Source organism: Peromyscus maniculatus, chromosome 1 (assembly GCF_049852395.1).
Source record: "Peromyscus maniculatus bairdii isolate BWxNUB_F1_BW_parent chromosome 1, HU_Pman_BW_mat_3.1, whole genome shotgun sequence".
NCBI lineage: Eukaryota > Metazoa > Chordata > Mammalia > Rodentia > Cricetidae > Peromyscus > Peromyscus maniculatus.
This window is the reverse complement of record NC_134852.1, coordinates 195,861,270-195,933,358: the sequence shown is the minus strand read 5'-3', so window position 1 is coordinate 195,933,358 and position 72,089 is coordinate 195,861,270. Positions and strand designations below refer to the sequence as shown.

General features: G+C 45.3%; 1 long non-coding RNA gene and 1 pseudogene across 1 annotated transcript; both read right to left on the bottom strand.

The window, feature by feature from the left end:
- Nucleotides 1-2,078: 2,078 nt before the first annotated feature.
- Nucleotides 2,079-3,409, bottom strand: LOC143272490 (uncharacterized). Its single transcript, XR_013050119.1, has 2 exons — nucleotides 3,306-3,409; nucleotides 2,079-2,410 (listed from the first exon to the last, which is right to left on the bottom strand). It is a non-coding gene; the product is annotated as an uncharacterized LOC143272490 (long non-coding RNA).
- Nucleotides 3,410-43,453: 40,044 nt separating this feature from the next.
- LOC121826967 (U6 spliceosomal RNA) lies at nucleotides 43,454-43,543 on the bottom strand (annotated as a pseudogene).
- Nucleotides 43,544-72,089: the final 28,546 nt, after the last annotated feature.

Below are 72,089 nucleotides of genomic sequence, written 5' to 3'. Positions count from 1 at the left end.
CAAATCCAACCTCAACCACATAGTGCGTTCCGGGCCAGCCTGTCTCTAAAACAAATGCATAAACAATTCAGAGAAACACTAGCAACATTTTTTGTGGTAGCATCTGGCTGAGGACTGCTAGAGAAGGTTGCTGGACCCTGCCAGGGAAGTGGGGAACTGGTCCTGGTCTGAGTTTGGAGCAGGATTCCCAGAGCCCTCCAAGCCCTCTGTCTTCTGACCTGGGTGGGGGTAAAGGAGCAGGAATTGTTCTCTTAATCTTTAGGAAATAACCTGCAGAGTCACCAACAGCCTTCTCTTGGCCACCCCACCCCACCCCCCATTCTCACCCCCACCCAGCCCCAGAGAACTCCAAACTTAACCGAGCTTCCTGCTCCCACGAATGCATCATTTTCAGCTGCTGTAAACAAATCTCTAAAGTCTCATGTCATTGTTATCATGTTTAGATAAAGATCTGGCCAATTAGTGTCCTTACTGGAATGCAAATAAATCATCTGCCCTGGACCCACCCTGGAGGTGGGCATCTCCCTGATAGCTTTTTCTTCCTTCCCTCCTGGTTTTGGGCAAGAGCACCTCATCTTGGAAACATCTGTGTTGTGGTTTCTCCACTGGCTCCCGGACAATCTTTGACCATCTCTGAGCCTGTTGATGACCACCGCTGGAAAATGATAGTAAGAATAGAAATAATCCAGTAGACACCCACAGCAACAGCAATCCCACCAGTGACCGTATGGATAATACCAGCTTCCTACAAGTTCCTACAGCTTCCTACAAGTACCGTGTGGCTCCGCGGTTAAGCGCCTTCCCCTTCTCCCATTGCTCAGATAAACTAGCAGGCCCTGACTGAGCCACTTCCACCGTCTGGGAGACTGAAATGGTTCCTGGGTATGAACTGAATTGGTACCCTTCTACAGTACCAATGCTGCTGTAAACCCAATCCTGTCCACCATTGCTGCTTCTGCTTCTTCCACCAATTCTCGTCTTCTTCTTGGGATTCCTACTTGGCGGCTCACAGCCGGTTCCTTCCAGCCTTCCTGTCTGCCGGGGTGGAGGTTCACAGCCCCCAAGAGGAATGTGCTTGGGTGGTAGGGTTGACTGCAGGCTGACTTCAAAATAAACACCCCTTGGGATGGGGTGGGCAGGTCCCCCTCAGCCTCCTCCTTTCTCTTCCCAGCCATACACCTCCCCCCCATCGGCTACTTCCTTTTCCCACTCCCCCCCTCCCCAATCTCCTGGTACAGGTCTGCCTTCCGAACCTCTTACCTACCTACCACGAGTTAATAGTAACCATCATAAGCTTCCTGTCGATGAACAAGGGTTTGGTAACATTCTTTTCCCATCACCACAACATACCTGTAGATGAATATCATAGCTACCCCTTCTCCTGCATTTTGGAGACGTGGAAACCCATGCCTGAAGAAGTGAAATCGACCGGCCAAGGGAACAGGCTAAGGACGGGTGCAAGGTTTCCCAGGCAAACGCGGCTCCACATCTTGGTGAGCCGGAAAACAGTTCTTGCACCAGGTGGGACTCCAGCACCTGGTTAACAGCCACCCTGCTCAGGGAGAGCTTTCCTGCACTGGGGCCCTCGGGATTGATTTGTGCTCTAGAGGCCCCTCCATGCCCAACTCTGGCGTTCTAGTTCTGGAATGTTGTCTGAAGCCTCCATGCTACTGCCTGGCGGCCTGAGCCTTGAGAGGCAACGGAAGCTGTCTCTGGGAACAGGACTGAGGGATTTTTGAGCTCCCCTCTTTCCTGTCTGGACCTCTCAGGCCGCTCTGCCCAACTCTCTATTCATGAAGTAGGAACTTCCGTTACACTGGACACCGAACCCCTCAGGCGGGCATGTCAGGGATTCTCTGGGGCCAGGCTCTGGACCCTCACATCGGAATCTGTGCTACTGGGATACTTGGGGGATGCAGAGTCATGGGTTCAAACCTATCTTCACTTGTTCTCTGGTCTCTTTACCCTCTCAGTTTTGCTGTTCTTCATGGACCTGGAGATCCTCAAAACACCTTCCAGGTTGCCCCAGGATTCAAGATTACCCCTGTGATGCAATTAGAACGGTACCTGGCACGATCAACTTTCAATAAATGTTAGTTTATTGTTATTAACCCAGGGACGAGTGGAGACCGATTTTTCCGTTTCTGGGTGTGAGCTCTGGACCTCTGCGCGCATCGCGCACGGAGGGGACCCTGTGGCGCCCTTGAGCGTTTCTGACGTTTTTGAAAGAGCGGTTAACCCGGTTGTGCTGTGCTTAGAGCCAGCTCCGGGGCTTACATTAACGCAAGCGGCGACCTCGGCGTGTGCGTCTGTCCTGAGCTGCGTGCGTGCCGCGGCCTGTGCGTGTCAAGGGTCCAGGCAGCGTTGACGCGCTTGTGGGGACCTCATCTACGTCGGGTTTAGATTTTGCCTGTGACAAGAAACTCTTGTTCACCTGACTGACGGATGCATGGTGTCCACGCTGTGTACACAAAACCCGGGCGAGGCTGGAGTCCCGGGTGCTGGGCCTGTGGCTCATCGAACGATTTGCGCTATTAATGGTTATTTTATTTATATCGTTAGAATTGTCCCCCCGGGTCTGTTTACACCAACGTCTGGCCGGCTCGGCCGCAGTGTTTGGACAGGGGATTACACTAATGGATGGCGAGCTGGGAGGGGAGGAGCAGGCGCTGCTGGAAACCGGGCTCCGGGACTCGGGGTGGGCCTGGGCAGGGGTGGAAGGGCAGATCTCTCGCGGGCTTGGCCTCTGACCTTGCAGGGGAAGGAAACCTGTCTGCCTGCGATAGCAGGCGGCGTGGGGGCTGGAGACTCCGGCTCCCGGGCCCCTATCCCTCGGCTCCAAAGGCCGATTCCAAACTCCAGGTCGCCCCGCTTGGGTAAGCACACTGCCACAAATAAACAAGAGCTACCAGGAGGCCGGGCAATTTGATGGGCTTCCCTGTTTTGGAGACTAGCTTAGGGGTTAGGCCTCTGAATCCGGATTATGGCCGAGCTCTGGGCGCCTGGCGGCGTGAGGGGGTTAAAGCTGTCTTTAAAGAACGGCTGTGGAGAGAGCTCGAAGCTCCTCAAGTCTGGAAGATCTAAGATACAACGCCCACTGCGTGGTGTGTGGCGAAACACAGCCTGAGCATCGACCTGGGGTTGGGACAAGGACTGGTGTCCAGGGCCAAAGGAGGTTTTCCCGGGTGTCCCCAGCCTCTAGTTTGAGAAGATCCGGGTCCAGAACTCCTGGCTTAGGGACCAAGCATCTTTGTTATAGGGCTAGGATCTGATGTGCAGAATAGCTAACATTTAGTCAGCATTACCGAGTGTCATTCTCTAGTATTCTGTAAGGTTGGGCTCTGGCCAGCACTCACAGACGCTGCTATACAGAAGAGGAAACTGTAAAGTGGGCGTCCATCAGGTAGTACGTGGCAGGGCCAGAACTAAACACAGGACTGCCCGCAGAACTAGAGTGGTGCTAATCAGTTTAGAACACTCATTTGTGATCTCAGTGATCTCAGCTGAGCTACGGAACTCTCTCTTTTTAGAGTGCACTGGGCACATGAATCCTGGGGCTTCAGGAAGCCTTATCCACAGATCTCTGATCAATAAGTTTTTCTTTACAGGTTATACAAAGGACATTTGATGTAATCGGTTCGTTTTGAACACAGGCTGAGAAGGTGGTACTTTTTACAACTGTCCATTCTTGAAGCTCAGGGCGTTAAAATCGCCGCTGGAGATCACACACTAGGCTGGTTTCGGGGGTTTTGAATTCCAGAGTCTTCCTGGGTACCACTTCTGCTGTGTCTAAGATCCCGAAGTTCTACATTCCTTCTCTATTGGCTCCCTCTCCCGCCTTCTGCTGGGTTGGTCAGGGCCTGCCCTGCGGGATCTTCTTGGGGGGAGGCTCTCGGAGAGGTACCTGTTGGGGGCCAGCAGAGTCTCCCTGTGCTCTGAACACTGCGCTGCCAGGACGCACGCTCCGGTAAACCGTTTATCTAAAGACAACTTCTGTTTCTCGTTCCCTGTCTGGAGTTGCCCTGCAGCCAGCGATGAAAAATGTGCCCTTTCCCGAGTCTCTGGCGCTGGTGATTTATGTGGGAACCGTCTCAGGCCGCCGAGGCCTGGGCTGCTCTGCCCAGGCCTCAGGGGTGGAGGGCGCGGGCGGGCAAGGAAGAGAACCTGGCTCCCTCGCCCTTCCAGCACCCGCTTTTACGGCGCCCCCTTCCACCTCAACCCCCAGAACATTTTACAGCCGCTCCCCCAGGAAGCTGAGCGCTTTATCGCGGTCAAGTAAACACCATTATCCCAGGTCCATTAACACGGAGATTTTGGCGATGTAAATAGACCTCTAGAGGGAGAAAAGCAGCCCCCGAGAACTCCCTTGTAAAATGGTGACGGTTCCTAAAGATTTATGGCTGATGTTTGCAACACCATCCCCCCCACCCCCCACCCCCCGCTAACCTTCTAAGAAATCCCAATCTTAGCCAGAACCAGAAGATGGGGCACCCCACCCCCCACCTCGCTCCTAGCCTAGAAATCTCGCCCCAGGGTGTCAGCAGGACTAGGGTGGGGAGTCCTCAGAAGTGCTGACCTCGTCATTAATTTTCTCTAAGTCGCGAGCCCAGGAATGCTGATTCCTTTCCGGCTGCGGATACGTAGATAAACTCTCAGCTGGGAGCTGCCAGGGTGGATGATGGCCCGCACACGGCCTCCCCCCTTCCCCCTGCCCCTGCTCAGGGGCCAGGATGCTTGTGTTCCAGGCTTCTTCCTCATTTGTAAACTGGTTAGGGCTTTCAGCAAGTCCTTAGGAGGCTGTAAAGCATGTGGGACTTGTCATTGGTGGGCACTGCCAAAGCCGGCTGTGACCTAGGGCAGGCATCTGGCCAGCTTGGATGGCCTCGCTTCTTTGCCTCTGTTCAAAAGGATATGCCCACCCTATTCACTCCGGTGTCAGCCAACAAATACGAAATCAAGTAAGGATGGAGATGCTGGCGCAGGCTGAGTGGAGACCTTTGTCCACCTCTCTCAACTTTCCGTTTCGGATGGGTGTTGAGTGACTTGTTCCAGGCAGTTTCTGTTCATCTAGAGTGTGCTTTTCTTAACCCCTCAAGTCAATATTTATATCAAACAATGGATTTGGAACAAGGAAGAATAGCTCAGGTTGGGGAAACAAAGATGGACGTTCTGCAGACCAAGGAAAGCTGCAGGAGAAAGCCAGCCACTCTCTAGACACCGCCTGTGCCCAAAGGGGGCTCCATTTTAGCCTGGAGAATGCAGCAATTCTTGTGGGTTACCACCTGGATAAAAAGGGCACTTTTTTTTTTTTTATTTTTTTTTTGGTTTTTCGAGACAGGGTTTCTCTGTGTAGCTTTGTGCCTGTCCTGGAACTCACTCAGTAACCCAGGCTGGCCTCGAACTCACAGAGATCCGCCTGCCTCTGCCTCTCCAGTGCTGGGATTAAAGGCATGCTGCCACACTAACTTTAAAGCAGGGACTCTTGAACCTTATGTATGTGGGTACAGTTACCTGCACCAAGGACCCCTTTGGCATTCTGGCAAGGGTGACAGATGCTCATTTCAGGAGAATACATTAAAGGGCAAAATGTAGCTGGGTGTAATGGTACATGTCTTTAATCCCAGCACTTGAGAGGCAGAAGCAGGGGGATCTCTGTGAGTTCGAGGCCAGCCTGGTCTACAGAGTGAGTTCTAGCACAACCAGGGCTACACAGAGAAACCCTGTCTCAAAAAAACCAAAGAAAGAGAGAGAGAGACAGACAGACAGACAGACACACACACACACACACACACACACACACACACACATACACACACACACAGACAGAGAGAGACAGAGAGACAGAGAAAAGAAAAAAGAGGAAAAAAGGAAAATGTAGACCAGACTGGCCTCGAACTCACAGTGATCCGCCGCCTCTGCATGCACCCCTGCTGCCCAGTGCTGTGTGCTACCACGACCTACTCAGGAGGAATCCTTTAAGTAGAATTACAAAGGAAACCAATCATATTTATATTCAAATTCAAAGTCTTAAAAAAGCAGACATAGTTACATATGTGCCTTTTTGTTGGCCGTGGCAAACATTGAGGGGGGTCCACCAACCACCTAAATTTAAAAGCAGTCTCAACTGTCAATATAATTTCGAGGTTTCTGTAACAACAATAATATGCTGTAACAATACCAGAGGTTTCTGGTTTTATATTTTAGAATTTATTTTGTGTGTGTGCAGATGCATGTGTGTGTGTGTGTGTGTGTGTGTGTGTGTGTGTGTGTGTGTGTAAAGGTCAGAGACCAACACTTCTTCTTCCCTTTCACCACATTGATTCTGGGACTTGGTCCCAGATCAGGCTTGGTTGCGAATGCCTTTACCCCCTATCTCTCTGGCCAAGTAGCAGAGATTTTTTCCTTAAAAAATGGGGAGGGTCTGGAGGGATGACCCAGCGGTTAAGAGCACTCACTGCTCTTCCACCCGTATGGCGGTTCACAACTGCCTCTAACTCCAGTTTCCAGGGATCTGACCCCTCTTCGGACCTCCCTGGACTTGTCCACACGTGGCGCACATTGCACACACTCGGGCACAAATACACATATATAAAATTAACCAATATCTAGAAAAGATTTATTTATTTTTAATTATGTGTGTGTGTGTGTGTGTGCGCGCGCGCGCGCGCGCGCGCGCGCGTGTGTGTGTGTGTGTGTGTGTGTGTGTGTGTGTGTGCACCCACACATGAGTGGGGGTATTGAGGAAGACCAGAGGCATTGGATCCCCCACAGCTGAAGTTACAGGTGGTTATAGCCTGGCTGTGACAGGTGCTTGGATCTGAACTTGGTCCTTTGCAAGATCAATGCCCCTTAACTGCTGGGCACCTCTACAGACCCCTAATACCAGATACTTCTTTTTTTTGTTTGTTTGTTTGTTTTTGGAGGGGAGGGGCAGGTCACAGATGCCAGGCAAGCACTCAGTTACTAAGATGTCTTCTCAGGCCCTTTTATATTAAAAAAAAAAGACAAAAAACTTTTTGTTCATGTGTGTGCAGTTGAGCATGGGTGCGTGTGTTCATGCATGTGGAGGCCAGGGATGAACAGGTTTCTTCCTTGATAACTCTCCATCTTATTATTTGGGATTGAGACAGTTTCTCTCTGAAGCTGGATCAGCTATACTGGTTGGCCAGCCACCTCCCAGGATCCTTCTGTCGAAGCCTCCCAAGTACTCAAGTACTGGGATTACAAGTGTGTCATCCCCGACCTGTTCCCCCCTTTTAATTTTTTTTTTTTTCTTTTTTTTTTTTTACTTGACAAGGCCTCATTATGTAGCTCTGGCTGTCCTGGAACTCACTCTGTAGACCAGGCTGGCCTCGAACTCACAGAGATTCCCTTGTCTCTGTCCTCCAAGCGCTGGGGTTAGAGGCATGTGCCATCACACCCAGCAATAGTGATGAGTTGACAGTCACTAGGAGTCCTGAGTTTGTTGCTTACATTCAGAAGGCAGTGGAAGTTGTTTTTCTGCAACACATGACAGTCACAGTATCAGGATTTCACCAAATTGCAACAGCTTTTGAGTTGCTGCTTTGACAACGTAAGGAGGATTTGTTTGAGGGTAGCAAGGGTTCTGGGCAGACTCTCTTCTTCCTCCGAGACTATTTGGGAATGGCATGCATAACTTTGTTGAGCACAGTGGGCTGGGAGCATTCCAGAACATCAGAGAAGAGGATGTGATGGGGTTGGGGTCTTTGTGAAGGGACCCAAAGTGGCGGTGGGGAAACTTCTGGGCTTCGGAAATGAACGGGCACCTACCCCATCTGGATCCTGTATTTGCATCAGGAAGGGGAACTATTCAGAGGGCAGCGCTATGGGCAGAGGTAGTCTACTGTACCGAAAGATCAAGTCCGGTTCTAAATGCTAGCCGTAAGCTTAGACGTAGCTCCATGGGCAGTGGGAAGCCACATTCCAACATCCTTCTCACTGCTAAGCACCAACTCCCTTTTTGCCTTCAAGTCCTTCTGTGTTCTGAGCTCCTTCCTGGGTTGGCTCCTGTGGGGCTTTCATTTGTTCATTCATTTATTCACTCACTCACTGAGTAACTGTGAGCCTTGAAAGAGAGATATGGAAGATGTAGAAGAGATTCCCAGCCTTAAGCCTCACAGATATCCTTTCTCTTGTCTGTCAACCTTTCCCTTTCCCTTTCCTTTCTTTTCTTTTCTTCTTTTTTTTTTATTCCAGTCTAGTTCTTGGTATGTAATCTAGGCTGGTAAACCTGATATGCATCAAACCTCTTTTTTTTTTTTTTTTTTTTTTTTTTTTTTGGTTTTTCGAGACAGGGTTTCTCTGTGTAGCTTTGCGCCTTTCCTGGAGCTCACTTGGTAGCCCAGGCTGGCCTCGAACTCACAGAGATCCGCCTGGCTCTGCCTCCCGAGTGCTGGGATTAAAGGCGTGCGCCACCAACGCCCGGCTGCATCAAACCTCTTTTAACAGGCTAGTTTTAATGCTTGTGCAGTTGCCAAAAGGCATAGAAGTCTTATTAGGAGGGAGGAAGGGCTTTTAACACAGTAATTGGGTCTTTCCTATTGTAATGGCAACTAGTTTAGGGCATGAACTTTAATGAACGTGATTACAAAGTTAAAGTGCCAAAGTGGGGCTTGTTCCAAATTTAAGAAATGTGCGAGATACGCCCAACGTGAAACTGCTAGCCCCAGCTTAAGTGAGTGATTAGAATTGACAGCCCAGAGTAAACACAGCTCTAACTAATACATTTTTGCCTGGCATGAGCTTCAACGCTGACAGTAGCATCTGCCTGACTTTGTAATCTCCGGTTTCTCTTCATCAGGATCTTAGGTCACTGTCTCAGAGACAGCAGGTGCGTCTGTGTGCACAAGTCAGATCTAAATAACTAGATCGAAAGCCTGGCACGGTGGTGCACGCCTGTGATCCCAGCACTCTGGAGGCCGAGGATGAAGGATCTGGCGTTCAAGGCCAGCTTGGGCTATCTTAGGAGACCATGTCTTGAAAGGGAGAACAACAACCACATGACAGAGTGGGGATTAGAATCCAATTCTGTTTCAACAATAAGAACTTTTTGACAAGAATTGAATACAGCTCAAAATTGGGGTTTCTGGTAAACTACATTTTACTCTTTGCTGCACATTTGGCCATTGTAGACATAACACCTGGCACTCATGGGACAAGCTAGAGCTATTAACTTTTGTCCCTTCTCATCCAGGAGTCTCCTGCTACAGGTTAGCTATCGTCCAGTATGCCGGAAGTCAGCTCCTTGTTAATTACACTTGAATCTTTGTTACGTTTTCAGGTTTGCATTTTATTCAACGCTAGTCCCCAGTTGAGCTGTGGAATAACTGGGGTTTGTCTTCAGTACCATTCTCGTCTTGTCGGATCACTAAGCACACTCCTCTGTTTAAAAGCATGCAAACAACTCTCTGGGAATACTGGGTTTTTGGTCGTTTGTTTTAAATTGTCTTATGTGTATGAGTGCTTTGCTTGATATATGTGTGTGTACCACATACGCCCCAGGTGCCCACTGAGGTCAGAAGAGGGCATCGATCCTGTGGGATTAGAGTTACAACTGGTTGTGAGCTACCATATAGGTGCTAGGAATCGAACCCAGGTCCTCTGGAAGAGCAGCAAGTGCTTTTACCACTGAGGCAACTCTCCAGCTCCTTTTTCTTTTTAAAGGCACGTATGGAAAAGAGAACTTTAAAATAACAGTGTCTGAGGCTGGAGGACTGGCTGTTCTTCCAGAGTGTCCTGGTTTGATGCCCAGCATGTACACGAAGGCTCAAAACTGTCGCTTCAGTCCCAGAGGATCTGATGCCCTCTTCCTGCCATGGAAGGTACTTCATGCATGTGGTGCACACACACACACACACACACACACACACACACACACACACACACACACACAGGCCAAATACTCATACACATAAAATAAAAATAAAGGGGGAAACTCCTAAAACAAGGATTTATTATTTTTATTTATTATTTATTTATTATCTATCTATCTATTTTTATTATTTTATGTTCATTGGTGTTTTGCCTGCATGTATGTCTGTGTGAGGCTGTCAGAAGCCCTGGAACTGGAGATACAGACAGGTGTGAGCTGCCATGTGGGTGCTGGGAATTGAACCTGGGTCCTCTGGAAGAGCAGCCCGTGCTCTTAACCACTGAGCCATCTATCCAGCCCTGAAATTTAAGATTTCTTTAACTCCTATTTTAAACATTATTTCATTTCTTTTGTACTTGTCTCCAAGAGTGTATGCCCACAAGCATTCACTATTTGGCATAGAATTAATTTTACAATGTTTAAGATTAAGATTGAGACTTTACATTTTTACCTCTGAGGTGGTAGTATTATTTAGAAATATGACATATGACAATCAGATACACCAAAGATGATGTTATGTAACCCAATTGGTCCTGGGCAAGTGACTTTGTTTTTTTTAACTATGAATGAGAAAACTGAATAATTTTTATCTCATGATGTTCCTGTGAAGGTTAAATTATAGATGCACACAAGCTTCTTGAGCTAAAATATGAAACATAATGCACCCCCAAATGTAAATGTTATTTTTATAGATCAAACATTCCATAACCTCACTCTCAAAACAAGTACCAGATTCATTATTAGGACCAACAGGGGTGGTCACGTCCCCAATTTCTGAATGTGGCATAAAGCATCAACAGAATGTAGTTCCACTTGGAGACCCTTCAGGCCCATACATGACAACTTACAAACTACGGCTCTGCAGAATATTCCAGGGAAGAACTAAAAAAGCAGCCTTCCAAATTTGTTTACTTATTACTTATGGAGCACTTAGCATTTTCTGGGCTCTCTAGAGACAAGTCTCAAGTCTGTAGTCTCTGAGAACTTATGGTATAGAAAAGAAATGAACAGAAATAACTCTAAAACGTGGCAGAGTTCACAGCTAGCACTCTGGAAGGCTGAATATTTCTGAGAAGGATTAAAAGAGGAAAATGAAGTTTGAGCAGGACCTAGAAGGACCACAGGTTTAAGCAGGCTGTGGGTGGTGGGGAGCCATTCTAAATTACTCTATGAGAATGTGCACATGAAGTTGCCACTAGCTGGAGAGTGAATTCATGTTCTTCTCATGAGCAATGCTCTTTGAAAGAGGGAAGGCTTCAGTGCCATCTTACCTGGTTCTTGAAATGATAACTATGCAAAGACTATAACAGCATAGATGCTTATGCAACAGTATTTCAAAAAAGGGATAAAAAAATGTTTGTATTTGTACATGCCTTTGATGCCAGCATTCAGGAGGTGGAGGCAGGTAGATCTCTGAATTCAAGTCTGGCATGGTCTACAGAGTAAGTTCCAGGACGGCCAGAGCTATACAGAGAAACCCTGTCTCAAAAACAAAACAAAACAAAAAACAAACAAATAACAACAAAAAGGAAAGGAAAAATGTTTGCACGTGTGATCTCAATTGTATAAAGTGGACAGAAAAAGTATAGGAGGAAATACTGGAAAACGTTACTATTTGTTATCACCAGGTACTGGGATTCTGGATATTTTTCTTCTGCATAGTTGGTGTGGATGCCCATGTGTTTGTACTAATCAGAAAAGGGTTGTAATATATGTTCAATTTTAATAACAGCAACAGTAACTCTTATGAACCACACAGAGACATAAAGCACTACCAGGGTATCTAAGTTTCTTTCCCTCACTGTATGCCCTCCTTTCCTCTCAGATATTAATGTGTTCATTATTTTTCCTTATAAATGTACAATCTCTTTTGAGTGTGTGTGTCTATAATAACCACACTATTGCTTAGGAGGGTTTGGGGGATGTAAGGTGGGGGTAACCTGAATGTCAAATCAATACAGCCTCAATTAGAGGAAGGTTTCCAGGAGACAACGAGCCTGTGAGGGGGAGCCTTCCTTCCTACAGTCTTCCTGAGACTTTGCCTGAACCTTCTCGGAGACATCAGCAGGGAAGATAATTAAGTCCTGAAACTCTCTGTGTAGTAAGAGAGGGACTGGGGGTGGTGGCTTCACATGGCTTGTTCTGAGCATCAATACACTCCCTCTAACTCTTAAAGCCAATCATAGATTTCTGTAGGGTAAAGCCAGTGTCCTCCAGCAAGCCCAGTCACCCGGCATGGAAGGGATAGAGAGAATTTAATCCGTGCATTGTCAGGGTGAAGCAGGTATAGACCAGAATCATGGGCAGGCTGATCTGGGCACCCTGTCCTCAGATTAAAAGACATGCAGTGATAAAGGGAATCTTGGTGATGACAGTATTTGCAAGGTTCAGCCTTTGAGCCTCACTGCCCCGCAGTCTGACCTGTGTGTGCTCCTCCGTGTGGGCGGAGCTATTCCTGGAAAAGTAGTTGTGTCAAGGATTACTTTCCTCCACTTCCCCGTTGGCTTCCTGCAGCCCGTGCTCTACACGTGACTAGTGCCACAGTTTGTAGGATTCTTACTGCCAAGAGCATTTGAAAAGGAGGGGTGCTGGGAGCTGAGACTGTGACCATCTGAACATTGCTTTAGACTCTGTACTCAAAATCTCATTCACCATTTACCTAGATCTAGAATCCTTGTTTAGAATTTTTTTTCTTCAGAATTAAGAAACCATTGCTCAACTCTGTTTTACCTTCTCATGTTAGTGTTGAGAAGTTTTAATCCTCTCTAAGTCACTCCTGTTTTCTCAGGAATCTTGTAGATTTATACCTCCATCCTTAAATATTGTGAAATTCCACAATATTATTGCCCACAATATCATTACCCACCTGCTTCACATGGTGCTGAGTATCTCATGGACATGTTCAGTCTCTTATTTCACGTCCTTTAGTTTGGGAAATCTTGCCTTATTGATTTTTGTTCCATTTTCCTCTTTCTTCTATTATGTGGATTTGGGAATGTGTGTGTGTCCAAGCACATTTGTATGCATGTTTTTATGTGTGAGAGCACATATGCAGGTGTGTGTGCATGTGTATAGAGGCAGGCCAGAGGTCTTTTCCAGGGTTCAGAGCCCGTTGATTTGGCTGGTACCAGTTTGCCCTAGAGATCTCCTGCCTCTGCTTCCTGAGCACAGGGTTTACAGGTGGCCACACCCACCTGAGCACTAGGTTTACAGGCTACCATACCCACCTGGCATTTACAGGGACGCTGAGGATCTGGACTCCTGAGGGCTGTGTGGCAAGTGCTTTTCCTACTAAGCCAGGTCCTTTTTTTTTTTTTTTTTTTTTAAATAAATCTTTTAAATGAATCCTTTTTCTTCTTTAACTTTGCTCAAGTTAAAAGTTGAAAACTTGAAAAACACGAGTTGACTATCTAGTCAAGAAAATCTGGGAGAGTCCCTGAACAGCAGCTGAATCTTTCTTTCATTGCTTTCTTTCTTTCTTCCTTCCTTCCTTCCTTCCTTCCTTCCTTCCTTCCTTCCTTCCTTCCTTCCTTCCTTCCTTCCTTCCTTTCTTTCTTTCTTTCCTTTCTTTCCTTTCTTTCCTTCCTCCCTCCCTCCCTCCCTCTCCCTCTCCCTTCCTCCCCCTCTCTTTCCCTTCCTTCCTTCCTTTCTTTCTCCTTGTTTTTCAAGACAGGGTTTCTCTGTGTAGTCCTGGCTGTCTTGGAACTGGCTCTGTAGTCCAGGCTGGCCTCAAACTTAGAAATCTGCCTGTCTTTGCCTTTGCTGGGGTTAAAGGTGTGCTCCACCACTGCCTGGTGTCATAGCTGCTTTCGGTTCCCATGAACTCATTTTTATTTGGTTCTGCGAGTGTAGGAAGTTAACATTATGTCTTTGTTCCATGATTATGTTACCTTATATCATTGATAATTTATTTTCTGTTCTCCATAGTGCCTGTATCTTTGGAGTTGCTCCTCATCCCAACCAGTGCTAGCAAAACCAGAGCCTTGTGTGTGCTAAGTAAGCTCTTTATTGCTGAGCTGCAAACCCTAGTTCTCCAAACTCTGTTTTTCCACGGCCTGGGGTTCAGTTCCAGCATCTTGTACCAATGGAGAGTAGGAGCTCTAGCAGTAAGTGATGCCCCCACTCTGCCTTTTCCACGAGATTAGAGTTTCTTTCTGTTTCCCTCATCCTCTCTCTCTTTTCTTGGTGGTCCAAAGCTGCATCCCTAGCCCTATAGTTGTAAAATTGGCTCGCAGGAGTCTGGAATCCTTGCCTGATTAGGTTCTGAAAGGAGGAGGGTGCTTTTGACTACAGGCTTCATTGCTTTTTGCTCAGGGTAGACTGTTTGGTTTGGAGCCTCCAGGGTCAGCGCCTGAAAGTATTTCCTCTCAGGCCAGCCAAGGTCTCAGGAAAGAGTCTCCCAGATGCTGCCTCCTTGGAGATTTTTAAGGATTTTGAGGCAAAAACTGGATTTGTCCTCAGCTTTTCCCAAGTACTAGCTTGGGGTTCAGCTTTTTTCATTCTGCTAGCGTTCTCTTCCAAACAAACAAACAAACAAACAAACAAACAAACAAACAAACAAACAAACAAACACTAAAGAGAACTAAATAACAAAGGCAGGATTTGTGTCAAATTTGTATTTCTTTAAGGTGTCAGGTCCCAGGCGCTGGGATAACAAGGATGCATCAGTATGTCTGGCTTCACCGAGCTCTTTAACTAGCCAAGGTCCCAGAGAGAATCCTGGATTCCCAGAACAGCAGAATGTAAACGTGGGAAGGCAGCTCGGAGCTGATTCACTCCTGGCCCATGCATAGGAAAGGCGTCCAGGACAGTGGTCCTGTCTGCTGCAGAAGGTGTTCTCTGAGCCCCATGTTTTCCATCTTAACACATAATTCATTCTGGTCCCTCAGCACACATTTCTCCAGGGAACAGAGGCAGCTCAGGAGCCTGGGTCTGGAGAGAGGGGGGAGCCTTCAACGTGCCAGTGGACAATACACTCACAGAACCGCCCAAACAAATGGAATTAAAAGTTGTTCCTTCAGGTTTTTTTCCCCCCTTTTGATAAAGTTAGGAACATTTAGAAAAGCCTTGTCCTGGAGGAGAAAATCAAAGCATGGTTCTAAAGGATGGTGATGGACCACTTCTCTTCTCGTTGCTCTACTGGGACAATGTATGGCTTGAGCCCTCATTCCCAAATTTGTAATTAAACTTGTTTCATGGGGCAAGTCAGTAGAGTATGTTGTTATTGCCAGCAGCCCCAAGTGGTTAAAATCACAGTAAAATGCAGTAACTAGAGGCTTTAAGATGGGTCGGGACCGCACTAACGATTCTTTCTCTTATTGTTTCCCTCGTTGGAAAATGCACTGTCTCGATTCCACCTCTTCCATTCTTGTTTAGTAGTATTTTCTATTTAGTGGTAATCCCACTGATTTTCTTGACTAGATAGTCAACTCGTGTTTTTCAAGTTTCGAAAGGAATAAGTGCTGGGTTTTCCTGCTGCCCACTGCTATGCAGCCAATGCTACCAGCTTTGGAAATGTGTTTTTCAGAGTCATTTATCTCCGATGAAGGTATGTGCGTGTTTCCTTCCTTCATTTTCTTTTTTTTTTCTTTTTTCTTTTCGGTTTTTCGAGACAGGGTTTCTCTGTGTAGCTTTGCGCCTTTCCTGAAACTCACTTGGTAGCCCAGGCTGGCCTCGAACTCACAAAGATCCGCCTGCCTCTGCCTCCCAAGTGCTGGGATTAAAGGCGAGCGCCACCACCACCCGGCTTCCTTCCTTCATTTTCATTTTCTTGCACAGGTGGTAGATTTTTCACATTTCTGCACCTCTCTCTCCCTGGGATGGCCCTTGTGAATATGGAGCAGATCTTCATACAGTATTTTCCTGTACAGATGAACTAGTCTGCTGCTGATAAACCCTGGGGTCATTCCATTCTTAGTTTCTTACTTTGAGAGATTTATTTCCTACTATTTTATGTTTGTTTGTTTGTGACAGGGTTTCTCTGTGTAGCCCTGGCTGTCCTGGAACTAGTTCTATAGACCAGGCTGGCCTCAAACTCACAGAGATCCGCCTGCCTCTGCCTCCCGAGTGCTGAGATTAAAGGCGTGCGCCACCACACCCAGCTATTTCCTGCTATTCTTACTCTAGTAGTCTTTTCTTGTCTTTCCAAAAATTGTATATAAACATTTAAAAATGTAATGGGCAGGGAGATGGCTCAGTAGCAGATAAAGTGCTTGCCATCCGAGTATGAGGACCTGAGTTAGGATTCCCAGCATGCAAAAACACATTCCCAGGAGGTGTTCGTGTGTGCCTGTAATCTCAGCATTGCGGGGATGGAGTCAGAAGGGTCTGTCCCCCAGCTCCTCCCAGCTCCTCAACCTCATTACTTACAGAACTCACCCCGCCCTGTTTCTCTCTCTCTCTCTCATAAAAAACAAAACAAAACAAAACAACAAAAAACCCCAAACAACATGTAGCCTGTTTTGCATTGGCCATCTGCTCCAGCGCATGGGCCCTGCCTGCCCTGAAGTGTGGTTGATATGTCCAGTGTCAATCCTTGGAAGATAACAGGTTGATTTTCCTTCTCCCAACAACTATTGATCCTGAATAGTTCTTGGCTGGAATGGGACTTTATGCCCTCTTCCCCTTTATGACTCACTTTTACAGTTAGTAGACTATATGAGCATGTACACCTGCACACAGATGCACACACACACACACACACACACACACACACACACACACACACGAAGACTATATGTGCATGTACACCTGCACACAGATGCACACACACACACATGAAGACTGTATGAGCATGTACACCTGTACACAGATGTACACACACATAACGTACAAATACTTATGTACACAAAATAAAGTTAATAGAATATGGTGAATTATTTATATGTTATTAATTACTTTTCCCTTTAATATATTTAACTTTTTATTATAAAAATTTTGAAATACATATGAAAGTAGGTAGAATGTTATAATGAATATCCATGCACACATTACTTAGATTTAAGTTATTAACATTTTCTTAGTTCATGTTTTCCATTTCTTTTTTTAAAAAAGATCTATTTATTTATTATGTATACAGCATGTATGACTGCAGGCCAGAAGAGGGCACCAGATGGTTGTGAGCCACCATGTGGTTGCTGGGAATTGAACTCAGGACCTCTGGAGAAGCACTCAGTGCTCTTAACCTCTGAGCCATCTCTCCAGCCCCCCATTTCTTTTTCTTTGTTGACTATTTTAACACATTTTCAGGCTATTAGGACATTTTACTCAACTAGGTTCCCCCTAGAATTTAGTTGACTGTTCTTCCTCAGTTCTCTCCTAACCTGACATTATTATAAGTGATTTTATAACTAAAAACGTTATGTAACATAGTATATATTATGCAAATATATTTGTTTAATAGAATGAAAGGGTTCTTTGAAGCAAAATGTAGGACAAAGTAGGCTCTGTATGCTTAGTTATTTCCTACCAAGAGACCCAGCAAAACCATTCATACAAAATTCTCGAGAATATAAGACAACAGAGGGACCATAAGCGCCCCCCTCTTTCTCTCATTTTCCCCCCTGAGATGGGGTCTTGCTATGTTCCTAGTCTAGTCTTAAACTCCTACACTCAAACAACCCTTCTGCCTAAGGCTGCTGCGTCGCTGGGGCTCCAGGCTGTACCCTGCACCCGGCTGCACAGAAGCCTTTTAAAATTATTCTTTAGAGCAGCTGTTTCCAAACTTCCTAATGCTGAGACCCTTTAATACAGTTCCTCGTGGTGTGGCGACCCCCAACAGTAAAATTGTTTTGTTGCTAGCTCATAAATTTAATTTTGCTACTGTTATGAATCGTAATGGAAATATCTGATATGCAGGATGTCTGATGTGTGACCCCTCCTAAAGGGGCCTCAACCCACGGTTTGAGAACCACTCTAAAACAATAATTACAAGACAGCTAGGAAAGAGTCATATCTTTTGTTGTTGTTGTTTTTGTTTTGTTTTGTTTTGTTTTGAGACACGGTTTCTCTGTGTAGCCCTGGATGTCCTGGAACTACCTCTGTAGAGCAGGCTGGCCTCGAACTCACAGAGATCAGCCTGCCTCTGCCTCCAAGTGCTGAAATTAAAGGCATGTACCACCACTGCTCTGTAGCATGAATCTTAAAAGTTCTTATTAGTAAAATCAAACCCGAGGCGAGTTATTGGGGTCCATGCTGGTAGATCAGAGAGACAGAACAAGCCACAGCTATCTCACCTCGCCGGATCCTCAGCTCGTCTTGTCTCCTCAGACTGGAGGCCTCTGAGTCCTCATCCGGAATGGGTCTCAGCTGAATTACTGCTCAAAAGCCTGAATGCTTAACCAGCCAAAATGCTTAACCAGCCAAATACTTAACCAGCCAAAAGCTTCTAGTTTCTGGTCCTCACGCCTTATATATCTTTCTGTTTTCTACCACCACTCCCTGGGATTAAAGGCTGGCTTTCTGGGATTAAAGGCTGTGTGTCACCATGCTTGGCTATTTCCAATGTGGCCTTGAACTCACAGAGATCCAGAGGGATTTCTATCTCTGGAATGCTAGGATTAAAGGTGTGAGTGCCACCATTTTCTAGCCTTTGTATCTAGTGGCTGTCTGTTCTCTGACCCCAGATAAATTTATTAGAGTACACAATATTTTGGGGAACACAATACCACCACACTGCTCCATACCTTTGTTTTTAAAAAATCAAAAAACTGGTCTGGGACTATAGCTCAGTGAGATGCTAGAGTGCTTTTCTAGTATACACAAGGCCCTAGGTTTACTCTCAAGGACCAGCCGATCAAGCAATATAGTCAATATACGTAATACATACTTTCCTGGGCATGGTGGCACAAGCTTGTAATCTTAGCATTTGGGAAGCAGAGGCAGGAAGATTAGGAGTTGAAGGCCATTTTTGGCTTTGTTGTGAGTTTGAGGCCAGCCTGGGCTACATAAGACCCAGTCTCAGAAGAACAAAATTCTCCAGAAAACCTCAGTTCCATGAAATTAAAGATCTGCTATAGGACACACACCAATGAACAAAGATGGCATCATTTAGACTCCTTCCCATTCTAAAACAGAGGGTCCTTCCTCCTAGGAGTTTTTTTTAACTTAAAAGACCTGGAAGATAGGGATGTTTTACAGGAATAATGCTTTGGTATGGTGCTTTGGGCTGTAGAGGAAGCTGTTTCGGGAAGGGACAGCTTTTCTGAAGCTGCTTGCTCCCCTGGGAGTTTGAGGTGAGCTGATGAGGGTCTATCTAGGAGAAGGAATCAGTTGGGGGAGATTTTGCAAAGAAAAGGCTAAAGGATGTGGGGGGTTTCCGAACATGGGAAAAGAGGAAGAGGGGCCAGGGAAGATGCCAAAATGTGAGCTTAGATGAAAGAATTCAAGCTTGGAGCTGGTTATGATTATGGGAAAAGGATAACCAAGTCTTTAGAAGAAAAATCCCAAATAAAGATGCTGAGTGATATTTGGGGAATCAAAATTGCAGCTCAGAAAAGGAATCTGTCAGCTGTGGACTCAGCAATCACCGAGCTTGGGTGCTGTGGTGGTGGCCATGGCAGGAGGTGGATAGAGTTAGAGAGTAGACGATGAGCTGGAAGAAGGCCGGAGATGAGTTCTTGAGTAGAGTTATGTTCACGGCTACCAGAAAAAAAGAGACACAGACAAAGGAGGAGATGAGTTGATAGATGATAGATAGATAAATAGATAGATGATAGATGATAGATTGATAGATGATAGATAGATAGATGATAGATAGATAGATAGATAGATGATAGATGATAGATGATAGATAGATGATAGATTGATAGATAGATGATAGACAGATAGATGATAGATAGATAGATAGATAGATAGATAGATAGATAGATAGATAGATAGATAGATAGATAGAGATAGATAGCTGTAGGGGGAGGGGATAGGGCTCCAAGTCTGACGAAGCACCATCCTTCCAAAGAATGTAAAACTTACCAACAGACAGATGGTTGCAGAATGTCACAGAGAGAGAGAGAGCTGTTGGAGTTGATGAGAGCCTCGAGCCTGCTCTGAATCGAGTGGTGTATTAGTTCTTTTCTCTTTGCTCTGACAAAACAGCCAGACAGGAGCAACATGAAGAAGGTAAGGTTTATTTTGGCTGTGAGGGTGTCCTCCCCCCCCCCCAGCAGGGGAGGATGCTGGGAGGAGCTTGAAGTAGCTGCTCACATTGAGTCTGCAGTCCAGGAAGCAGAGACTGATGAACACTCGGTGTTCTTTCTACTTTAGATTCATCGGATCCCCTTAGTGATGGTGCTGCCCACATTCAGTGTGGGTCTTCTCTCTTTACTTAACACTTTCTGGGAACCCCCTCGGAGATGTGGCTAGAGGTGTATTTGTTGATGACTCTAAATCTAGTCAATTTGACAATAAATATTAACTATGACATGTAGTTGTTTTTTTTGAGGGGGTCAAATGGATGGGCTATGAATGGGGTGGAGTGTGGATAAAATAGGCATGCGTCACCCCATCTCCTATGCTCACGGTGAGGAGGGTGTTACCAGCCAATGACCAGGGCGAAGCGTTGGGACACTTCTTTCTCTCTTTGCTGTTGCAAGTTCTCAGCTTCCATTTTCTTACAAATTGCATAGGCATGGGGGCGAATGAGATCGTGTGTGCGTGTGCGTGTGCGTGTGCGTGTGCGTGTGTGTGTGTGTGCAATTAAGGTACCATTGTATACAGAGGAATGTGCACAGATCACACACGTGTACAACCTAATGGATTTTGCACAGTGTGTGTTGTGCAATGTTGCCCCAACCCCGACACAGAAATTTTCCAGTGTTCTAAAAACCTCATTCTGCTTGCCAAACTAGTCTGCACTGCTGTCCCAGCTTCTCAGGAGGCTGAGACAGGAGCATCACTTTGAGCCCAGGAGTTTGAGACTAGCCTGGGCAAAACAGAGAGACCCTGCCTCAATAAATGAACTATTAAACAGAATAAAATAAGATAAAGTGCCTCCTCTAGTGTTGTGATTGTGTGGAGCTAACTGGTCAGATTCCAGAGCGAGCCATGGTGAGGAGAAAGAAGGCGGGGTGGGTGAGTGGGGGGGAGGGTGGGGAGTGAGGGGGATGGGCAGGCGCTTGGGAACAGCCGGGAGAAAACTGAGTTGTCCTCCTGGATAACCTCAGTACTGACAGCCTGGACTTCAAAGTTTTGGCTGCTCCTAGGAAGCAGGGTTTCATAATGACAGCTTGATAGCACAAAGCAGACACAGACCACTACCTGGCTTTGGATCTTGATTCTACTGCGGATTGGCTCTGTGACTTTTCACAGCTTAGTTTGTGTGGCTCTGCTTACTTGGATTCTTTTCACAGTTACAACTGTTCATTTATTAAAATAGCAATTTTACCACTTTGTCACACGAGGATTAAATTAACAATGAATTCTAATCAAATATCAATCACTATGGCAAATGCTGAAAGCACTTTTTAAAAATTCTTCTCTCATCCCAACCACAGTTTCCCCTCCCTCCGCTCCTCCCAGTCCCCTAGATCCACTCCCCCTCCATTTGAAAGCACTTATCCCCCTCCCCCAGTCTCTCTGTGCTCTCCCCCCTTCCCCCCCCTCTCTCTGCCAGGGATTGAGCACAGGGATTCCTGCATGCAGGACACCAAGTACTCTACCACTGAGCTACATCCCCAGACATTATACCACTGAGACACACCCCCAGCCCTTTATCTGCTTATTTTTATTTGTTCAGTTTTCAGATACAGGGCTTCACCACATAGTTCATGTTGGCCTTGAACTGATCCTCCAGATCAGCCAGAGTTTTCTGCCATCTTTCTATCCCTCAATGAGGCCCATACTCTTTTCAGAGTTCGGTTTGTCCATGGCGTCTCTATTTTATCCTCTCCTTGGTCCCGGCACACGGGAAAGGCCAGTCCTCGCTCCGGTGGTGGAGACTTTATCAGGACTTTCCCACCACACTCACTGGGTCGTTGGAAATTCTTGCTCACCATACAAGCCAGCCAACTTGCAAGGAATTTACCCGGGGACTGAAAACGGAATGTGTGTGACCCTCAGCTGCTCCCAGGGCTTGCCTCTTCCTTCTCCCCATCCTGAATTCACCTCTGGAGCTGGACCAGTTCTCCACAATCGAAGTCAGGGTGACAGCAAGGTGTGATGGATGGATAAAGCGCCGCGGAGAGGCACGGCGCTTGGTCAGGAACCCAAGGCTGTGTTTATGAGAAGGAAGAGGCTGTTTCCGGGAGCGAGCACAACGCTGCTCTAAAAAAGGCAGGGGAAATACATCATGCGAGGGAGCGTAACCCTGGGAGGGCCGCTGGGAATCCCAGCGCCGGAGAAGCCCCGCAGGTCAAGGTGTCTCTGACAAGGCCTTTTTTATAGGCCATTTGCGTGAGGCTTCGCTGCTGTTCTCGGTCGTACTGACAGCCCCTCAAGGTCTCAGGAGGACCTGGAAAGCTAATCTTAGCTGTTGCTTTCCAGGCCTTCCCAATTGGTCCTGCTGATGCATTTAGAAAAGAAATGAGCTCTATTGTTTTAAAAACTGCAAAAACAACAGTTTTGGACGTTGGCTCTTGCATCCATTGCAAACGGACTGGAACCATCAGCTCTTTCCCTTACCTCCAAACTCAGGGCAAAAGAAAGTTTTACTGACTTTTCCCGGTGGTCAAAGAGGAACCAGAACGGGGTTCCCTCAGTGTCTGTTACCCCAGCTCCCCAGTACTGGGGATCAGACCCAGGGCCTCGTGAATGCTCGGCAGGCACTCCACCATTGACCTCCAGCTCCTACCGTTTTGCTTTGAGACGTATCCTTACCAAATTTCTCAGGCTGGCATTGGAGTTACTCTGTAGCCAGGCCACCCTTGACCTCACAGTCCCCCAGCCCCAGTGTTTCAAGTGCTGAGGTTACTGGGCTGTGCCTCCCCATCAAGCTTCCCTAAATGTTTCTGTTCATCCCTGATGATTCTAGTTCCTCTGATGTCCTTGAAGGTCCTGCTGTACCATAAAGGGGACTCAGGATAAAAGGAGCAGTCAGCAGTAGCCTTGGCAGCCGGTGTAACAGATGACCACAAGCTCAGTAGTTTGACACAGTAGAAATTTATTCTCTTATGGTTCTGGAAGTGTTGAAATCTGGGTGCTGGCAAGGCTAAACTTTTCTGGAAGGATGCAGGACCAGGGGTAAGGGTCTGATCATTGTCTTTTCCAGCTTCTGGTGGCTGCTGGCAATTTTGGGGCTTGTAAACTCTCATTTTCAAAGCCTGCAACATACTATTGTCTCTCTGAGTCTGCTTCCCCCCCCCCCCGTATCTATCACATGGCTACTGTCTTTTTTATAGTTCATTTCCCTCTATCTTCTGTAGACAAATTTCTAAACAGTCTTATTAAATAAGAAACAGAGCCAAACACAGGGGTAATAACCAAAGAGATCGGAGAACTAGCGAAGAGCCACGACTACCTTATCTTACCACCTCGACGCTTCCTCAGAGAGTTTCTTCCCATCTAACCTGTGTTTTCATTGCCTTCCTGCTCTGCTTTCTCATTGGCTTTAAGCCCAGCCACATGACTTATCACTGCCTGTCTATATAGAACTCCAGGTCTCTATAGTTGGTACTGGGCTTAAAGGCTCATGTCACCATGCTTGGCTGTGTCCTTGACCACACAGAGACTCTGCCTGCCATGTGATCAGATTAAAGGCATGGGCTACCACCGCCTGACTTCTGTTTATGGCTTGCTGACTCCTGATCTCCAGGCAAACTTTATTTATTAACATACAAATAAAATATCACATTTGAACACAAGTAAAGTATCACCACAATCTTCCTTTAATAAGACACTTGTCATTAATTTAGGCTTATCTAGTAATTGAACATCCTCATCTTGAGGTCCTGCAAAGTCTCCTTTGCCATAAAAAAACAATATCCATAGGCTCTATAAGTAGGGCCTACACATCTTTGAGGACTGCAATGTTTAATTATATGTATCAACTTAACTGGACCAAGTGCCCACCAGGTAGCTGGTAAAACATTATTTCTGGATGTGTCTGTGATGAGACTGACATTTCAGTCAGGAGGCTGAATGAAGATCCACACTCATCAATGATCCCATCGGCTGGGTTTCTGAGTAGAGCAGAAGGTGGAGGAAGGGCAAGTTGGTCTCTTTATTGGAGCTCTGACCTTCTTTTCTGGCCTTGGGCTTGGGACATAGAACATTGGACATCAGCACTTCTGGATCAGACCTTAGGGCTCAGATCAGCATAGTCACCATTTGCCCTTCGGTTCAGACTTGGACAGATCATATCACAGGCTTTCCTGGTTCTGAAGACAGCAGTTTGTGGGGCTTAGCCCCATAATTATACAAGGCAGTTCTTATAACAAATCATCTTATGGATGCATGCATGCATGCATCCATCCACCTGTTCGTCTATCCACCCATCCTTCCATCCATCCATCCGTCTATTGGTTCTGTATGTCTGGAGAACTTCAGCTGACACAGTGGTCATTAATTAGTCTGCCACACACCCTCAAGTGTGGTACAAATGTATTAGGTACTTCCTGTCTACTAAATTCTGTGTTAAAAGCTGTAATACAGCTGTCCCGTTAAGTCTCCAGCCCAGTAATAGGCTTTACTCGTAGTTTACAGCCAATAACAGATAACCTCCATTTAATTCTTAGTCTGTACTAACGTCTCATCTTGGCCTTTAGACATAGTAACTCTTTTAGCCTTTAGAGCATCCTGAAAGGGAAGTATTGTTATCTTTACTTGGAAGCTGGAGAAACCGAGGCATAGACAGGTTAAGCAAATTGCCCTAAATCTAGCAAGAAGCAAAATTGAGATGTGAACCTAAGTGCCTAGCTGGTGAACTCTGCTCCAGTAAAGCTGTGTTCTTTCTACTTCCTAGCAGAGCGTTTACCTGGGTCTTGTTACCTTCATTCTACAGAGAAAGTGGAAGTGGTATTTTGGTCTGAAGGTCATCTAGAAAGTCAGTTGGCTAAATATTAGTTTTGTTTCTCATTGCCCGGTCATACTCTTCTATATATTCAAAGGCCTTTGGAGCGGAAGGGATTGGAAGGCCAGCATGTCACTAACGGTACTGTCTGGACAGGCTTACTGGGTGGTTTTCATTAGAATAGAAGGGGGCGTGTCAGAGTTAAGAAAGAGAATGCTGGGACACCAGCATCAGAACTCATGAAGAAGATGGAGGACTATGAAATTAAACAAACCCGATTCTGCTCTTCGAGGAAGAGGTAACGGTAAAACTGGGGTGGATGGGAGAAGGGAAAAGGGAGAGAAAGGGAGTGAGGAGAACTTGGGGAAGAGAGCAGGGCTAGGGGATGGGAGAGGAGGCTTGACTAACCAAGACTTGAGTATTTTGAACTACAGAATTCAAGTGTGCTTCAAGGTAACCAGGCTGGCAGTGTGGCAATAAATGAGCAGCGGGCACTGGAGTGGGCGCTTGATGGAGAAACAAGGGGAAGAGACACCAGGACAGGAACTTACTCCATCAGATTTTTCAGTTCCATAAACCCCAACTATCATGACCTAGTAATTCAGGAAGTAGTCATTCAACTGCTATGTGCTCAGGATTTTTAAAAAAAAAAAAATCATATTTTCAACTGGGCAGTGGTGGCACAGGCCTTTAATCCCAGCACTTGAATTTGACTGCACAAATGGTCAGACTATTTCTGTTTTGTTCTCCACCCTTGACTCTCCCACAGGCTGGAGGGAGGGTTGGTCTCCGTGACTATCAATGGGTGGGTGAGATTAGAACTGCCTCCATGTGGATGTGGGCTGTGTGGCAGAGAAGGTGGTTTGGACCAAGGCTCACTAGGGCTGAGTGGACTGAGGATCACTGTCACGTCAGATGATTCTGTCCCAAATGATCATATATCAGAGCTAGAAGAGAGTGTGGAGCCCTCATAACTATTTCCCAAGTGTTGGCATTTTGCTAGATGCTTGTGAAATGTATATCTAATGTCATAGCTCCTTGAGTGATGTATCTGCAGTTCAGCACCTTTTATCTGGAGTTAAGGGAACTACGGGCAGATTGTCACATACTGCTTGCAGATGACAAAGCCAAGACCGAAAATGAGGTTGGACACCGATTCCCAGGCTTTCCCTACTTCCCTCCTATGGCCTCCTCCTCCTTCTAACTCAGCGGCTCTCAACTCTCCTAATGCCGAGACCCTCGTGCTGAGGTGACCCCCAAGCAGAAAATTATTTTCTTTGCTATTTCATAACTGTAATTTTGCTACTGTTGTGAATCATAAGGTTAATATCTGATATGCAGACGGTCTTAGGTGACCCCTGTGAAGGGGTCATGCCACCCTGAGTGGGGTCTGGACCCACGGGTTGAGAACTACTGTCCTAACTGGTTCTGATCTGCTTTCACCTCCCACAGTGATCCTTCTCAGGCCACTGCTCTCCCACTTCACTGTAGTCCTCTGAGTTTGGCTATCTGTTGACCCTCCTGTTGCCAAGGCTGGAGCAATTCATTCCATGTTGATAAGGGAGTTTCCCTCCTTTATTGCTGTTACAATCCTTCAAGGGCTTCATTGCTTCTATAGTACTAGATTTATAATGAGTTAAATCATTGCTTAGGTGGATAATTAAAAAAATGCATGCTGTATGAATCTGCCTTCTTAAAAGGGAAATTGCATTTTTAGGAAATTCTAAAACATTTCAGGAAAGGGAAGTATATCGACAGTTGTCTAATGTCAAAGGTAGAAATTCACTGCAAAGGACCACACTTGAACTTTTGGGTGAAGGAAGCAACAGTCTCTCTCTTAAACGTGGTGATGGTTGCACGGGACATACATTTACCAAACTCACCACGTAAAATTTATGTGTTTTATTCTCTATAGATTATGCATCAATAAGGTAACTTTTTTTTCTTTGAGAAGGGACCTTTGAAATAGTTTGCTATTTTTTTAAATATTCATTTTTTTTTTCTTGAGACAGGGTTTCTCTGTGTAGCTTTGTGCCTTTCCTGGAACTCACTCTGTAGCCCAGGCTGGCTTTGAACTCACAGAGATCTGCCTGGATCTGCCTCCTGAGTGCTGGGATTAAAGGGGTGTGCCACCACCACCCGGCTAGTTTTGCTGTTTTGCAATGAGACAAACATGACCAGATGAATTTGGAGGCAGGATTTCAAATGTGAAGACTTATGAGTGCCTCTATCCAGAGAGCAAGGGAGATGGGTGGGCAGGTCGACTCTCTTCATGTCTATGTGCCTGTCAGGATGAAGCATTTTGTTGCAATGATTCTAGGGTTTAAAGGTAGAGTTTGCTTGCTTGCTTGTTAGCGGGGGAACGGTGGCACTGGGGACAGACAACAGTCTTTAAGCCAGATCCTCCCCCCCCCACCCCCTCCGCCTCCTGCCCAGGACTCAATTTATAAAGCTCTGCTCTTGCCCTGGAGAGTGACTCACAGCCGTGTCTTTAGAGGGGTGTGCACCTATGGATGTGTGTATTCTACTGTGGCTGATCTAAAGACTTTTCAAATACAATCTTTGTTATATTTGATTTTCCTGGTATGAGCCGAGTTGAAAACTTAACTATCCCATGTGAAATCCTCTCTACTGTTTGTTTTTGGCATGATTAGGGGTTAAAGGACAGAGACTGAATTCTATCACTGTCTATCTTCTTCTGGGGTATTTGATAGGGCATTTTCCTGATATGTTGACTTCTTATGAGCCTGGCTGCAATACTGGCCCACTCCATGTCTGAATATGGTGGGCAGCTTCTTGTGCGTGTGTATTTGCACACTCCTGTGTGTGTTTACAGTTGGTGGCCACACCCACTCTTCTTTCCGTTCATTTAGAAGTGTTTCAAACTCCAGAAAACAAAAAGCTATGCTAGATTTTACAGTAGTGCTTATGAAATAGTTCCCGTGGTTGCCAGATAAACACTTAGGGGTCATTTATTACCTTCTCCTTTCCTAACTTCCGATCACAATTGCAATATCACTTACTTGCTTGGTGTCCAAAACCAGTCGCCCCCACAGAAGCACCCCAGAGCCAGCAGAAACACCCCAGAGGGTCCAAGCAATACCTGGTTCAATGAAGTTACCCACTTTCTCTTCAGCCTTGCCCCAGCCTCGGGGTGACGGACATTCCATTTGGGGGAGTGAATCACACGGAACTTAATCCTAGTAATACCTCAGATTTGCTGGGCACTTTATTCATTTCATGGTACTTTCACACGAATTATCCTCATAACCACCTGAGAAGTGTATTGGACAGATTTTAACCCAGCTTTACTGTTGAAAAACCCAGGCTCAGAAGACATGAGATTTGCCGAAGGTCGTGTGGTGAGTCAGCAGCAGAATTGGGAGAAAGACCAACAGCCATGGATGATTAACCAGACAAGGATAGAATAGAAATCCTTTAAAACGACCACAAAAGGATTAATCAGACAAATATATGAGCAGGCAGCCATGGTTTATTGAGTACCTACTGTGTGCCAATCATTATGAGATGCTTCATGTATATCGTATTCAAGGTCCTCAGACTGTGTGGGATCATGATTATATGCGAAAAATAACTTTTTAAAGTTACATCTTTTTTGAGATTATAACCTATTTACATCATTTCCCTCTTCCCTGTCCTCCCTCTAAGCCTTCCTATATACCCCTCCTCGCTCTCTTTTAAAGTCTTGGCCTCTATTTTACAGAGCCTGAGGCCTCCTGGGCTTTCCCCATCCAGGTTAGCATGTCTATTGCTGTGTCCTGGTTCAGCTCAGTTTAGGCAGCCATGTTGGGGAGACTGTACGGATGTGACTTCTGACATTCCTAGAGACACAATCTCACAGCAAACTCTGTTCCTGTTCCTCTGACTCTTACCGTCTTTCTGCTTCCCCTTCCCAGTGATCTCTGAGCCTTAGCTGTGGGAGTTGTACTTTAGATGATAAATGACTTTTATCAGCATATTTACAAGGAAAAACCTGACTCCCCAAAGATGAGTAACTTATTCGAAGTACTAAAAGGAAATATACTCATCACCCCTTGTATTTTTCTTATTTATTTGACAAAAGGATGTATATTTATATGCACACAATGTAGAATGCTTAAATAGAGCTAACTAATGTATCCACTTCCTCATATATTTATTTTAGGAGAACATTTTTAGTATTATAATTGTTATTATTATTACATATTAATTGTACAGATTAATGGGCTTCACTGTGATATTTCCATACATGCATATATCATGCATTGATAATCTCCATCCATCCTTTTTTTATAACTCCACTCTCTTCCTTTCTTTGGTACTCTTTTTAGACTCTAGAAATCCTCTTTTACTTACGTTCAGACCTGCCTGTTCTATTTTATTTAGTTAATTTTTTTGTGATTGGCTCTCATGTAGCCCAGGCTGGCTTTGAACTCACTCAATAGCCAAGGATGATCTTGAACTCCCAATCCTCTTGCCTTCACCTTCCAAGTGCTGAGATTGCAGACACATGCCACCATGCCGGGCTTCTTTTCTTTGGTGTTTTAGTTTCCACCCATGAGAGAGAACCTGTGATGCTTGTCTCTCTGTGTCTGTCTCAGTCTGCTTAGCATGATGCCCAACAGTTCCATCCATTTTCCTGCAACTGACAGGATTTCAGTCTTCCTCATGGCTGAATTATACTCCAGATTGTCTTTATCCATTTGTCAGTTGAGAGTTCCTAGGCTGACTTCATATCTTAGCTTTCTTGTTTCTTGTGAATAGTGCTTCAACAAACACGGTGAGGCAAGTATCTGTTTTGTATGTTGAGTTCATGACCTTTAGACGTATGTATGTACCCAGGAGTTGGGTAGTTGGGTCACATGGTGGTTCTGGTTTTTTGAGGAACCTCCATATTATCCTTCTAAGTATTCTATACTGATGTATCTCTCACCATCATGCAGGGGTTCCTTCCTCCACATCTTTGCCAGTATGCGTCACTTTTGTTTTTGTTTTTAAATAATAGTCATTATAACTGGAGTGAGATAATATCTGATTGTAGTTTTGATTTGTATTTCCCTGAAAGCTAAAGATGGTGAATATTTTCTATATATTTATTGGCTATTTCTTATTCTTTTGAGAATTATTTATTCAAATAACTTGCCTGCATTTTTATTGGATTTGTTTGTGGTATACTTACCACATACTCCTGAAGCAGTTTTTGAAGGAATGCTATGCTGTTGTTCACTACAAAAGCCGCCACATGCCATATATCTTTTGTTTTTTCCACATGCTGAAGCTATACATCCTTTGAACAACAATTTCTCTCCCCCAGATCCTGGCCACCATCATTTTATTCTCTGCTAGACTTTTTAGGTTCCATACATAAGTAAGATCACATGATTTTTGTTTTTCTATGTTTGGCTTATTTCACTTGGCACAATGACCTCAGATTCATCCGTGTTGTCACAGATGACAAGATTCTTTCCTTTTTAAATTCTGTTAGTTTTCATTCTGTTGTTCTCTATATTACAGTTTTTAAAGACTTATTTACTCATTTTTAAAATTTATGCATATATGTATATATGCATACATGAGTTTATGTGTATTATGTACATGCAGGTGCTTGAGGAGGTCAGAGGGTGTCAGATCCTCTGGAGCTGGAGTTATAAACAGTTGTGAACTGCCATGTGGGTGCTGGGAATTGAATCCGAGTCCTCTGAAAGAGCAGTCAATGCTCTTAACTGCTGAGCCATCTCTCCAGCCCCCTTTAATTGGTTTTCAATTTGAGGAATGTCCACTGTTTTTTGATTAGTGAGACTAATTTGCATCCCCACCAACAGTGTACAAGAGTTCTGTTTTCTTTACATCCTCAGCAACAGTTATCTGTTGTCTTTTTGATAAAGCATTCTAACAGGTGGGAGGTACTTTTTCACTGTGATTTTAATTTACATTTCTCCAATGCTTAATAATGTATAACATTTCTAGGTGCTATTTACATGTCTCCTGTTGAGAAACACTGTGCAGGGCTTTTGCCTGTTTTTAAATTTTTCCCTTCCTTTTGCTATTCAGTTTTTGCTGCTGTTATTTTCCTTACATATTTTGGGTCATAACCCTTAGGTTTATAATTTGTGATTATTCTCCCCCTTCCATCCACTGCCCTTCACTCTGTTAATCATTGCTCTTTTCGTAAGAGCATCCCAGAGCGCACGGACAACCACGCCCTAGTTTTACCGTTGGCTTCAGCCTCTACCACCCTTCTCAATCCCCACCATCACGACTACCCTTCATGACCACTTGGACTTCACTTTATTCTCAATCTCAACTTCGCCTGAGGTCTTCACCTTCCTCACATGACCAGAGAGAAGCAGTCTCATAAAGATAGTTCATGACAAGGAACTTCGTGTTTCCTGAGTTAGCAACCCCGAGTATCCTTGAATGTGATAGCGCAATGTGACACACATTCTTTCTCCAGCTGGTCTGTAGATCATTTAAAATATTTCCGTTGAACTAACTTGTCTGTTACTTTCTGTGTTAATTTGTAAGGTCCCCAGGGTAGGAATTACAGTTTTACTCTATTTTCTAGTTAAAAAGCTAGTGTTGTTATTTTTGTGCTCTGAAAAGGTCATCTACACTTGGTCCTGGGGATGATTTAATTACACTCACAGGCGATCCACAGGGGTCTGCCCCCACCACTTTCATTCATGTTGGATCTGGAGATTTATCACCCGTCCTTGTCTTCAAGACTCCTTGTTTGCTATGGACCATCACAATTTACTGTGTATTCATTTCTTCACCCAAGACACGCTTGTCACTCTGGTTAACAGAATGAAGCAAGAAGGACATACAACCCCAGATTCAAATCTAATGCCATCAACTAAATTTTTCTCACTTGAATGTTGTTTTGCTTTGGCTGTGTAGCTGTTTTGCAAGTGGTAATTTGACTTAGGAGAATAACCATAATTTTGTTTAAAGTTATGAAAGAAATAGGAGAGATATCGGCTTTTGGGGGCCTCAGCGGTTCTTTTCAAATGGTCCCTTAACCGCAAGATGGCCAACGTTGCTCTTATTCACATGCTTTGAATTTTTTCCTATTCAACCAGATGTCTCTACTTCCTTTTATAAGGAGGAAGCTTAGGTTAAATAAAAGCTCCTTTCCCCAAAGAAGAAAGATGCCAAAGAAAGATCAAGAACAACTGTACAGAGAAGAAGGGGAAAGGAGAGCCTCCACGATTCATGCTTCTTACCCTCTTACTTGGTTTACTACCTCGGGATGCCTCATCCACGGAGAGCTGCAGGGTGCCTGTGACCTGGGAGTGCGACAGACAGCCGGATTTGTGGAGTTCTAGCCACACTGTCTCTTGGTGAAGAACTGCATAGCCATGCACGCTGTCCCTCCTTTTCAGTGTGCTGATTTAGGATTGGGAGATAGCTGTGCGTGAAATCGGAGATTTTTTTTTCTCTAGGACCTTCTCACTGGGGAGATGTCCCTATTGCGTCTCTTAGAAAAAATCCGACTGGGTAAACAGCTTTTGTTTTGAGTATGGGAATGAATTTTGTTGCCCCCTCTCTGTCATCAATCCACGGCAACGATGATGGGATTGTTGCTGCATGTTCCGTTATCCCACAGTTCACGATGGCGGTTTTAGAATGTAGGCTGCAGTTAGCTATATTTGAGAAAACGAGCGCGTTGCACACGCTCTGGTACAGAGCGGAACAGAAAGTTGGTGCGTGGGCCATTGATACGGCTCTGTAGGTAAATCACCAAGCCAGACAACCTAAACTCCATCCCTGGGAGCCACATGGTGGAAAAATACCAGCTCCCCTAAGTTGCCCTTTGACCCCCGCCGTGTTCTATGGCACACACGCCTCACTCCCCAATTAATTCATGTGAGAAAACGTGTGTTTTCTTAAGTCAGTACAGCCTTTACCGGTCTCTTTACCTGCCCCAAAATCTTTATTGTTTTCCAAGCTCCTTCATAAATAGGGTCTCCCTTATCTCTCTATACTTATTTGCCATATGGTTCCTCAATCAAAAACCCCTCGCACAGGTTAGGTCAAGTTCCCTCACTTTTACCCCTCCCCCACAGGATGCAAATCCCCCTTCAGGTCCCCTTGGGAGGAACGCCTTTCTGCCTTTCCCAATCCTTTCCTTCCTCCAAGGTCCACTTTAGACCAACCTCCTCCATCAAACCCTCTCTGACAGCTCCTGCCCAGTTCCTTCTTCCTTCTCCGACCTCCTACCACACAATGGAGCGTGATAACAATAGCCCTCATTGGCCTAGCCGTTGACTGGCACTATACTTACTCTGGACTCCCACAAGCCCCCAAGATTGGTGAGGAAAATGAAAATCCAGACCAAGGTAACTTTGCAAGTAAACAGTAAAACTGGGTCATCAGTTCAGAAGTCCAACGTCTCCCCGACACAATGTGCTGCTTTCAGTGTGCAGCTTTAGACTTCAGCCTGGCCGAGCGCTGGGCAAACGGTAAACTCACATGCTCAGTCACTACCTACGGACGGTTGGATCAACCCGGCCAGGTCTTCCATCCTGCACAGCACCTTCTCCCGCCTTAAAGCGACTGACTCTAGCCAGGAACGATGAGCACTTATGGGTGGGGGGCTGCTTCTCCGAAGACTGTGGTCTGTTGTCCACTGAGGCTACCTACAAGGGCCATGCTTTCCCCAAAGGGCCCAACAGGAGGCCTCATTCTAAAGCACAGCAGAAGAGGACATGATTTCACTTGTTTGTTAGATGAGGAGGTTTTTTTTTTTTTCAACCTTAAAAAAAGGGTTATTTTAAAAAGCACCAGTAGAGAAAATCTCTCCCTTTTGGCTGAGTGACATTTCGTGTCTGTTCACCTCATTATGTCAGTGTTTGAAGAAAAGGACTAAGGCAGTTTTCTTTCTTACCAGACAAAAGGAAGACTGGGTGTTTCCCTGGTAGAAGACCCAGATGTGATGAGTGAAGCCTTAGGATTGAAGCTGACTCACTGACTTTGGGGGCCGGAGGTGGGTCAGAGCTTTCAAGCCAGCAAACGTTCTTTCTTGGGGCTCTAGTTACACACCTGTTGGCTGCCACCAGCCCCAGGACTGTCAGCATTTGGGACAGGACTCAGGGAAGGTCTTCAGCTCAATTCTTTCAAAATGGATCTTCTCCATATCGGTAGGCTAGGGATTTAAATAACAAACATTCAGAATTCACTCACACATACACACATGCATATGCCACATAAAACACATGCAATACACAACACAATTAGAGTTCACAACAGCCAGTGAATGGATGCACAGGATTCCTATTTTTTTTTTTTTTGAGACAGGGTTTCTCTGTGTAGCTTTGTGCCTTTCCTGGAACTTACTCTGTAGACCAGGCTGGTCTTGAACTCACAGAGATCCACCTGGCTCTGCCTCTCAAGTGCTGGGATTAAAGGCGTGCGCCACCACCGCCCGGCTTCCTATATCTTATCTAACAAAAGGTTTTTGGTTTTTTTTTTTTTCTAGTGTAACGTTTAAAAAAAAATACTTTTTTTTTTTTTTTTTTTTTTTTTTTTTTTTTTTTTTAACTAAGCAGGGTTTCTCTGAGTAGTCCTGGCTGTCCTGGAACTCACTCTGTAGCCCAGGCTGGCCTCAAACTCAGAGATCCACCTGCCGTTGCCTCCCCACTGTTTGACACCCCACTGCCTGACACAATACTTTATTTTAAAAATAATCTCTTATGGTTTGGGCAATAATGGGCACCCTTGGGATATTTTCACATGGGGTCCCTCAGATGCTTCAGGGTCCTATCAAATGGCCACAGAGGCTATACCCCCCTGATGGTTCCTTCTCTTGTATGAAGCTGCTCTGGCCAGGAATCTTATCCTAAACGACCTCTCTAAGTGGGCAGCCAGAGCTTCCAGACAGCAGGGCAGCCTCACCATGCTCAGATGCCTTAACTGCGCAGTTAGTTTACTCCAGAGCAAACGGATCCAAAAGTCACCAGCCACAGTTGCAGTTTCTTATAACCTCGTCTTTAAAGTGTCAGACTATCACTCTGTCACACGCTCTTGGCTAAACCAAGTCACCAAGGGGCAGCCAGATCCCATGTCAGACTCCACAGAAAAACGGAAGTGACAAAAATTGCTGCCTGCGATCTGCCACTGCCACTCTGCCCTGAGTTGTCACCAAGTGAATGGATGAACGTGCAGAAGGAGAGGTCGTTAGAAGTATGGCTGAAGCCAGTAGTAGGGTAAGTCGTCCTGTCTGACTGGCTCTGTGAAAACAGCCAGCCAGCTGTCATAATAGCAGAAATCAGTGTATGTTCTGTGGGTGTCGCACACAGCCACTGAATCACCCCTCAGCCTATGTGTAGCAGGTGGGAATAAGCATGAGTGTGGTATCTCTTTAAACTGGCCTCGCACACCGCACACCTACAGTCCTCCTTCTCCAAATAGGCTGGAATGCATCATGCATTTATCTGTTGTGTTTATGTCCTGTACGAGGCAATCTGCCTGTGTAGATAAGGCATACCAAGATCCTTGAAGTGTGGTTTTTACTCTCAGGATCAGGGATGGCTATTTCTCCCCTATCTTTCTGCTATGTTATTGTTTTCCAGACTAAATATTAAGCAAAACTGGGGGGAAAAAAATGGAGCAACCATAGGTGGTAAATTCATGGCAATTGCCATGAACGCTGTGGTCTAAAGTCCGTGGTTATTCCATGAAGGGAGCAGCAATTTGCTCCTGAACGGAAGCCAGAATGGGACATTGTGGGAGAAAGCTTGCCAGATCCTAGCCACCCCTCCACCCAAGACATTCATTCGCGCTCTGTGTGTCCAGATGCCAAATAGTCTGGGAGACAATTCTTGGAGCAGAGCTTGCCTTCGTTGAAGGGTAGGAACTGTCTAACTGTGGTGGGTGGAATTGGGACAGTTTTTAATGCGGGAGCTCAGGGAACTTCTGAACGAGGCGCCGGAAAAGTGAGAAGGAGCCACTTGCCGCTTGAGCGAAGGGAAAGTCAGACAGCCCAGTGGATCCGATTTGTACATTGAATATGCTGACTGCGATCCTCTTCTGATTAGAGGTGATTTTGCTTCTAGCCCTGAAGCATGTCGGGAGGAAACGGAGTGCCGAGGGAGGGAAGTGTTGGATGGGCGCGTCTGACGGCGGCGAAGGAATTGAGTGCTCGGGCTCCACCTGGAGGCCTTTCCCGGAGTTGCAGCGGAGACCCAGGTGTGTCTGCGCTGCGGTCCTGGTCAGGACTGACTAGAACCTACTTATTTTGCCCTTTAATTTCTCACAGCATCGCTTTCTAGCTTTCAGTGTACAGATCTTCCACAGGTTTCATCTGATTTATACCCAAATATTTCTCCTGGTGAACTTATAAATGATTCTGTTGATTTAAATTCTGCCTTCCAAAGGACATCATCATCATAAAAATAGGGATCTCTGGTTGGTATGTAAAATGAATAAAACATTTTTTTTTTTAAAATAAAAAAAGTTTCCTTTTTAAAAGACAGTCTCACTATGTGGCTCTGGATGACCTTGAACTCCTGACCCTTCTAGAACTCCTAAGAACTTCTAAGATTACAGGAACGCGCCACTACAGCCGGCGTGGTGATCTTGGTGGCACAATCCTGCTGAACTCATCATTAGGTCTAGGAGTTTCTAGGTAGGATTCTCTAGGATTTCCTACCTAAATGTTGTCGCTATGAATAAAGACTTTTTTCTGGCTTCCTTTGAGAGTTAGGCGTTTCTCGCCTGTTATTCAAGCAGATTGTGGGTCCTCTGTGCAGGCTTAGTTGGGAGTGGTGAGCGGGCATATTTCCACCATTCTGACCCCACAGAGAGAGGACCTGCTGTCATCATTAGTAGAAGGTGAGCTGGAGAGTTCTCAGCATTGCTCAGTTGGTAAGCACCAGCACCCGAGTTCTGATGGTCCCCAGAATCAGTGTGGAGAGCCACGCCCAGAGATAGGTCTGTAAACACAGCACTGGATCGGGAACAGAGGCAGGTGGATCTCCGGAGTTCACTGGCCAGCAAGTCTGGCCGAATGGATCAGTTCCAGGTTCAGAGAGACCCTACCTTAAAAAATAAGTGGGAAGCAACAGAGGAAGACACCCAAGTTGTCTTTTGACTACTTACACATACACACACAGAGAGAGAGAGAGAGAGAGAGAGACAGAGACAGAGAGAGAGACAGAGAGACAGAGAGACAGAGAGAGAGACAGAGAGACAGAGAGACAGAGACACAGAGACACAGAGAAAAACACAAATACATACACACGTGACATAATTCACACACAGGAAATTAATATTTAATTTTGTCAAATGGTTTCTCTGAAATAAAGTTTTCTCTCTCACTAACATAAACTATTGTAGACCCACCTTGTATTCCTCGATTGACTCTTACTCATAATGAGGTCTTACTTTTTTAATATAGTTGGGTTTTTTGTTTTTTGTTTTTGTTTTGTTTTGTTTTTGAGACAGGGTCTCACTCTGTACCCCGGGTCATCCTGGAACTTGGTAGCCTAGGCTGGACTGAAACTTCTGAGAATCCCCCTGATCCAGCCTTCAGAGTGCTAGGATAGCTGTACCACCTCAGTTCTCCGCAAGTTTTATTTTTGATAAAATGTGGTTTGTTATATGTACAATGCTAAGGGGTGTCATCCACATGTTTTTATCGTTGTGTTCTCAACCCATTCCATGCTGGGGATACGGAACCTGACAAATGCTGGGGACACAGAACCTGACAAATGCTGGGGACACAGAACCTGACAGCTGCTGGGCATGGGGGCCGCAGCCGAGCTGTGCCTCTGGGTACCACGGTTCACTTACAATGTCTTCATCTGGCTTTGCTATCACGGTAATGCCAGCCTCCAAGGATGGATTAGGAAGTAGTCCTACTTTTTCTTCTTTCTGGAAGCATTAGTATAGTGTTGGTATTATTTACTCCTTAAATGCTGGATAAAAATTCACCAGTGAGGCCGTATGAGCCTAGAATTTTTCTGGTGGAAAAGCTAGCTACAAATTTGACTTCTGTTTTTAAAAACCAGCGCATACCAGTTGTGCAGAGGTAGGGATTTTATCATGGCATTTACACACACACACACACACACACACACACACACACACACACACACACACACTGATTATATTCGTTGTCACCCTTCTTCCCTCCTTTGACACCCACAGTATTTCTCCTTTTAGAATCGTGTTCTCTCTCTCTCTCTCTCTCTCTCTCTCTCTCTCTCTCTCTCTCTCTCTCTCTCTCTCTCTCTCTCATCACCTAGCTTCCACAGATGAGAAAAAACATTTGCTATTTGTCTTTTTGAGTTTGGCATTTTTTCATTTAAATTGGTTATCTCCGGTTCCATTCATTTCCTTACAAATGACATTCTTTGCGGCTGAATAAAACCCCATCGTATATATTTACCACATTTTCTTTACCCATCCATCTGCTTATGGGCATCTAGGTTAGTTCTGTAATTTGGTGATGTGAATGGTGCTACAATAAATATAAGCGTTTCTGTAGTAATCTGGCTTTGATCCTTTTGAATGTGCACCAAGAGGCGCTATGAGAGGATCATATGGAAGTTCTGGTTTGAACTGCTTGAGGACTCTCCAGGCTGATTGCACGGTGGCTGCTACTTTACCTCCCCGCCCGCCCGCAGTGAACGAGGGCTCTTGCCCCCACATCCTCGGCTGTATTTGTGGTTTTCTTAACAACATATAAATGACATTTCTTTGGTTTATGAAAGGCCATTCAAGTTACTATGTATTTTTTCTTGAGTGAGTTTTGGTAGTTTATGTTATTCAAAGAATTTGTCTATTTTACATGTTATTAAATATATTGGTGTAAACTTTCATAGTTCTTCCTCAGTTTTTCGATGTATGCTGGGGTCTGTAGAAACATCACCTATTTCACTACCCAAGTTGCTAATTTTTATCGTTTCTTTTTCCTGAGCAACCTGGATAGAATTTATTAATTTTACCAGTCTCTTCCAAGAACTAAGCTTTTAGTTTTCTTGACTTGAATATTTTTCTTACTTTTAAAAATCTATTCCTACTGTATTATTATCTCATGATTTCAACTTACTTAAAATGTTTTCTCTTTTTTCCCCTAGTTTTCTGAAGTGTAGCCTGAGATCACTGATAACTTCCATCATTGCCTTGAGTCTTTTCTTTAGTTTTTAAAAACTAAATTAATTTATTGTTACTGTGTGTGCATGATGTGTGTGTGTAGGAGAGGACACTCCGGGAGGGGGATGTCAGAAGACAAGTTTGTGGAGTCAGTTCTCTTCTGGAAAGCTTTGTGTGGGTCCCAGGGATCCCAGGAGGCCAATGCCTTTCCCTGCCAAGTCACCTGGCCTACCCTCTCCTCCTTTTCTGATGGATACGTTGGCTCTCGGCTTACCCTGAGTATTGCTTCAGCACTATCCCATAAACGTTAATGTGCGTTTTCGTTTTCTTCCAGCTAAGAATACTTTCTCATCTCCCCACTGGTTCTTATTTGATTCATAGGTTATTTAGAAGTTATCATTTCATTTACAAATGCTTAGGGATTTTCCAGAGATTGTTTTATTTGTTTCTTTTAATTCCATTGTGGTCACAGAACATACTTCGTATGGCATGAATTCCTTTAAACTGATTTAGACTGATTGTATGGGTGGAACAGGGTGACTATCCTGTATCCACAGGAAAAGAATGTGGAATCTGCTACCATGCGCATGTTCTGTAAATGTCAGTTCTGGTTACCTTGCCCATACCCTGATTCTCTTGCCACTTATTTTATGTGAGTAAATGCCTATTTTGTTTTTTTTTTTTTTTTTTTTTTTTTGGTTTTCCGAGACAGGGTTTCTCTGTGTAGCTTTGCGCCTTTCCTGGAGCTCACTTGGTAGCCCAGGCTGGCCTCGAACTCACAGAGATCCACCTGGCTCTGCCTCCCGAGTGCTGGGATTAAAGGCGTGCGCCACCACCGCCCGGCTTTTTTTTTTTTTTTTATCTTTTTTTTTTTTTTTTGGTTTTTCGAGACAGGGTTTCTCTGTGTAGCTTTGCGCCTTTCCTGGAATTCACTTGGTAGCCCAGGCTGGCCTCGAACTCACAGAGATCCGCCTGCCTCTGCCTCCCGAGTGCTGGGATTAAAGGCGTGCGCCACCAACGCCCGGCTGCCTATTTTGTTTTTAAATCTCTCTGCAAGCTAGACAAAATAAGAGCAATGTACTATGAGGTTTTATAACATTACAAGTATGGCATATCACAACAGCACAGAGGATGGATAGGAGAAATGGAAGCCGGCATTTATAAGTCTCTTACATAGTCCTTGGAGGACTGTAGTGTCAGGTGAAGGCCAGTGTGCTGCTTTGGGCATTTTATTTGTGCATGTTATAAACACCATATCACATTATTATATCTGTTTAGTCAATTAGCTTTCAGGGTGGAGTGAAAAACAAAACAAACATGCATTTTCCCATATAGTTTACATTTCCGGCTTTCTTTATTCTGTTCTGCAGACTGGTGTTTTAATTTGTGGTCGTTTTCCCTCTGAAAGATTCTTTTTTTTTTTTTTTGACGCGCTTTAATCGCAGCAGATGAGTTCCTGGCTTTTGCTTTAGAAAGGTGTTTTCACATGGTATGTAACTCTTGGTTGACAGTTTTCCACTAATATGTTAATGAACTCTTTGTTCATTTGGATCATTTCCAGCTGTGTGGCCAAGAGGGGCATGAGGGTGAACATCTGTAATTTCAGCACTTGGGAGTTGGAGGCACGAGGATCTAAGTTCATGGCCAGCTTCAACTGCATACCCAGTTTGAGTTTTCTGTTAGAAGCTGAATATCCTGCCTTGTCTACTTGGTAGCAGTCTGGCCACTTAGCAGGGGTTAAATTTTGTTGCCGTTTCTTTGAACTCAGGTCCACAGTTGGAATCGTTCTGATTCATGCTACCTTAACTACTGCTGTTGAACGCTGGATGGTTTTGCTTTTGCTGGAGACTTGGCAATATTTATGAGTCGATGTTAATGAAGTCTTGGGACCGCACGGAGAAACAGCGGTTACACACATAGACACAGCAGTTAGTTAACAGCAGCTAGTTCTTGGGGTCACAAGGACTGTCACCTTGTTTGGGTATGTACATCAACTGCTATCAGGGAGGAAAGCAAGAATATCTTCATTAATACTTCGATTTTCAGTGGATGCATTTTTCTAAGCTCAAGCTGTATTTTCAGCAATGTGTGTCAGACCTGGATGCAAGTGCAAAAATTTCAACAGACACTCGGCAGGGTTTTCCCAATCTCTCCGTGTTTTTGAATAAATATTCTCAGCAACCAAATTGAAAAAGAAATATCACTGTGTATGCATCCCCATTGCAGTGAATACTGTAAGGACAAACAAATAATAGTAAGCTTTAGTGGGTATGTGGAGAAACGCTAACATTTCTGTTCTGTTGGGGATGTACTGGTGTAACCAGCATGGGAGGCGATGTGGTGACTCCTCAGAAAATTTAAAATAGCATGACCGTGTGATGTAGAAAGCTCGCTTCAGGGTACGTATCTAGGGGAACTAAGATGGGGACCGGAAAGATGGCTCACTGGTCAGGGTCTGTGCTGCTTTTGTGGAGAGCCAAGTTCATTTCCCAGCACCCACGTCGGGCAGTTCACAACTGCCTGTGATTCAAGTTTCAGGGCATTAGACGACCTCTTCTGGCCTCCAAGGGCACCTGCATTCACAATTGCACACCTTCCCCCTGCACACATGTACAGGCACACACACACACACACACACACACACACACACACACACCTAAAAACAAAAACATTAGAATTAAACAACAACAACAACAAAACTAACCCAAAAAGAGGATCTCAGCAGTATACAGTGGCACATACTTACAATCCCAGCAGAGGCAGAGAGGAGGAGCGGGGAGGAGGTCCTCTTTGAGTTTGAGGCCAGCCTGTTTTGTGAGTTCTAAGTCAAAGCTGCACAGTGAGACCTGGTCTCAGAAAAAAGAGGAGGGTCTGAAGGAGAGATTTGCTCCCAGCAGCACTAGTCAAAAGAGCCGAAAGGTGGAACAGCTCACGTCCACTGAGCATCGCATGGACAGAGTGTGGCAATACACAGACACACTGGAATAGCACTAGGCTATGAGAGGCAGTAAGTCCCGGCGTATGCTGCAACATGGAAGGACCTTGAGGATAGCCTGTGCTGTGTGCGTGTGGAACATCTAGGTGGTCAATTCATAGAGACAGAAATGGTCCTGAAAGACTGAGGAACGCCGGAGACCGAGAGCTGCTTTGTGACTGTGGAGTTTCAGTTTTGTAGGGTGAAAAGTTCCAAAGAGAGCGGCCTGATTGGGATACTGTCGAACTATTGAATGACATATTTAGAAGTGGTTAAGTTCTATGGTATGCATTCTACTACAGTAAAAAACAAAAACAAAAACAAAAACAAAAACAAAAACAAAAAAACCCCAAAAGTACAACCCTATAACAAAGTGCAAAATATATCAAGGTAAAGTGATAATAAATAAGAAATCTATTCACATAACATGAGAATTAAAAAAGAACCAAAAATTTTGCCAGAATATTTTTTGGAAAAGAAACATTGAGAATTCATCTAAAAAGTCCAGTTTCAAATGGGCTCTTTCTTTTTTCTTGGTGGGAGAGGAGGGCAGGTCCGGCTGTGGAGCCCTGGCTAGCCTAGAACTTGCTGTGTAGACCAGGTTGGCCTCACACCTGTGGCACTCCTCTGCCTCCTGAGGGCTGGGATTACAGCTGTGCACCACCATACCCAGCTCAAACATACTCTTTCAACCATCTAACTAGAAATAGAACAGCTGCTGTTTTCAAATACGGACATTTCTGTGTCTGCTTCCAACCTGAACTGTGAAACAGCTACAACAGGTGTTTTAAGCCTCTCTCTACAAACCCCACGCCTGTATCTGCCCCATGTTCATTTCAGGGGATCACACGGTCCCCCAGGTATGGGTTTTGCTGCTTCTTCTGTGTTACTCAATTCCAAGTACTTGAGTGGTACTTGATGCTAGGTTTCTGTATTGTAAAATACTCTGGATTTTTGTTCCAAATGACTTGGTTACATCATTTGAAAACATAATTTTTAAGATTTGCTAAGTATAGCTGGATGGTAGTGGTGGTGCACACCAGTACTCAGGAGGTAGAGGCAGGCAGATCTCTGTGAGTTTGAGGCCAGCCTGGGCTACAGAGTGAGTTCCAGGACACTTAGGGCTGTTACACAGAGACGAGCTGCCTCAAAAAACCAAACTAAATGCATGAAAACCACCATCCCCACCATCTCCACCACACCACCACCACCTCCACCACCTCCACCACCACCATCACCACCACCACCTCTACCTCCACCACCACCACCTCCTCCTCCTCCTCCTCCTCCTCCTCCTCCTCCTCCTCCTCCTCCTCCTCCTCCTCCTCCTCCTCCACCACCACCAACAACAACCACCACAACAAAACTCCACCATTTGTTAGGCAGGACTGCAATCATGTTTAGCTTAGAAGCCATTAGTCCTTATTTCTGGGCACATATCCTGCTGTGCTACCTTCATGAACCTTGAGATTTCCAGGTTTGGCTGGTGGGAACAGACACATTCCTATCCTGTGTGGGTGTCACTCACTTCCTCCCCGGCTCCCCCTTTAACGAATGTGCGTGTCATCCTTGCGCAGGGGCCATCCTAATTTCTGCACCGTTCCAGTTTTAGAATGTGTGCTTCGGAAGTGAGCGCGCTCACTTCTAACCAGTCCTGAGGTTCTAGATCGTCAGCTTCCTTCCATGTATGGCTGATCAGTGTGCGGCTCCGTAGTCAAGTGGAATCCCTCTGCAAACTTGTAGAATGTCCACTGTCTGTTAGGGCTCTCCTTCCTCCTCTCTGTCCTAAGAACATTAGCGGCCTTGGTCTCCCCACACCCTCAGCTCTGGTCCTCAACTCTGAGAGCTTGCCCAGCTCTGCCTGGGTCTCTTTTGTGACACTGTGGCTTGGGAACTCTCTCAAGGCAGTGAATGGGGAATGGTCATGCATGCCGTCCTCCTCGGAGATCATGGTCCTTCTGGTAGCCAGTGTTTTTCAAATTGTTGTTTTTGTATTTTGTTGACTTTTCAATTGCTTTAGGTGGGAGGGGAAGCCAGCCCCCACTGGCTGTTTCATACTGGCCGGAGGTAAAAGCCTGCAATTAACCATTAAGGCACACTTCTGTCCTGAAAGTTATTTGCATGTTTTGTGGAATAAGATTCATCTATGGATTCATCGAGTAAAACAATGGGCTTGCTCACTGGAAAATTGTTCTTGACCGAGTGACCTGTCCTTTGCTTCGGGAGCGATGCCGTTGCTCACGCTAAAATGGCAGAACACAGCTACGCCGAGTCTGAACCAAAGCTGCACTAAATCACCGTGTGTGTACTTCCCGATGACTGCCAAACACAACTGTAGTTCTAGGCACAGCCACTTGAGCTGGAGCAGCGGCATTAAATCTTGGCCTCACTCAAGTACGGCCCATTCTGTGGTTTGCTGTAGGGCTGACACGTCAATGACATTATGAGGAAGACGAAACTCAAAGGTAAGATTTATAAACATGTGCTCCCTGCTCTTAGATGAAGTGTCCCTGAAGACTTCAACGTAAAGTGGGTCTCTCTAAGGCAAAATCCCGATCACGCTCATGACTGTGGAAATCTGAGCGAGTGCTGGTGGTTGAGAGTGCTAGTGGGAGGGAGCATAAAGTACAGCGAAGGGATAGAAATTTCTGGTAGGAGCAGAGGAAGGATGGGGGTGTTTCAGACATGAGCTGAGTTACTCGAGTGTAAGTGTTCTCTCTAGAGCCTGGATTTGGCAGTTAAAGCTGTGTAGCCTCAGGGGAGTTGCTGCATGTTCTTGTTCTCACAGGGATGAGACACCATGGTGTGTGCGACACCCTCCGCAGTGAGCCTGGTGGACAGCCTGGCTATTGGGGTCACCGTAGTCATTCTTGCTGCTGCTTTGGAGAGGTTCGTGTGCAAGGGGGCAAGGGCCGCTGAATGCATGGGGCATCATCAGGGAAGGCCTTGAGAAGGGGGAAGCAAGGGAATAATTCCAAATAATGAGATATATAGGGATTCTGAAGTGGAAAATGGCCATGGAGAGAATGGGCTAGTTCAACTGAAAAAAAAAAAAAAAACCATGCTTCCAAAGACCAGGAAAGAGAAGCCCCGGTGTCTGGGCCTCAGTGGGGCCCACTCTATACCTCTGGGGGTGGCTTTGTGCACTGCCATTGCTTAGGACTCTCCAAGTGACTACATGGGCAGCAAAGGCTGAGAACCATTGTTCTAGAGGTAAACACGGTGTTTAATGGTGTGTTTATTTTCGAGCTGTGTGATGGTTATAATAAGACACCTGTCAGGGGAAAAAAAATCCAAGTTTATGGATTCAAAGACCATAAAACTCCCAAGCATTCTCATTTTGTTGAAGGACCCAAGGCTCAAAGAGATTAGTCAATTTTGTACCCTAAAGGAGACATTCAGTGAATCCCCAACTTTGATTTAACTCTTCTCTGTTGTCATCAGCAAAAACCCATTGGGATTTTGTTTTCTGTTGCTTGTAACACAACATGGACAGGCTGTGGAGGCTACATAATATTGAAGAGAAGTTCCTTTTGGCTCGTGGCTCTGGTCTAAGGTCACGTGGCTGCCTCTGGTGATAGCCTTGCTGATGGAGTCCTGGTGACGCAGAGTATCACATGGCAAGGGACAGAGAGCCTGTGCGTGTGTGTATTCTGGTCTCTTCCTGTTCTTATACAGCCACAGTATTAAATCACGGGGCTCCACCCTGATGACCTTATCTTACCTCAGGCACCTCCCAAAGGCTTCGTCTGATTGACTGCACCCCTCCTCCAAGTGCCCCACAACGAGATTATACTCCAACGGGAGTTTCGGGGTGAGCAAACCACACAGAAACCATAGCATCTCTTTCTCTTTTTTCACAACACTCCGCTGATCCCCTGGCCTTGAGATTCACTGCTGCATGTGCAAGGCAGCACAACCCTTCCAAAGGCTCTTGGTTCAGGTTGTGGAGCGCTGTATTCGAACCCATTTAAAGGCACCTACATGGTTGTAGACCACATCTGCAGAGACAAACTGTCTAAGGATTCTCTCATAACTCTTTGAGCCTGGGAGAAGGGTGGCCTCTAGAAGAGGGTGCACTCTGTATCTTGAGGTACTCAAGGTGACAGTGCTCTGACTTACAGTACAGCACTCCTTCTTCTTTGTTTACAAAGTGGCTTCGAAGTCTGGACCGTGGCGGCGAGTCCTGCCAGAGTTGGTGGGGACACGGCATTTGTGGGAATTCTGTGACTCAAGAGGCAAAAGGTCAGCCACTTTTCATTGACAGTGTGCTTGCTGCCCCAGGGTTTATCTCCGGGAATCTTGACTGGGTTCCAGGGGCCCGCTTCACCTCCATTGTTATCTGGAAACACAGGAACAGCAATTTTGTCCTGCCAGACCGGGTCAGACATTGGACCCCGTGCCCCACGCCCTTCCCCCATCAGGGAAATCTTACATTCTTCCAAAGTAGTTGGAAGAGGATTCTTAAAAACACAAACCTGCTCACGAGCCCCTCCTGTATGCATGCATCTTTGTCCTATTTATTCTCTCTCCTTTATCTTCTCTCTGGTTCAACAAAATAACCCCAAATATGACCCAACACTGGAGCACACCCCACTCCTGGGTGACATGCCTGAAATCCCTGGAGATACTTGCCTTTCACTTTTTTTTTCCTTCTTCTTTGAGACAGGGTTTCTCTGTGTAACAGCCCCTGGCTGCTTTGGAACTCTCTTTGTAACCTTGAACTCACAGAGATCCACCTGCCTCTGCCTCCCGAGTGCTGGGATTAAAAGTGTGCATCACCACACCTTGGTGCCTTTCAGTCTTAAACTCATCAAGAGCTCTGAACCCACAAACAACTCCAGCCCACAGTCACAGCAAAAGTGGCTCTGAGTTACACATGTGTTGCTCACACCTCAGCGGCCATTATCTTACCTGGAGGTGTGAACCAGACTCAGCCACCCTTAGCAGAGCCAGCATCTATGGTCACAAACCACCCTTAGGTCCCTGAGAAACACATGGAGACAGGGAAGGGAGGCAGGGTCATTAGAGAATAGACCTGTCCTTTCCTTTTGTTCAGAAGCAAGACAACCGGGAACTTTTGCGCTAAGTTGGTGTGCTGATTTCTAGAACATTCTTACAACAGACACTGACTTGACTCCAGGGCCAAGAACAGCGACTTCTTTCTGTCCAGCACTGTTTGCTGGGTTCTTCCAGCTGTCGTGGGGCAGTTCTCGCTAAATGCAAACGATTAGCATTTCCTGTTAAAACATTTCTAATAAATAAATGAATACATCATCTTCCCAACCCAAAGCAGGTCTGCAAACAGCCTAGGAGCTACTTACTTGGAGCTAAGGACAGATTTGGACCACCCAGCACCAGCCCACTGGCCTGGGGCCAAGGCTGCTTTTGTTTGAATTCCTGTATGAGTAACCGCTCAAGCTGACGCCGGCCAAACTCAGTGAAATATTATTTTTAATATTAAATAAATAGATGGTGGGGTGTGTTGATTTTTTTCCCCTTTCAGTAAGTTGCAGTATCATACTCCAGAAGCCAGCTCTTGTATCCAAAGTTCTGCAGATAGAAGGAAGTTGACATTTTCTTTGGCCCCCCTCCTCATGGAATACTTATCCCCCAAGAGGCAGAGAAGTCCCAATTGGGGTTAACAGGACCCTATTTAGAAGAGCTGGGACTTCGAATGCTAACAAAGCTTGTAAAAGATCATCAACCATTTTTGATAATTTTTCTAATGGTTTCCTTGCAGTATACAAAAGCATTGTATATAAAAAACTGAGAGCACAGATAAACAGTCGAAGTGAACGGCCCAGTGGGAGCTACTTCCTGACAAGTAAGCTGAATGCTCACCCCAGGTTTCTCACTGAAGTTATCATGACATACTTAATATATGTTGACTTGGTGGAAAGGGACCCACACCGTACATATGTATATTTTGTTTACAGGAGTTAATTTGACATTGATTTTATGACAATAAGTTCTCTGCTAAAACTCTTCTCTTAAAGGACTACTTAATTTCCCGTCTTATGCATAAGCCACTGGTGGACTCCGCCAGTCTCTTCTTGTTCTCAAGTTTTTGTCTATCATAAATAGAATTCTAGTTTAGAAACAAACACAAACAACATGTATTGCTACATCTTTGCTTCTCTCTTGATTGTTTCCTTGGGACAAATGTCTAAGACAGATTTCTAAGGCTTTGGCCGCCGAATGCCAAACTGTCCTCTAGAATGACTAAACCCATTTACACAACGACCAGCAGGCAGTCAGGATATTCCTCTGCTACACCTTTGCCACTCTGCATATTAGTCTAAAAAAAGAAATCTTTGGCAGTTGTTGTTGTGGGGGGCAAGTGCAGAAGAACACAGAACCGCAAACACTGAACAGGAGATGTGGGTAATACATGGCCAATGAAGGGCTCAGCTCAACAAGGATACTGGGATGTGAGCATCAGAAAGGCTCAGGCATCAGGAAGTGGCAAGATCCTTTGGTATTGGGCTGGCTGGCTGAAGTCAGTACACAGAAGCCCAAGGTGAGCCAGGCCAGAGATACTAGGAGTCTCCCCAAAGAGAATCTCAGTGGCATTTAATCATAAGGAAAAGACTGTGAAGTCAAGAATGTCTTGGGGACACTGGGATTGACCAATTCAGAACAGTTTCTGGGTAGCAGAATTCCTCTCTACCTGTGGCAGGCTAATGTGCATGCCAGAGTTCCAAGAGAGACAATGTCCGCAATGTTTCCTGAGCGTGTTAAATAAGTATATAGCCAGCCCCTCCCCACCCACTTTATTTTCTACTGAGCATCTCATGGGTCTAGTGCTTGGAGGGACACACTTGAAAAACCCCTCTGATGACGTAAGGGGGAGGAGACAATCTCTCACAGAAAGAGTTAGAACGGAAGGCAGGACAGAATTCTTCAGTAGCTACCATTTGATGTGTGATAACATTTCATTGCAAGGGAGGCCCAAAGCAGAGAGCATTAGACGACAGGCTGAAAGAGACTCCAGGGAAGCCAGACATCGAGTGGGAAGTTCTAAAAATATTTCATCACTCGATCTTTTATTGTTGTGTGCAGCTTTTTGTGGAGGCACAATAGGACATAGTCAAAGTGAAACACATTCTCTGCTCAGCCAGGAAGCCTTGTGCCTAAGAACAGGCACCACACCACGGTCCACCCCAGGGCCTGCTTTGTAGCACACAGGGACTCCAAAGCGGCAGAATCAATTCCTAAAAGCCTAAATGCACTGCACACTACAATGCTTCAGAAAGGCTCTAGAGTTCCACAACAAAGAGACAATTATTTAATAAAGCTTTCTGTTATTTTTTTAAAAACTTGCAAGGCAACTCACACTAAAATTGAAAGAGGCATTTTGAAGTGAAATCGGGGCACACACACACTGGGATCTAAAAGCCTGTAGAATTTTTTAAAGTGTGGGTGCGATTCAAGTAGTTGTGTTAAGATCGACACGGAGTTTCACCGGATCAGTGTTTGCCAGCCACCTCTAGCCGGGTTGTGTTTTGGGTGTGTTTCTGCAGTCGGTCACTTATCTTGGGTCATTACTCTTTGTTCCTGTCTACAGTTCTCAATTCAATGGGACTCACGCTGGACTGTCAGGCTGACCAATAACATTCCAGAAATTTCTGTGATGTCAGCAAATGTAAATCATAGTGACTGGTCTGATACACCCAGGGTCGGTGAATGGAACTGATACTATTCTATTCAGAAGGAAAAGGACTTGACATTCAGTTAACCCAGTCAACTCAATCCCAGATAGGGAGTTGGGCCTTCGTGCTATCAAAAATAAGATACAAACCATTATTAAGTAACTTTATAATCGCCTCAGGGGTCCAAGTCTCTGAGGAAAGGAACTTCAACATTTGAGATTTTTCTGAAACATTTCTAGCTTTTGATAACTGTTGGAACTTCTAGAATCAACTAATCTTGAGTCTCTAAACGGCACAGCCAGTGGCAGCACACACGCTTCTGTTCTCACCCTGTGTGCCTGTGGCAGACATCTCTAATCCATTACCACATTCTTTTCCATTGAGCAGTGTTTACCTCTTAATACAGCATTCCAAGCAAACCAATGAATCAGTTGCTAAAAACAAAATCAACTTCCCTTTCCTGCTTGGCCCTATTTTGTAGGTGATGTGTTCACGAGGCAAGTATGAAGGACAGGCTCAGAGTCCCCTGAGCAGAGAAACTTGGTCTTTTAATGACAGATATAGACAGATACAGACATTCAGAGAACTACGATGTAGAAATATAAATCTAACCTCTTGAGGCTGGCGAGATGGCTCAGTGGTTAAGTGCACAGACCCAAGTTGGATCCCCAGGACCCACATCAGTGGCTCACAACCACCTGTAACTCCAGCTTCAAGGGACTCTGACACTTCTGGCCTCCACAAGTGCCTGTACATACATGTACATACAAAGACACATGCACATACATGTAATTTTTAAAAATAAACAAAGTAAGTCTTTAAAAATATGACTTCTCTCCCATCCTCAATGACATGATGGTTGATGGTCCATACAAATCTCCTCCTCCTCCTTTTTTTTTTTTTTGCCTCCTGTGACCCTTTCTCAAGCACAGGTACAAGGATTGGACAGAAGGGATCAGAGCGGTTAACAAAATACAGAGCAAGAACAAGTCTGGGCTGAGGACATATACAAAGTTACCTTGGGATAATATGGATGTCACTCCCACATGGCCACAGGGTTGGAGGGATCTTGGTCTCATATAGGTTTCTTGGAGCTTGGCAGCTGAGTGGAAAAGGTAGTGGAGGCATTACCCTGTACTCAAGACTGAAGAGAAGTTAAAGAAGACAAGTGAGCAGGAGGTGGCATGAGCCTGGCATCCTGGCACTCAGGATGCTGAGGCAGGAGGATGATAGGCAGATCAAGGCCAGCCTGTGTTACGCAATGAGATCTTTCCCAGAAAAGAAAGAAACAGAAGTTTGTGTGTCTAGGAAGCAATAGAACAGGATGATGAAAGCAGCTTGGGGTCTCGCAGCCCAGGACCTTTCTGATGTACGTGTGCTTCTTGTGTTGGGATGTAAAACGTCAGGCAGATGTGTGGAGCCAGGAAATCATTTCAAATACTTAGGATAAATGACCCTTCTTGATGACTTTAAGGGAGCATTTTTATTTACAAAAATAATGATACATCATGAAGTAGAATGCATAATTTACATGACTTTTTACAAGACCTTGCAAGATTTCAAAGACACTGGTACCAGTGGCATCGGCCCTTCCGGCCACACTCTCTAACGTGCTTATTGTTCTGTGCCATTTGGGTAGGAGGTCCATTTCTCTACCAGGATCCCCTTCTTCTCCTTTCCTGCCCCTCTTCTTCCTCTTTGTCCTTTCATTATTGTCCTTTATTTGGGCCACGGTGCCACCAGTGTCCCAGCACCCAAAGGCAGCTTGCTTGTGAGAGGATTTCAGAAGCACAAGGCTGTAGTCAGGACTACAGTTACAGGAGGAGCCAGCTCTTCCAGAGTGATGGAGAGAGAGATGGGGAGAGATTGAGTCACACCCTGGACTTAGTCACCCTCGTTGGGTAAAGAAGGACCTGAAGTTGAACTGCTCTGCTCAAGCATGTATCCCATGTAAGTGTATGAGTTAGCTCAGGCTGCTGTAACAAAATGCCATAGACCGGATGGCTCAAACAATGGAAATGGTTTAATTCTGTGGTTTTGGAGGCTAGAAGTTGAGATCACTCAAGGGGCCAGCATGATCAGGTTGTGGTGAGAGCTCTCTTCCTGGAGAGATTGTGGCTTTCTTGCTGTGTCCTTATAAGAAAGAAGGGGTTTCTACTCTATCTTCCTATAAGGATAATAATCCTCTCGTGGGACTCCCACCGTCATGACGTCACCTGAACCTAAGTATTTCCCAAAGGTTCAGTCTGCAGATACCATTACATCGGGGAGTAGCAGGGCTTCAGATAGGACTTTGGGTGGGGGTCGGGAGATGCTGTTTAGTGCATTGCAAACAGTCAGCACAAAGTAGCAGAAGAACCAACTCAATGGGGCTTAAGCGACAAAGGGACTCACTGGCCTGGGTAGCTGCAGGCCAGCTAGGGTGGGCCTCAGGAATAGGCACTCCTGAACAGAGTCAGGAGCAGCCTGTGCCATGCCGGTGGAGACTCTAGCATTCCTAGCATGGGTTTCAACTGAAGACTGACCATTCTGTTATTTTTTTTAATTATTTTTTTTTAAATTTCATACATGGGTACACTGTATTTATATTCTTTCTGTCCCTTTCCCTCACCTCAACCCCTCCTGCATGCCCCACAACTCTCTGGAATTAATGATCTTTTTTATATTATTATTGTTACACACACACACACACACACACACACACACACATTATTGTATCTATTTAGTGTTGCTCATATGTACAAGGGTTTAGGGCTGGCCACTTGGGATTGGATAATTGGATAACCCATCAGGGACTCCTCCTGGGGGAGACTCAATCCTCCCCTCCCCGTCAGCTGTCTGTAGCTCTTCATCTAGAGTTGGGCCTTGTGAAACTGCCCCGTGCGCTTGGGCATATTGACCGGTGTGGTCATTATGTAGGTCTTGTTTATGCAACAGCTTTGTTGTGGTGCGCGGGTGCAGTATGCCTGTCATGTCTAGGAGACAGTGTCTTACAGCAGGAGCTTGGATTTTCTGTGTTTAAAAGCCTCTCTACCTCCTCTTCCTCAATGTTTGTGGAGCTTTAGGTGTCAGGGTTGTGTTGTCGCTGGACCAGTTGGGACTGGGTCCACAAAGTCACTTCTCCTCTGTTTTGACTGTTGTGGGTTACTGTGGCAGCCTCTTTCTGCTGTAAAAAGAAGCTGCATTGGGGAGGGGTGGGTGCTACGTTTATCTGCGGGGATAAGGACAGGTATTTAGAAATCAGCTAGAAATGACATTGGTTCAGGAAAACGTCAGTAAGACTGCTTAATGTTTGGAATGTTCCAGATGTCTCGCTTCCTGGTTCAACAAATGGACACATCTCACTTGTTGGGATTATGTCATGAGCTCATTACCAAACCAGCCACAGAGGCTAGGATGATGGGCTGCGCCAATTTACTTAAATCTCGAGAGCTCAAGGACCAACCATCCCAATTATATAACTGCTTCATAACCTGGGAAAGGAAAGAATAGAGGTTATGGGAGGTAACTTTGTTGTTCACTGCAATTTTCTCCTTAAAACTGTTCACTCTGACTGTTGGCTATGTCTGGAATATAGCAAGTTCTCAGTAAATATGAGCTGTCTAACTGCATGTCTGCCCATGTATTAAAGCTTCCGTGAGCCTTCTGGGAAGGGGTAATGATGGGGCAGGCACTACAGAAAGCATAAATGGAAATGCTGTCAATCTGAAGGTCAACTCTTCTCTGAACTCATGTTGTGGCAACACGGAGGAATTTAAGACGGGGCAGAAGTGCGTAGTTCCAGCGCTGCATTTGTGGCTAATGGGACCACCTCTCGTCTGCACTGATGCCCTCCCTCAGATCTGGGGAAAGCCACCCCTTTCTTCTTCTGTATTGAAACTGGGCACTTTAAACATTCACTGTGACATGTGCCAAAGCCATTTTGCAAATGATTTTGGAATAGATCTTGTTTTAAAGTTGGGAGTTCTCATTCTGAACAAAATGTCGTCACCAAAAGCCAAATTACTGTGTGGTTTCACTTGGGTGACATTCCTGGAGTAGTCATCTTTGTAGAGAAAGAAGCAGCCAGGGGCTTGGGAGGGCTGGGGGGTCAAGTGAGCGGGGAGTGGTGGTTAATAGATCCGGTGTCGGTTTCACGATAGACGGGTCCTAGAGGTGGGTAATGGCGATTGTTGTGCAACAATATGAGTGGGTTTAACGCTGTTGCATTGTGTGTTTAACGCTGTTGCATTGTGTACTCACAAGTGGGCAAGATGGTAATTTTTATGTTATGTGTATTTGACCACACAAGAGCTAGGAGTCATGTGTGGTTTCTTTCTTTCTTTTTTTCTCTTGTTTTTAAAACTTGAGGTAAAGTCACAAATAGGCATTTATTAGCAAGTGTTGGCTGGCATCCCAGGAACTGGAGGCCTGTGGTGGGGACCCAGCTCCCTTAGAGGGGGAAAGGTGTGAATAGAGCTGTTTCCTGGCCTCCTGGGCAAGTACTGTGTGCCCAGCTCAGCATCAGGGAGGGCATCCTGGAAGAGGCTTTCCTGGCCTGCCTCACGAAGTCTCTGCTTCTCATAGCCATATGCTCTGTTCCTGGTGGCTCTTCCTAGGCTGAGGCCTTAGGATTAGTTGGGGGAGAAGCGGGCATCAGCGGTGCCCATGTGACCCACTGTGTGCCACAGCACCTCTGAATACCTAACTGCAGGATGATGAGTGTTTACGGACACAAGGCCAGAAAGGGGTGTCTAGTGGTCCCCGAAGCCCCCTAGCTTTTTTCTTTCTCTTTCTTTTTTAATTCTTTTTTTCTGCAAAGCCAAGCAAATAATATTTCTGGGGCTGAAGGCACAAAAGGGGAGGCCATCCCTGGCCCCTCTCTTGGCCTAGTGCCTGCCTCTCCCAAGGGTGGCCTGGATAGGACCTGGCCACAGGGCTCAAGGTCCCCAGCACCCTGGACTCCGCACACCTGCTTTCCAGAAAGGTCCCGACATGACCAAGCAGGCCTGTTGGGACAGCGCGGTGAGTCGGGCTGCTCCTGTCCTGGGGCTACAGTACATCGACGACATCCCTTTACGTGAGGAGTGATGGGCAGGAGCCCCCCCCCCCCCCCCCCCCCCCCCCCCCCCCCCCCCCCCCCCCCGCCTCCCAGCTGCTTCTTCCAAATCGGTAGCTGTAACGGTGGCTCAAAACCATAGAAACTGGCACCACCAAGGAGCACGGTCCCGCTTCCACCGCCAGAGCTCACCACTGGGCTTTCAAAAAAAAAAAAAAAAAAATCACCCCAATTCTCCTGTGGCTCTGCTGACCACTGTCCCAGAGGTAGCTAGTGGTAGATTAAAGTTAATGGCTAAGGCTTCTGAAAGAGCTTTGTGAAGCAGATACGCACCTGTGACACACCTCTGACCTCTGACCCTGCTCTTCACGTTGCAACTCAACAGAAATCCTGGAAAGGCAGAGAGAAGGCCTTCCTGGCCTGTGAGAGGCCATCAGTCATCTCCTCTACATGGCTCCATGGCTTCTCTGCTGCTGCACACCACCAAAATGTGTGTGGTTTCTTCTTAACCTCTCTTCTGCCATCATATTCTTAGAAGCTCTTTCCTGTCCCTATTTTCTTTCATTATTTTTAATGTTTGTTTATTTATTTATTTATTTATTTTTGAGACAGGGTTTCTCTGTATAGCCCTGGCTGTTCTGGAACTCACTCTGTAGGCCAGGCTGGCCTTGAACTCACCAAGATCCACCTGCTTCTGCCTCCCGAGTGCTGGGATTAAAGGTGTGCGCCACCACAAGCTGGCTTCCTGGTACTTTTCTCTCGTTTAACAGTCAGCAGACAAGACGGCTTTTTCCACCCCAGGCATCAAGTTTATTATGCTTTTAAAGATTAAGTTTAGACATTGTATGGAGGCGCTCTATATTCTGTCCTGGACTTACTGTGTGCTCTTCTAAAACTCCTTTCCATTTGTACCTGCTCAGCTGAGGGAAATTCTTTTTGCAACTCTATTTTTTCTCCCCAAACAAGACTCATTTTAGTGCTCCCCCGCCCATCATTGTAGTATTTTCCTTGGAAGGTCAGAGCGGTCCAACTAGCTTTGGATAGGATTCAGTTATCCAAATTCTGACACTTACTGGGACTGCAATCTTAGGATCCCCCCCCCTTCCCCAGATGTCCAGTCCCTTTATGAACAGGACCTCATTTGTAACCAGTTTCCCTTGAGAACTACATGGTATCACTGTCACACATGGATACTCAGAGAAGTTAAGTAAATGTTCTGATCTCCGAGGAGCTGGCACCCTTGGCTCAAAGCTCTCCCGACACTGCCCTGTCTGCCCTCCCAACACTGCCCTGCCTGCACCCAGGCTATTCTAAGACATGAGGTGATCATCTCTGACCTCTTGGGGTCTGAACTACTCTTGGTGGGAGCCAAGCAAGGCCTGCTAAGAGCTGTGGTGTGCATGTGGTGTGTGTGTGTGTGTGTGTGTGTGTGTGTGTGTGTGTGTGTGTGTGTGTGTGTGTGTGTAGGGCTTCTGTGATAAGGGACGAGTCATCAGTGTCCTGCCTCATCTCTGTCTTCTCCCCCTCTACACCATGCTAGCTCCTCTGCATCGCTTCTCTGTACTCCAGCTGACACCAGCACACCTAACCCGGAGGACATGCTGATCTTCCTTTTAGGCCCAATCTCTGTCCCTTGTTCAGCAGAACTAAGGATTGCATTTTCCAAAAATAAAGAAATGTTTACTACAAAAGGAAGGTGAAGCCAAACTCAACTACCAGAAAACAAAACAAAGCAAAAACTCTGAGAGGATGCCCTGCAGAGGTAGAGCATCTTTATCACTATTGACTGAACTCCCTGTACCTCAAACCGATGCATGAGCAGAAGGATGCACAATTCTTACTCCGGCCTCCTTCCCTGGCTCCTAGCAGGTCTGAGGGCCTGGGCACCTCCTTGACCTCAGGGATAAAGTTCACATTTCTGCAGGAGCACAGCAGCAACAGCCACTTTCCACCCCTGGAGCCTTGTATCCCTTCCTCCTATGGAGGGCAGAGGGAAACGCGTGGTGAACTGTTAGTGAGGGGGCACTTGACTGGGGTCAACCCTCAAGGTCGTCCCACACAGCATCCTTAGAGATGAGAATGTGTTCCAATTCCAGAACCCCCACCATTGGCTGTGGGATCTCAGGGTGGGCAGGGGAGACTGAGGTCAGAGGACACAGTGGTCCATGAGTCTCTAAGGCAGTGGTTCTCAACCTATGGGCTACCCCCTTGGGGTTGTATATCATATATTTACATTATGATTCATAACAGTAGCAAAGCTACAGTTATGAAGTAGCAGCAAAATCATTTTCTGGTTGGGGGGTCAGCACACATGAGGAACTGTAGTAAAGGGTCACAGCGTGGGGAAGGTTGAGAGCCACTGCCCTAAGGTGTTCACTCTCATTAATGCTCCCAGAGAGCATTCATTGCCTCCATTTTACCCACGAGGAGGGCTTTGAACCTGTTTGTCAAGGTCCTCTGGACTGCTGTAGCCCTTGCCTGAGCAAGCGTTTTCCTGTCGTCTTGCACTTAGTGGACTGTGCATTTGTGAAGCCCTTACAGCTGTGAGTAAACAACTGTTTGAGTTGAATGCATGAATGCCCGTGTTAGTAAGAGGAAAGGAAATGATTTGTATTGCAAGACAGCAAAAGGACAATACCAGAGGCTATTAGAGTAATTCAGTTAGTCTCTTGGCTAATATTTACTGAGTATTCATAGAGTATCTCCCCCTAGTAATGCAGAGTCTACCACTTTGTATCTCCCCCTAGTAATGCAGAGTCTACCACTTTGTACACCAAGAGGGAGAGGAGAAGGCTATGAGGGCAATGAAAAGAATGGAAAATTTGTTTTTTTTTTAAAAACTCATAATTGTAATTTTTAATATTAGTTCATTCTTTTCAGGTAATTTTAGTTCTCAAACTGGAGTAAAAGGTATTGTTAAAGTAAAAAATGATGATGTAATATGATTTTTAATAATTATAATAGTATGTTAAAACATTTTAAAATCCACTTTTATTTTCAAATATTTGTTACCCAGAAACACTTCACAATGTCTGGAAGCTAAGCACTTCTAGAGTCCTGGGGGAGACCCAGTGAAGGCTCACACTGGATTGTTGCTGTGGGCAGAAGTGAGTTTGGGAGAAGATGCTCCACCTACAGGTGTTGGAGAGATTCCAGGGATTGTCTGGAAGGTTCATGTGCCTTGCCGGGGCCATTCACTGGGATTAAGAGGGGACAAGAAGCCTCGGCAGAAATCACAAGGATCAGGAGCACATGCTGTTAGTTTTAGGGGGTTGGCACCACCATTGCTGGGAAGGCCTGATGCAGTCAAGGCTGTAGGTAAGTGAGTGGGAGATGTAGGAAGAAGGGGAGGAACCCAGGGCAAGACTCCCTCCGTGTGGGCATCTGCAGGTCAAGACAGGTAAGACAACAGGCAGGTTAAAGCAGGTTAGCTCTCAGATGACATGGTGAGAAAGGGCACCTGGGAGCAGCTCCTGCAGTGAATCCTCAGAATTAGTGCTGGAGTAGGGGTGAGATGGATCTGGGGCCCTTACGCCTCTTAGCGTCTACCTTGAGTCATTAAATGGATACTGGTTGATACAGAGGGGACATGGAAGCAATTAGTAAAGTGCTTTCGATATAATTGAACCTCAGGTTGTCACAAGCTGAGTGACTTGGGTCAAGTGACTTTCAGAACCTCGTCAGTAAATAAGGGTGGCAGTGACAGCACCCATCTCACTGGAATGTTCTGAGGATGACTTCACGTGCTTCAGGTGGTAAACAGCACCTAGGTGGTGCTGCACCCAGGCCGGAGGGGATCTAGAACTGCTCCATTTGCTCTTTGAGCTCAAGGCCAGCTTCTACTGCTTTAACTTTCAGGGCTCATTAAATTACATGATCTGTCACCATTCATTGTTGTTAATAAGGCAATGCTCAGCTATTTGGAAATACAACCTCTGCTTGCAGAGGTGACTGATATCTGATGCCAAACAACCTCTTTGTCGACCTGGAACCAACTTTTTCCACTGGCCAAGAGACAGCTAAGCCATTAACCCGTCACATGAGCCATCCTTGTGTTACTGTTACCTAAACTTTAGATATTAGTAAGTAAGGGACAGCAGAGGAGGCAAGGAAGAGAATTATATAAGAAGTGAAGAACTGTAGACTCAGAAGGTTGGAAGGGGCCTTAAAGGCTCACCACCTACTCCACACAGACAGTTAGAACAAGAACAGTAACGTCAACAAAGGCATGGAGGGAAATGAAGGAGGGAAGAAGGGGGTCAGTGCTATAAGAGAGGCAGGGGTAAAGTCCCACTGGGGTTCAACAGGAGCTTTGCTTCTGGTTAGCCAGATGTTGTGTTCTCCAGGCTAGCCTTCAAATCCATGTAGCTAAGGATGATCTTGATCCTCTTATCTCCACTCTGCCTCTCACCACCCAAATGCTGGGATTATAGGTATGTGCCACCACATCTAATCAGCTGTTCTTTAATTTGGATGGCCAAGGTTCCAAGTGAAGAGATGAGAATCTCTTGCCCAGATAACCGAGGTCTCTGGCTAAAGCTATGTGTCCCCACTAAGAGTTAGCTATTATCTCTTGTGGATCTTTTCATCACATAACTGGTTAATTATAATAACAATTTCCTCTCTAATTAGTATTTTGTATATTTCTTAGTGTTTGATGCATGCTACCATCTTTCTTTTTTGCAACCCATCCCTCTAGTTTAATGTTAAGTCTTTCTACATCTTTCTTGTACTCAGTATATTTTTTTCTTCTTAAAATCCCCTTTGCTTCCTCATTTTCATTGTTTCTCTATTTTCTGCATTTTTGCTCTTCTGTTCAAAGGCAGAAACTCAAGGTTCTTTTGGATTCTGGTCCTTCCTTTATTTGTGTGAATCTGCTATCCCCTTAATATTTTCAGTTCTGAGCCTCAGAGTCAAAGAGAGAAGGAATCAGACATTTGCTTCATAATACACTCCGTGAATCACCTTTCCACTGGAGGTCCAGAAGACATAGCTTCACTGTTGACAGTGCAATGTCCAGGTTGACATGGCAGGTGGATATGATGTTCTTACAGGTCTGCATGCTCTGGCCACAGCCTACTCTCCACTCTATTGCTCACAGTCATGGTGGGTAGTACTATTTCCTGTAGAATCAGGGACTTACAGAGCAAAATTCTCTCATGTCACATAGCCCATCTAGCCATCTGATGCCTGAATTCCCAAATCCAGAGAGGAGAAATTAGCTGCTCAGAAAGACAGTCAAGTCCATTCCATGGCCAAATAGTAAAGTCGATTTTCAAATGGAGTGTTTCTGCATTTGGTCACGGCAGTGACTTGTTTAGGAAACTCTCCTTCACTGGTTAGTAGTTATTTGAGGTTGTAGGATCTACAACTTACCTCTTTTCTATTGGTCTTAAGAGAAACACGTTTAAGTTATCCAAATATTAGATTCTTTTTTTAAAAAGAGTGTGCACATGTGCATTGTGTGTGTGTGTGTGTGTGTGTGTGTGTGTGTGTATACACCTGTGTGTGCATCTGAGCAGGTGTGTGCCCCCATGCACATGTACAGAGGTTAGAGGAGGATGCTAGAAGCCTTCTTCTGTCAATCTGCCTTATTCCCTTGGGACAGGATCTGAACCTGTAGTTTGCTAGTTTTTGTTTTTCCTGTTTTTCCTATTTTCGGGGGTAGGATAACCAGGAAGCCCCACCTGTCTCTACTGCCTCCTCTCCAGAGCAGGGGCTACGCCTGCTTTTTATGTGAGTGCTGGTGATCCAAACTCAGTTTCTCATTCTTATGTAGCGAGCTTTCCTACCCAGTGAGCCATCTCCACAGTCCTGGATTGTTTGTTTGTTTTATAAAATTTCCAGGGTGTGTGTGTAAAAATGTTTGCAGTGTATGAATCTCTTGAAAATAGTAGTAGCTTATACCCCTAGGTGCCAGACATTATTCTGAGTACTTTGTACATATTAAACCAAGAAAAAAAATTGTCTTATTTCTAAACAAGTTGTCCTATGTGCATGTCTGTAAAGGCACAGAATATGATAGCACATCATAAAAGACAGATTCTTGTTTCATCCAATTCAATCCCTAACTTTCCTGATAAGCCAAAAGGAGGGACTCACAACTGTGAGTCAGGCCTCCTGGACTCTGCTCCAGAAAACATTTGGGCACCTCAGATATCACAGCAGGAACAAGCTCGCCACTCATGGCCGGTATCAACGAAGGTATTTTAGCAACCCCAAAGTCATGTTGCTGTAGCGAGGACCACAAACATGTGCTCTATAAACTCTTATGCTTTTTTAAGAAAAGCCTTCCCAAGTGAGTGTTTCTTTGAAGGAAGGCAGTGTTTCCGGGGCGACAGTAAGATGAGCATTTAAACTCCCTGACAGAATAACTGGCAGAAGACATATATGAGAACTGCTGGGTTGGCTCCACTGTGCCTTGTGGGAGGCAGGGGGATAAGTCCCAGGGACAGGAGACCCAGGGAGGCCGAGCTGTAGACAACTCTCTGTCTAGCTGGAGGATGAAGGAACATTTCCAAGCACAGAGCAGACCAGCCCCATGGCTGTTGCCCTCCATCGACACCCACCCTCTTGGATTCTGCTCCCTAGACAGTTCAGGAGGACCACATGGAAACTCCCTGCCCAGTTCTGGTTCTGAACATTTCTTCTCCAGAGCCTCTATCCTGGCAACACAAATGGAGAAGTGAGACCTCAGAGCTCATGGCTAGTCTCAGTTGGGGTAGCTTCTCAACAGGGCTTTTGTGAATCAGTGGGAAGGAACTACATAGAACATTTGAAAAATCATATTTGCTTCCAGTGGCGACAGATTTTTAAACAGTATAGACAAGGACAAATGAGTCACATTTATTTAAAACTAACACTAACAACAGAGCAAAAACTATTTTGTTGTATAAAATATTATTTGGAATGTGTTTATTGCATTTGAGCACTTTCAAATTTTATGAAGAAATTATTATAGCTGTATTTGTGTGGGGAAAAATACACAGAGATGGATTGGGTTGAATTTCGTTTTGGGCAACAGCATGTTTTCTCTAGCTGTCCAGATGTTTCTTCATGTTAGTAGCTAGAAAGATAGGACTGTATGGGTTTTAAAATCATATACATACACAGCAGAGCTCGGTTTTCATTCTACCACTAACAGTTGTGAGAGCTTGGTTATGTATGCCACGTCACTCTGAGTCAGCTTCCATACACAAGACAGTACTCACCTTGCAAGCCATGGTGGGCTTCTAGTGAGAGACTGTGTGTGGAGTCAGTTCTCACAGTGCTGTAGATGGCCAGTAAATTAGTAAATGGTAGTTTTCATATGGTGTGTGTGTGTGTGTGTGTGTGTGTGTGTGTGTGTGTGTGTGCGCGCGCGCGCACGCACACGCGTGTGTGCATAGTAAGAACCAAACACAAGGGGCTGGAGAGAACGCTCAGTGGTTAAGAGCTCTGGGTGCTCTTTCAAAGGACCTGGGTTCAATTCCCAGCACCCATATAGCAGCTCACAACTGTCTGTAACTCTGGTTCTAGAGGATCTGACACTCTCACACAGATATACATGCAGGCAAAACACCAATGCACATAAAATAAATAAATTAACTTAAAAAAGGAGAGAGTTGGAGGAGGCCAACCTGGGCTACATAAGACATTGTCCAAGCAACCCCCCCCCCAATAAAACACTACTATATCACCGATCACCGATCACCGTCAGCACTACAACCACTGCTAACAATAACAACAAAATCAGCGAGGAACAGAAGTGAGAAAGTGCCATCCCTAAGAAGTGCTTACAATGCAAACCTGTTTGTGCATTTGGGATCCCCTGCCGAGTACCAGCATGTGGCCTTCATCCTTCCTGACTGCCTGTAATACACCCGAGGAGACAAGACTTTCTCATTTCTAAATCGGGTAATCAGGATGCAAAGGCATGGTACTTTTGTAATCGGAAGTGGGGGATAGAATCTATCTATTTTTAACTTTGGAGACTAGACAGACGTTCAGAGGTGTGGTAGGTGGGAGGAAAGAGAGGTGGGGACATCTTGAAAGTGAGATAACCAGCCATCTGGGCTTGAAGAAGAAGATTCATGAATGTCTATACAAGGGGGAGACTCTTGACTTTGTTAAAATGATAGTAGTGAAAATGTACTACTCAGAAACAGAAAATCCCCAAACACTAAGTGGAAAGAGCAATCTTGCTATCTCTGTGCATGCCAGGGGGAGGAATGGCCAACAGGGCTGGGGATCAAACTGAAGTCTCCAGGCTCAAGCTCCTGGTTCCTTATTGGGTCTGAGAGACACCCACACCTTCATGAAATCACTTAAGCACATCTTCCTTAGAGTGTCCTTCTTTCCTCCCTCAGCAGATCTCCAGAGAGATGACCTTTCACCCCCCACCTCGGGCTGAATACCTGTTGGATCCCAGCAGAAGCATGAATTTACTCAGAACAGCCAATGAGAAGACCCGGCCCAGTTGGCAGAAAGAATTCCAGGCAAATCTTTCAGGTTGGAGGAGACGACAGCTCCTCTCAGAGGTATTCCTAAGACAAAGCAGAGCCGCCATCCTACTCAGGGTTAATATCCTCCCTCCTCTGCCCCCCAACTTGCTGCCAGAGATCAGCTAATCTGATAATTACGACAACAAACACAGTTTAGACAAACAAGACCTGACCCTGAGGGTTTGGAATGAAAACATTTACTCTCTCTCTCCCCAGAGAGACAGTGCCTGGAGCTCACACACACAGAGGCACTGGGGGAAATTACCCTTGCGCTGGAACAGCGGGGTGAAAACATCTGTGTGCCTATGCTGTGCAGAAAGACAGTTCTCAGGAGAGGGGAGAGGCGGGAGGGGCCGGATGGTGCCGGCCGGTCCAAGCCTGTGCACATTTGGAGCAGATGGAAAATGTATCAATCACGGGAGATGTAAGCACATTGTAATTGATTTTTGCAACAGGCAGAGCAGAAGGAAAGGTAGGAAGCATGCAGGATCCAAGGGAAGGCGCTAAGGGCACCTGATGGAGGAGGCACCTGCTGGAGTGTTAAGGGGACGCCTATCCATAATTCTAGAGAACTTAATATATGCCCCTTAGGGGAGCCCTGTGTTCTATAGAAGTTACCAGGTCATCTTTTCTGCCCCCATTTTTGCCAGTAAACAGAACAATATGCTCCTTCCCCTTCTTACTCGCTTCAAACTTGGCCACACACACACACACACACACACACACACACACACACACACACACACACACCCCTTTTACTTCTGAAATGTGGTTTCCTTGATCAATCTTTACAGGTTACTAATATAGCAAGTTCCCACTTTGGCTTCCTTCAACCTAGAATTTGGCAGTTCTTGCATTCCCAACTGGACCTTCAGATTTTGCCCCATGTGCCCAAGCCTAGTTCCAAATATTCATTCTCTTTTCCACATGTGATGCTGTGCCAGTGGTGACCACACCTCCATTAGAACTTGCTAGTTTTCTTTAGCATTCAAATCCTTGGGGGCATTTGCAGATCATCTGTCCGTATGGACCACACCAGTCGAAAAGGAGTCATTCCTGTGACTGATGATAGGGTCAAGGTTTCAAGGGAACTGTGTAAACTGGAAGATGGTCTCAGATTAATAAGAAGACACACTGGGAATTAACATAAAACACTGCATTTTGCTTCAGTAATCAATTACACAAGTAGAAGACGGAAAACCTATGACTTTATGGAGAAGAAAAAAATGGGGGCTGGCTGTTAATGACACAGCAATGACTATGAGCTTAGCCAGTGAATACAACTACAGCAGGGTGTCAATAAAAGTGACACTGTCGTGGTAATGCTGTTAATAAGGGAAATTAGAGCTGGACAGAGCAAATCTAATTACCTCTCTCCCTCCCTATCCCCTCCCTCTCTTCCTTCTTTCTTCCTTCCTTCCTCCTTTCCTTCCTTCCTTCCTTCCTCCCTCCCTCCTTCTCTCTCTCCTTTCCTTCCTCCCTCCCTCCCTTCCTTCCTTCCTTTCCTCTTTCACTGTTGCCTGAGGACCAGGCACACAGTTGAGAAGGCTGTGCGACTAATTTTGTCTTGTGTGTGTCGCCTGATTTCATTCAGCCTAAGTTCCCTCCCTACTGTGATGGTATAGACCAGCTTGGCAATGGGCAGCTCTTTTGTCCTGTTTGACTGGTTCCAGGTCTTTGCAGGTTTCGATCTTCTTAGTCCACTTGGCTGTGCTTCAAGTGGAGATACCCCACCAACAGAGAGGGACACAAGCTGATCTGTTACTCACTTGAGGAACATGGTTATCGTTTGCTCATTTATCTACTCTCCATCCCCCACCCAACTACCCACATACCTTCCCATCCACCCATCCATCCACTGGGTATCAGCTGTGTATGAGGCCTTGTTCCAGGAACTGGGCATTCATTAGTGAACAAGCACAACAGGGTATCTGCGCTTATCAACTTTACCTTAGGCAGGCCCTAAACAGAAACTTAAAATTTCAGACAATAGGAAGATATTAACCATTTCCTGCTTACCAGGGACTTGGAAAGCCTCCTTCTGCCTAAGTTTATCAGGTCTGATCAACCCTAGCTCAAACTCCACTTCTGCCCTGGAGGCCAAGCTACTGTGAGTTGGTAGGCTCCCCTCTCTATTGCCCAGGGGCTTATCGTTCCCAACGGGGCAGCCAACGGGTCTCTAATTGCTTCCCTAATGCTAATTTTGCCTCCTTAACAGACTTTTAGAGCGTCAGCCCTTTGTGGCTATAGGATTTGGCTTCAGTTTAAATGTGGCCAGCCAGTCTCTAGGTAGAATGTTCTTTAAAGGGGATTGAAAAGCACAACTCAAACGTGACTTAGGGTTTTCAAGCCGATTCCTAGATAACAGGAGGCCTCCTGAATCCTCTAGAATAAGAATGTAACATTAGGACAATAGTTTGTTTGTTGAACCTACATCCTCCAGAGTCCTAGACTCTGTAAGGAGAGCATTAAAACAACAAACATCCCTTGCTCTGAGTAGAAGCAAGATTAGAGGGAGAAGCAGGGAGGGAAGGACTGGCCAGTTCATAGTCTAAAACTTAGCAAAACAACATTCTTTGGGGCTCCTCACCTGCAGAACAAAAGGAGTCCAAAGGCTCCCAGGAACAATTCACACAGACTCAACAGGATGGTTAAAATGGCTTTTCTACCCCACAGGCTGGTTGGCAGGAAGGGGATGGCTTGAGGAAGCCATCCTCCTTGACATGAGAAGATGAGCTATCACACACAGCTGAAGAAGCAAGTCTCAGGGGGAAATGTAGTCCAGTGGTGAGTGCCTTCATGGGATGTGCAAAGCCTTGGCTTCCAATCCTTGCACCCTAACTCCCAAGTGAGTTAAAGAACAAGGTCTAACGAGATTAGTGAAGGTATAGTAATGAGTGGGGTAGGGAGGCAGGTAGAAAGGGAAGTTAAAAGCCTTTAAAATTGTAAACACTCCTGGAATGTCTTATATCTCCATTATCATTATCATGTCATTATCTCTCTATCGTCTCTCTGCCCACACACACGTTTAAGAATAAGAATAGCTCATTTTAATAAAACAATGGAAGAAGTGGCATCATTAATCTGCCTTTTGAAGGAGACATATGTGTTGGCATAGGAAACAAGATCACCACTAACATTTAGTTTGCTCCTTGGAGAATTGTGGCTATCCAGAGTGACTTCTGGATGTGTGTAGATGCCCTGGTGCCATATGGGAGGACTTCTGAGGAAGAATCCTAAGGATCTGTTAATGGGTTATGTCCCCTAGGGGACACTCTGAGGTAAAGCATAAATCCCAACCCCCTACCCCCCAGAAGCCATGGCTGCCCCACAGGATGAGGCCAGGCAACCAGAAGACAGGAGTTTGCTTCTCGATAATTACACAACAGACTTTTTGTTGTGTAAATGAATTCCTGAAAAAAAAAAAAAACCAGATATTTTATATCTACTTTAATTTTAGATACTAAGGAAAAATTATATTTGCGATACTGAGTTCAAGATTAGAGACAGTTTGAATTCTAAACTCTGTGGTTGCCACTTACTCCCTGTGTGAACTTGGGGGCCTTAGGTCAGCCTGGGCTACAATAAGACCCTGTTTCAAAAACAAAAACAAATAAACAGAATTAGCTGATCCTGGAATGCAGATTCCTTGGCCCTGCACCCTGCCTTCTAAACCAGGCTCTGCACTGGTTTAGAAGTGGATTTTTTTTTCTTCATTATTTCTGAGGCATGTTAAAATCAGAGAACCAGGGGCATCTTGAGAAGACTTGGCAACGCTGGCCAGTCCCGCCTCCGTGGGGGCGTGGCCAGGTGTGTTTTGATTCTTTACACTCCTGAGTGAGGTGAGAAAACCAAAGGCCCAGACTCCCCATCATGGAACATCCGGCTGATTTCTCAGCGCCGGAGGGGCTGCTGGAGAAAAGGGCTGTGGAGTCCAAGCCTCGCTTCCGGCGTTGTTGGGCGTTGTTGGGCAGCTCCGCACCGCCCTGAAGAAAACGAGCGCTCCGTTTGCAGGGACTGTCTGCTTAAAAATGAGTTTATTTCTCAAGAAATCTCAATCGTGGTAGACGAGTCTGGTATCTTCCTATTGGCTCCTTGGAGGGTGACAGGGCTGTCCTGGTGTGCTTGTTTCAGGTGAGGGGAGTGTTTTGTAGGTGGCATCTACTGTCAACTATCAAAGAAAGATGAGCGGGACTCTCGTCCCTCGGGGGATGTCACTGCCTTAGTTTTCCTGTCAGCTCTGTCAGGCTCCATAACTTAAAAGGGGAGCTGGCGAGGGTGACTGACAGGTTCTAATGAGCTGTCCACTGGGCCCCTCTGGGGGCTGGAAGCCTCTCTCCCTGTTGTCCTGCCTCGGTCTAACTTTATTCACTGCTGTTGGGGTGATTTCTGTTGGGGTGATGATTTCTCTGAGAGCCATGGTGGTGGCCTGGGGCGGAGAGGCGCGGATTCCTAAGTAGCTTCCCTCATTATGCACTTCCAGGACTTGTTTTATTTTTTTTTTAACCAGCCCACTCTACCAGTCACTACATAATTCTGCACTGAATATAACAATACTAAAATGGCAATTAAGTAATTTTTTTATCCAGGACCATGGATGGTGTGAGAACCAACAGCCTGGAGATGTGTTCTGAATAGTTACACTTAGTAGTACGTGGAGATGTTCCTGTAAAATATGTAGTTTGCACAGCAAAATGTCCTTTGGCCTCCCACATTAACGTTTGACATCACCTCTGGGAAACCAGAGATCCCACTGTGAACTTGTCTCTGCCATCACCTACTCTTTGGGATGTAAAATCTTCCAGAGAAGAATCTGCAGCTCCTTTTTTCTTTTTGTGTGTACATATGTGTTGATGTGAGTATGCCCATGTGTGGAGGCTGAAAGACTCATGTTTGGTGTCTTCCTCATTGGCTCTCCATCTTGTTTTTTGACAGGGTTTCTTCATTAACCTAGAGCTCACCAGTTCAGCTAGGCTTACAGCTCATTGAACTTCAGGGATCGACCTGTCTCCATTGCACCAACACTTAGATTACAAACGCACACTGTGTCCAGCTTTTTCCGTGGGCATTGGGGATTTGAATTCGGATTCCAAGGCTTAAGCAGCAAACACTGTTATTAAGTGGTTTCCCCAGCCTCCTCCTCAGTCTCAGTCTCTCCCTTTTCCCTTCCTCTTCCTCCTCTCCTCCCCCTCCTCTTCTGATCCATCTATCTATCTATCTTTTTTTTTTTTTTTTTTTTTTTTTGGTTTTTCGAGACAGGGTTTCTCTGTGTAGCTTTGCGCCTTTCCTGGAACTCGCTTTGGAGACCAGGCTGGCCTCGAACTCACAGAGATCCACCTGGCTCTGCCTCCCAAGTGCTGGGATTAAAGGCGTGCGCCACCACCGCCCGGCCTATCTATCATTGTTGAGAGAGGGTTTCCCATAGCCTGGGATTGTCTTGAACTCATTTTGTAGCTTTCTAATTCCTGATTCTCCTGCCTCCATCTACCAAGAGCTAGGATCACACATGTCACCACCACATTTGTCTATTTCTCTCTATGACTTAGAAAGACGTATATCATGCTTATATTTTGAACTTTCTTCAGTTCCTTAACAGAATAAAAATATTTGTATTTAGCTGGGCGGTGGTGGCTCACGCCTTTAATCCCAGCACTTGGGAGGCAGAGCCAGGCAGATCTCTGTGAGTTCAAGGCCAGCCTGGGCTACCAAGTGAGTTCCAGGAAAGGCACAAAGCTACACAAGAGAAACCCTGTCTAAAAAACAAACAAACAAACAAAAATTTGTATTTTGCTAATACAAATTATAATTAGTGAAGTGATATCTTTGTGTTTTTGTCTTTAGGAACAAGAGCTAAAAACAATAAAACAAAATAAGTCAAAGATAATACTTTGACTATCATCATATTAAATTAATATTTAGTTAAGAAACATTAACACTTTCAATGTTTTTTTCTTTAAGATTAACATATGCAGGTGGTAAGAGTTCTCCTTGGTGTGGATCAGAACTAATGCTGCCTTTGCTGGAGGGAGCATGCCTAGAGAAGAAGAATTGGCTCTAACTGGATGAATTCCCCATTCATGAGCTGTCCTCTACCCCTCCATGAAGAAATGCAGCATGCATCACAGATGCATCTCAGCGCCTTTATTTCTGCCATGTCATCATCATCTGTCTTCCTCTAGTATATTCTAGAATATCTGAGGATAGGTATTTTGTCTTTTTGCTGATTGTGTTATTTTTAGCATCAAATGCAGCACTGGCACTTTGTAGATGTTCGATAAATACCCGTGGACAGGATGAGTATAAAGAAACAATGATATTAGGTTATGGGATGAAATTAAACTAAGAGTAAAACAAAAATTAAATGAAACTTGAAGAAAATGCAAACTCAAAAGTCTACCAGATTTAAGACTAGAGGTTGACTGGAGACCCCTGTGTCTTAGTTACATGGAAATTCACACACACACACACACACACACACACACACACACACACACACACACCTTATTCCTTCTAAAGTCTGGCATTTACATAATTCTTCTCATGCTTCTTCTATTTCTAGAGCAGGTTTTTTTTTTTCTTTTCTGTCCAGAACCTGGAACTGTTGTTGCTGAAATTAATATGACGTCAGAAAGAAAATACAGTGATCATGTATGGGAGCAGGACCTCCCTGTCTTTGTAAACATAATATCTGGGTGTGGTAGCATTTGCTTGCGATCTTAGCATTTGAGAGACTGAGGCAGGAGGAACCTGAGCTTGAGGTCAGCCTGGGCTACACAGTGAGAACCTGTTTCAAGAAAGCATCAAAGCAGCAGCAGCCATCCTTACTGGAATCCGCAAACGATGGCCCTGTCATACACCACAACACGTTTTTAAAGCTCTTTTCTCTCTCACAGGGGGTTATGGGAGTGATGTCCAGGTATGACAACATAAACTATCCCAAGATCCTCTGACAAAAGCACAGTATGATTTTACAATCCAGTAACACATGCCTCGGATAAATGCTGTCATGTGGGAAGCAGCCTGGCAAAGTGGAATGGGAACCCTGGAACCAGACTGCCTGTGTTCATATGCCTAGTATTTTGACTAACTGTGCCAACTTGGATGAATTGCTTGACTGCTTTTTGCCTTAATTACCTCATCTGTTAGATGGGATAAGACCACCCACTTCAGTTGTTATACAATTAGAATGAGTTAGTGTTTGTAAAGCACTTAGCCGGTACCTGGAAGACAGTAAGCACTATATAACTGTTGTTAAATAAATAAAGCCCTACAATGGGCGAGGCAGTTGGAAGCACCAATAGATCCAGGGGAATACTGAACTCCTGTTACCTGCTAAACACTGGTGTTTGGTAGGCACTCGTCACTCGGGAGAATTGGCATCAACTCTTGTAAAAAACTCTGGTAGTATAGTAATACTCATTTTTACAGCCACTATTTATTTTAGGAGCTATCTAAATCCTGGGAAGGAGTACCTTAGGATACATATTTATTTTTATTTATTAATTTGTGTGTGTGCGTGTTCGTGCTTTTTAGCGGTGCCTTCTTTGGCGCCTCTGCCCAGGCCTCTAGCCTGTGGCTGATCGACAGCTCAGGAGACGAGCACAGACTGTCCACGAGGGAAACCTAACCAAAGGAATGTAAAGCAGGATGGAAGTCCTGGGGTGACCACGTCCACACACCCCCACCTCACAGCAACCTCCTGTATTCTTTTCATGTTGTACTCAATCAGTGAAGAAGGTTCTTGGGACTAGGAACTAGCAATGTGGGAGGGTTATGAAGAGCTCATTCTGGATGGAAAGATCCAGAGATCTGGCACACAGCGATGTGAACATGACTAACACTACTGTATAGTGTACTTCAAATGGTCAAGATAGTAAATAGTGTGCTACGTGGGTTTTTTTTTTTTAACCACAGTAAAAGAGCTATTTTTGTATTGCAGCTTGTCTTTAATCAATCAACAAATATTTATGTTCTAATTATGCATCAAATACCTTTCTGTCATGGGAAATGTAAAGTTAGGTCTGATGGCTTTGAGTCTTAGGAAACTAGTAATTGAGTAAAGGAGAGAGTTAAATATACATGACAATTAACTAACAACCCCAGGCAATGTACAGACACCAGGTGAGAAAAGACAGACAGTCTTAGGACTTTGGAACAGTTATTAATCTCTTTGTGCTACAATGATAGAAATACTTGTTAGGACCGGGCAGTGGTGGCGGCGCACGACTTTAATCCCAACACTTAGGAGGCAGAGGCAGGCAGATCTCTGTAAGTTTGAGGCCAGCCTGGGCTACAGTGCAAGTTCCAGGACAGGCTTCAAAGCTACACAGAGAAACCCTGTCTTGAAAAAAACAAAACAAAACAAAAAAATACTTGTTAGGTACCTAAATGGCTTTTAGACCAATTAAAAATTATTAATTGATTTTTATGTGTATGGGTGTTTTGTCTGCATGAATGTCTATGTGCCTACTACCCACAGAGACCAGAAGGTGGCACTGGAGCCCTTAGAACTGGATTGCAGACAGTTGTGCCCTGCCATGTGGGTCCTGGGAATTGAACCTGGGACCTCTGGAAGAGCAGCCAGTGCTCTTAACCACTGAGCCATCTCTCCAGCCCTTTCAAAGCATTTTTTTTTTTTGTTTTTTTTTTTTGGTTTTTCGAGACAGGGTTTCTCTGTGTAGCTTTGCGCCTTTCCTGGAACTCACTTGGTAGTCCAGGCTGGCCTTGAACTCACAGAGATCCGCCTGCCTCTGCCTCCCGAGTGCTGGGATTAAAGGCGTGCGCCACCACCGCCCGGCTCAAAGCATTTTTTTAATTAAGAAGATTTTTTATTCATTTTACACATCAATCACAGATCTCTCTCTTCCCTCCAGCCTCCCCCTCAACCCACTCACTATTCCCTCCTACAAGAAGGTAAGTCAAAGCATTTTCATATGCATTTTCTCTCTCTTTCTCTCCCTCTTCACTTCTTTCTTTCTTTCTTTCTTTCTTTCTTTCTTTCTTTCT